This window comes from Chaetodon auriga, chromosome 8 (assembly GCF_051107435.1).
Source record: "Chaetodon auriga isolate fChaAug3 chromosome 8, fChaAug3.hap1, whole genome shotgun sequence".
Taxonomy (NCBI): domain Eukaryota; kingdom Metazoa; phylum Chordata; class Actinopteri; order Chaetodontiformes; family Chaetodontidae; genus Chaetodon; species Chaetodon auriga.
The window spans coordinates 229,447-285,681 of record NC_135081.1 but is presented as its reverse complement, the minus strand read 5'-3'; the positions used below and the strand labels follow the sequence as shown (position 1 = coordinate 285,681).

Genomic DNA, 56,235 nt, shown 5'->3' with positions numbered 1-56,235 from the left:
AAAATTTTCAATGGTGGCTACTTTGAGTAATCTAAAATTTAAAACATATTCTGGTTTCTTTAACACTTTTTTTGTTTACTACATAATTCCATATGTGTTCCTTCATAGTTTGGATGTCGTCAATATTAAACTACAATGTAGAAAATAAAATAATAAAGAAAAACCATTGAATGAGAAGGTGTGTCCAAACTTTTGACTGATACTGTATATTTTTAAAAATATTTTTGATCCTGTGTTGAGCCTATTACAATGAGATTTCGTTCGGCGTATACGCATTGTTTACTGAATAACAATAAAGTTAAAGTCACCTCAGGTGAGTAGCATGAGGTTCCTGTCCAGCAACCCATTCTTCAGTGGCCACATTCCTCTAAGTGTAACTACACCAGTTCAGCCTTTTTGGTCTGCATTCTTCGTTCAATACGTTGTTCATCTGTAATTCTTTATGACACATTATGGTGGATAGAAGAGTTGGTAGAGAAAATCTGAAAAAAAAAACAAAAAACAAAAAACTGCTGCTCTGGAACTGCTGGATGTAGATGTCATGTCCAGGAAATGATGTCAAGTTATGTTTAGTTTTTGTCTTGTGTCCATGTTGTCTCGTGGCTTTTATTTTGACATCCCTCTCTCCTCTCGTTTCAGGTACCTTGCCCTTCCCTCGTGTGTCTCTGATTGTCTGCCCCACCCTGATTATCTCCACCTGTTTCCCATTACCTTGTTTGTGCGTGTGTATATATGGTCTTTGTCTCCCTTTGTCCTGTGCCAGTTCGTCTTGTCTGTAATGTCAGTGAACCACACCAGCCCCATGCCAAGCTTCTTGTTAATCCAGGTCTTGTATTACGTTGATACTTTGTTTAGCCTTTGTCTTCGCCTTGCCATTTGTTATTTTGATACTTTGTCTTACCTTTGCTTATTTTGATACTTTGCCTTTGCCATAGCCTGAGTCGCTTTCCTCATTAGAGTGTTTTTTGTTCTCGTTACGTCCTCATAGTGAGTGATTCCTTATTTAGTGCATTTTGTGATTTTCCTCGAAAGAGTGATTTTCTGTTGATACTTTGTCCTTAATAAATTGTTTGTGTTAACCTTGTCTCCTGAGTCGTGCATTTGGGTTCACGTCCAAGCTCAGTCGTGACAGTAGAAATAACATATCATCTTAAAAAGTGATGTCAAGGTCACACTTTATTTCTGCACCTCCCTTCCAAAAAAGCAAATAATCTGTAGTTAGTTTGCTGGTAACTAAAATGAACTACTACCAATGCTTACCATTCATGCTAGTTCCTGAGGCTACATTTTGATGTGATAGTCAAAAGGAGGTCTGTTCTTGATGTTGAAAGTCATGTATCTGGTCACCAGAGAAACTAGGAACTGGTACACTTCTCAGTGAGCATTTGATAACTTCTTAAACTGTTGTACTGTTTACACTTCATACTTGCTGCTGTACAATGTTGTGTTTTCTGAATTTGATGTTGAATCTATGCTGTTTGCAACAATTCAAAGGCAAAGTTAATGATTCATTGACAGAGTCAAATTACTGCACATGAGGAAATCCAGAATTTCTGTAAAGATACACACACACACACACACACACACACACACACACATATATACATATATATACACTGTTGCCCATAAAGTTGGAATTTTGTTTCTGACCAAGTGTCCACGCCTAACTGAGGTACAGAGTTGGTCGACTTTGCTGGGTTGGGGAGCACAAAAGATTACAGCTTGGGCACTGGCGACATGTTATCTTTACGGAGAAAGGCGGTATATCCTTAAACATACAGATAGAAGACAACGGGTTCGGCGATTAAAAACAAAAACCTTCGCGATGATGCATCCAAGAAACCACTCAAGCTGGTGGTGGCTCAGTGATGGTATGGGCCAGTATTCATTATGGAGGAAAGGCACCATAAGTGGTGCTGGATGGAAACATCAACACCGTAGTGTACAGTTCACTTATAATTTTCAGTTTCTTTTCTTTGTTTTCTGTTGAAGTTTGGTTAGGTTTGGGAGAAAAAAAATACTTTGTTAGGTTGAGGAAAAGATCATAGATTGGGTTAAAATAAACCCTTTCACAATGTTTACTACATGTTAGAAAGGCTAACTCCTCCTATATCCATATTTTTCAGGCTTTTCACAAAACTTTTCAGCACGGACATCTTTACCCTGCTGCAGCTATGACCTTCTGAGCTTGCGATTCTTCTTCTTCTTCTTTGTCTCTGAGGTTTTACAGCAGCTGGCATCCACGATGTTGCATTACTGCCATCTTCTGGATTCAATTTCCATCTTAATCCTTTAAGGGAGATACTATAGCCTCTCCCTAGATCCGTCTGTCCAGTCCAGTCATTCTTAGAAAATGGAAAATCCATTTCTTCCCTTTCTCATTGTCCCCACACTCTATGTTTAATGTTGCCCTCCACCTGCCCTTCTGTAGCTGTGTCATCATAACTCGTCTCTCGTGCGTAAATTTCCTGCATGACATGAAGACATGCTCAACAGTCTCAGCTTCATGACACTGATTGCAATTGCTTGTTGGATGTTTTCCCATGATGAAGAGTGTGCTGTTAAGGTTGCTATGGCCAATTCTCAGTCTGCTTAGTACAACTTGTTCCTCCCTCTCGTGTCCCCTATTTTTTATAACACTCTGTTTTGTATTGCAAAATGTAGATGTCTCCTTTTGCTGCATTGTCCCAAAGCTGTTGCTACTGTTGTGTTGTTTTCCTCCACACTATACCTTTCCCTTGTAGTTTTGACAATTTAATACTGACTTCAACCATTTCTTTTTTGACTGCTTCTTTCACTACTTTGTCTGCTCTCTTGTTTCCTGGGACACCTGAGTGTGCTGGAACCCACATGAATGTTACATTTATGCCTTTTCTTACTATTTGTGAGTTGGTGCTCAAAAAGTCGTAGAGCAGACTCTTGTGACTTCTGGCTGTTCCTGATGAAATGCTTGCAAGGCTGACACTGAATCACTGCATATTAATAAATGACTGCAGTTAATCTGCTCACTCCACTCTAATGTCATTAGTATAGTATATAGCTCAACTGTATATATACAGTGCTTAACAAATTTATTAGACCGCCTGTCATAAAAACGTGAAAACATAAATATTTTAGAAATCTTTCCAAAACTTGTTTAAAACTAAAAACGTTATTGGTATTTATTTGGCAAATAACAAACTGAAACGACTAAATAGTCCTTTTTCACACATAATAACCAAAAAATGAAATATTTTGTATGGCCTCCTTTGGCCTTGATAACAGCTTGCATTCTTGCTGGCTTTTCGACAGTCTCTTTTGTTACCGAGTTCCAAAAAATTTCTAGCTGTTCCCACAGACTTGTTTGAAACTTCGATCAGTCTTTGAATCTACTAAATCCCAAATTTATTCAATAGGATTCAAATCCGGACTTTGACTTGGCCAGTCCATCAGTTCCAGTACTCCAGATTGTTTTTTCTTGGTCAAATAGTCTCTGCATAGCTTTGAAGTATGCTTGGGTTCATTGTCTTGTTGGTATATTAACCCACGCTCATTCAGATTCAGTCCAGAAGTGATTCCATGATGCACTAAGATGTTGCGGTAAACAGTCTTGTTCATGATACTGTCGATTTTCACTAATTTGCCCATGCTGTTTCCACAAATGGAAACCATACCATAATAGAATCTCCACCGTGTTTCACTGTGGCATGCATCTGGCATCAAAACGTTCTCCAGCTTTTCTGCGGACATAAACACAACGATGCTGACCAAAGAGTTCAAACCTGGACTTGTCCGTCCAGAGTACCTTCTTCCATTCATCAACAGTCCAGTGTTCGTGCTCCCTGGCAAATCTGAGGCATTTCTGGATGTTTGCAGGGCTCAATAATGGCTTCTTAGCAGATATATGGCAGACCATCCAGCACTGTTAAGTGCTTAAATCCAGACTCTTTCATTTTCAGTGAGCTCTCGACGTTTTACCATTTTGAACAGGAATGAGGAATTTCAAACTGAATTCACCTTTTTATACCAAATTAGAGCCGGCTCACTGGGCTTCTCTGAGAAGTCAGAAATTAATCAAGCATAACATTTATGTTACGGTACGTGAGTCAACCACAATAATTTAACCAGTAAAACTAATTTTTCTGTTCAGGAATGCAAGTAAATAACTATAATTTGACATATTAATCAAGAAATAATAATTTGCTTTGTTATTTTTTTCATTTTTTTGTAAATCAGTACATTTGAAAATTCATGGATAACAATATAATTATATTTTAACATTAAAAATATCATTTCAGTTAAAGAGCTTCTACATATTGGTGTAATAACCATTACAGAAACATAAAAAATGATTTTGGTAATTACCAATGCTGTTAATTTAGGGCAGCTGTGGCATAAACCTTACTTTGGGTGGTGGTCTTATAAATTTGTTAAGCACTGTATATTCAAAAAATCTGATGTTCTCTTGTTGAATTGTACTTTGTAACTGGGTACAACATCTGCAGACCCTGCTGCATTTGTTTGAGGATCATTCTTTATATTTCCAGTCTTTACAACTATAATATTCATTAATTAAATCTGTATTCTTATTACGGAGCTTAATTCTGAGTAGTTCAAGGTCAACACAAGGGTTTTCTAATATCCAGTAGTTGGCCATCAGTTGCTTCAGATGTATCCCTAATGGCATCTCACCTGCTTCAACTTGAATTGCACATACTGGTGAAGTTCTAACTGCTCCTAAGCATAATCTTAAGGCCTGAGCTTGTATGGTATTCAGGTCTGCTAGTATGGATTTTGCTGCTGAACCACATGCAATGCTTCCGTAATCCAATCGCGATGTGTTTCAGCGATGTAAAGTCAGCTCCCCATTCCAATCCTGCCAGACATCTCATGACATTTATTACTTTTTACATTTATTAGCTACATATCTAATGTGCTCTCTCCATGTTAATCTCTGATCAAAAAACACTCCCAGAAAACAAAAACTCTCAACTCTCTAGGTTTTCTCCGTATAATTTCACGCTACCTTCCCTGAGTTTCTTCCTTGTAAAGAACATAACTTTTTTTCCACTGAAAATTTAAATCCCCATTTTGTTCCCCATTACTTAGTTAAGAAAATTCAGTATGGAATCAACCAAGTGGTCAACATTTCTTCCTCTTGTCCACAGAGCCCCATTGTCTGCAAACAGTGACCGCTCCGTGTCCATTGGAATATTTATAAATATATCATTTATCATAATGGAAAATAGGGTTGGACTAACTACACTCCCCTGCGGTATGCCGTTTTCTACTATGTATTGAGCTGATTGCTCTGACCCTACCGTCACCTGAATAGTTCTTCCATCTAGGAAATCCATAATCTGGTTGAACATTTTTCCTATGATTCCAATTGAATGCAGTTTAATCAGAAGTCCCTCTTTCAGCACATGTCATATGCTTTCTCAGCATAAAAAAACACTACAACCACTTATTTACTTGTGCTTTTCTTATTTCATCTTCTAAACACACTATTGGATCCATTGTGCTCCTTCCTCTCCTGAATCCACTCTGATATGTAGCCACCATACCTCTACTTCTAAAACTTACTTAAATCTTTCATTTATCATACGCTCCATTAATTTACAAATATGTGATGTTAAAGCAATTGGCCAATAGCTTCCAGGCTTGCTGTTATCTTTACCAGGTTTCCTTATTGGAATAACTATTGCTTCTTTCCAGCTTCCAGGCATTCTTCCCTCATCCCACACTTTGTTGTAAAGTATTAACAATTTCTCCAGATTTTCTACACTAAGATGTTTTATCATCCTGTAACAGAATTCATCTTTAGCTGGTGCTGTCTTTCATGTTTTGTCTAGTGCCTTTTTAAATTCCCCCATGTTGAAATGGATATTTCCCCAACCATCTGCATTATTTTTCCAATTTAAAACCTCCATATTTTCAGATTTTGTTCTCTCTCTGCCTCTTTTTCCTTCCTCTGCTAAATTACTGAAGCTATGTACCCTAACAAAATGCTTTGAAAACATCTCTGCCTTTTCCTTATTTGTCAGTGCAGCTTTGCTTCCCTCAGTCAGTACTGGGTAATTCCACTCCCTTCTATCCCCTCTACAGTATTTCCTCCAGTGTACCCTTTTTGCCTGTCTTTTTGTTCTCCTCACTACTGCCTGAGCTTGTTTGTACTGAATCAGATGTTGTAAATTGTGAGTTCTTTTGCCTAGTTTAAATGCCTTTTTCTACTTCTTACTGCCTCCTTACACTTATCATCCTACCATGGTACCACTATCTTCTTTACCCCGCCTTTAGTTTTGGGAATGGATTCTAAAGCAGCTGATATTATGCCTATTGCTTCCTATTATTCTATATGGAAAGCCTTGTTTCACAAATGTGGCACATCCACCTCCTCCTCCCTCTCTCCTAACGTGCCTCACTGCCTCATATCCACACAATATAAAATCTAGATCAGGCTTTAACCAAGTCTCTTGGATACATCCTGGCTTTGTTCTCCTACTTACTATGAACTGCTTGAAATCTTGTCCATTAGCCATTAGGCTTCTCGCGTTCCACTGAAGGATTAAAATTATCCACCCACACATGCTGTCTCTTGACTTGACTGTACCCTGAGTGCATCATTAACTTCTTCCCATTTTAACACTTTCATTTCTAGATGATGTTCTGCAGCTTTAACAACAACCTGAATCCTCTCAGTTTTAGATTTAATCCCATATGTAGCATTTACTACTTCTGCTCCTGGTCACCAGTTTCTTCTTCTCTATCCATGTGTTCTCTTGTTGTTCTTTTGCAGCAACTTGATCTTAGTTACTTCCTCCCTCCTTATTCTGTTTTTCTGTCCTGCCAACTTTACTGCCTCAGCTACACTATGATCACCTCCACAATTACAGCACTTTGGCCCCACTCCCTCACCACACTATCTGTATTCGTATTCTCATACTCTATATCTTACCCAAACCCAACATATATTTCCTTTGGCACAACCTTTTCCTCAAACTCTACCAGGATGGTTTCAGTCTCCTTTTTTCCGCTCCCCTTGTCATTCTTTTCACACTCCTCACTGTGTCATTCCTTGCCTTCAGGTTTTCTATCAGTTCCTTCATACTAACACTACAATTCCAGAAATGACCCCCTTGCAGCCATTGAAACTCTGCTCCCCCACCCTGACATCTCTGGACACTTTGATTTTCCCCACACTAGTCATTTTCTTTGTTCTCTCCACCTCTACAACTGTATTACAGCCTATTACTAAGTTTCCGTCACCTAAAACTTTCGCATATTTAACTTGTCCAATTTGCATTCCGAATGATTCAGTCTTTTTTACACCTCCTTATCCCCCTCCCTATTTTTACTTTGCATGCACTTGTTATATTACTTGCTTTATTGATGCTGCTGTAATTTGGAATTTCCCCTCGCGGGACCTCACTACAACGTTGAGGAGTCCTGCTTTCTGATGCCTGTCTTCACCTTCTCTTCCCTCGCTTTCCGACCCTCCCGCGCTTCCTCGTTTTTCCTTTTCTCTTGACTCTTTCCTCTTCTTCCTTTCACCACCTCTCCCCATTCACTCTCCCTCCTATCATCCTCCTCACTTAACTCCATGCTGTTGTCCCCATCGGTCTCTCTCCCTGCCATCCTGTCAAAGTTTGCAAGGAACAAGGCAAGAATATTGTTCCGGACCTATACAGGCTGTTGGTCAATATTCATACATACCTTACCTACAAGACTAACTCCTATTGTTGCCAAGTCCCAAAGTCCTCAAATCCAAAATCAGTGTTGTATTATCAGGTTTAAAGATCATCTTCTTTAACCAGAGATCAAAAAATCAATGCTTCCTCGTCTTTGCCAAACTGCACGCTCCTCCTCTGACTGACCTGTGAAATTATAACAGCCTGAAACTGGCTGAAATTAAGGCTGGGTTACATGTTGTTCCTGTTCTGTTTATGATTACTTATTCCTCATTACAATTCAATAAATAAAAGGATTTTTGTTAAAAGGTTTATCAAAAAAAAAAAAAAAGAGTTATTAAAAATACTGGACAAGTAAGAACAATCACCAAAACATTTTGGTGCTCATCCGGACACCTTCCTCAGTTGTAAAAGCCACATTAAGTAACTCTGGCAAAAAATACACAAAAAGAAGGCACATGAACTGACGTGTAAAAGTCACATGAGCACTGAAATTAGTTTATATTCTAGGTGATTAGGTACATATCTGAGACAGAGAAGACAGGTGGTTTGAAAGAAGGGTCAAGGAGGCCATCTCTGTCAAAGTGAAGCAGTCCTCATTAAACAGAGGAAGGGATTTGTCCTCAGTTTACAATGTGTTCAAAAATATATCTTGATGCTCCATAATCCAGCTTGCCCGACATCACAATGACGAGGAGGGGCGCTACCATAAACTGCTGGGAATACCATCTCCTGTGGCAAGCCCACTTAAGTGACATTTCAGTTGTTGTGACTTTTATATCTCAGGTTATTTGCTGATCATGTGACCTTGCATGTATTGCTAGTTACTTTCTGTGACTTTTACAACTGAGAAAGGTGTTCAGATAAGAGATAAGATAAGATAAGATAGAACTTTATTGATCCCACACCGGGGAAATTTAGTTGTTACAGCCAGCATGTTACAAAAAGCAAGCACAGTGGCATAAAGAGGTCAAAATAAAAATAAAAATATAGAAGTATACAAGTTACACAATTAAAAAAAACAACTATGTATATGTACATTTGTACAGATTATAAAAAAATAGAAAATGCCAAAGAATCCTACTGCCATAGAAAAAAGTCCGTTTGCTAGTGGTCGTATGAGAAGAACTAACTACTGACATGATGAGTTGTATTGCACTTGAGAAAATACTATTTCTGTGTAGATGCACAATATATACAGTTTATAAAAATACACTTGCCAATATGGATAATAAATAGTGCTATTGCACAGTTGAGAGAAAATATACAGTTTAGAAATTTACAAATTTCACAGGTGAAATGGATAAATGTGAGCAGATATTAGCATCAGAGCATATTAGCCTTGGACAGTAGTGCAAATCAAAAACAGGTCTATGATGAACACCAAAACGTTTTAGTAATAAACTTTTTGAAATGTTTAGGAGTAGGATGTCTTAAGAAATCAGTCAACATAGACATAAAAATGATTTTGCCATGTGTAAAGTGGGTCCTTGGTCTATATTCAGTCAATTAAATGTCATTTAACAAAGGCAGAACTAACAGTAATCATTATCATTGTTTAAGTGTGGCTCGTGTTTTGGGAACACCTCAGTAAACAGTAAAATTGTAGGCATACTGTAATATTACAGTGTTGTGCTCTGCTGGTCGATGATATTGGATATCTCATCCAATTTCCAGGCGAACGACCCAACGTGTTTGAAATCACGAATTTTTTGAATTGAATTGCCTGGTTTGCATATTGCGCAGGTCTGCTCTGTCTGCCTGATCTCCAACAAGCCTAATGAATAGTGTCCGAAAGTGCTCGTTTTCTTTCTTTTTTTTTTTTCTTTTCTTTTTTTTTACATCTTTTCAATGAGCCCGTTACATATCTCTACACATAGAACTCACTGGATAGTACGGATTAGTGAGCGAGTGAATGAATTAGGACACAGCGAGAGTCTACTGTCTTCACAGCTGATGACGGAAGTAACCGGTGTGCCGTTGCCACGTCACTGAGGTCAAACGGGAGGAAAGATGGCGAGCACCTATGAGAATTTCAAATTGTAAGTGCTATGGATCAATATCGCAAAATCACATAGTTTTATTATATTTTCATACTGAATGTAATGTGATGAAACTGTGTTAGGACTTCATGTTGACTCGACAATAACGATAAGCCAGCTAATCACGTAAATTCTACCAGTCTGCGCAGGCATCGTGGAACTGGTCCTACAGCCAATGCCACATCTGATCTCAGATAAAGTTTCTTTACAAATGATCAGTTTTTATCTGGTTGAATTGAAAACACAAAACCGTTAACATAATCATTTACCAAGATTCCCGTGCTCCTGAGTAGAGATAGCTAGATTTGGTATTGACGCCGAGTTCAGGAAAGTTGTTTGTAGTGCTCAAAACTAACCAGCTGCTTCAAGTTAGCTCAGACAGAAAGGTATTTTCTGTCAGTTCTCAAACACGGTTGGTGCTCAGTGTTGTCTACCTCCAGATGTGTCATGATCTCCCTTCTCGTTGTAGTGCCATTATTACATTATAATTGCTTGGTTTCTATGAGTGTTGTTGATTGTGTGATGTTAGAAAAAATGCTGGTCGCTACAACTTAAGTAAGGAGGTTTTATTATTTATTATTGATTTTATTAACTGATTGACAATGTTGTGGCATGAACGTTACAGGAAGTAATGTTAATCAACCTTGCTCACTCACAGCTTATCACAATTTAGCTACTTATTCAAGCTCTCTGGTTACATGATATGTATGTCTACCATATTGCCCCATCAAATTATCCTCCCTCTAGATCACAGCCGCTCTAATAATCACACAAAGAAATATTTTCTGGGGGTAATTATGACAATGTTCCCTTAAGGTTCCCTGCTGGTAGCCTTTTAGGCAACCCTCACACAACATTTTAGGAATGTTGTGCAAATGTTTATGGTTAACGTGGCATTCCCTGAATGTTCTAATTTTTTTTTAAATGTTCCTCTGAGGTTCCCTACTGGTAGTTTTAGCTAACCCTCCCACAATTTTCAAAGAAAAATGTTTGTCAGAAAAACTTGCTGTTTTAACATCTAGAGAACTTTGGGGAGAGATGTTCAAGTAACCTTCCTGGAACATTCCGTTAACTTTGCCAGAATGTTCTGAGAACATAACAACAACATTTTGCAAGAACATGCCACTGGGGCAACTGTGGTTCAGGAGGTAGAGTGGTCAGGAGTGAGAGTGGTCGTCCACTCATAAGAAAGTTGCTGGTTCAATTCCCTGGCCTTGGCAGTCTACATATCAGAAATATCCTTGGGCAAGATACTGAAGTCCCAGATCAGTTCATCAGTGTGTGGGTGTCACCATTGTGTGAACTGGTGTTGTGTTGTCTGCTTTGTGCTATGGAAATATAGTCCATTTACGTTAGAAAAACTTACTGCTTTAATATCTAAAGAATCTTAAGGAGAAATGTCCAAGTAACCTCCCTTGAACATTCAGCTAACCTGGGAACGTAATAATTATGTTGATTTTATGTCAGAAAAGCTTGCCCTTTTAACATCTAGGGAATGTGGGGTAGGAATGTTCAATTAACGTTCCCTCAACCAAAAAATAATGTTCCCAGAACATTTTGAGAATCAGCTTTTGTGAGATGGGCCATTCCTTTCCGAGAGTAGGAGCAACAGCATGAAATTACTATATCTTCATTGAAAGAAGAGCAAATAACAGCGATGTTTTGCTCTTCTCCAGACTGGCTTTGGCAGGAGTTTAATTTTCAGCAATAAAAAGACCACCTCCCATGTCCAACTCAGTTCAATTCATTAATACCAAAGAACTGTTTAAAAGAATCAGATTGTTCTTGATTGTGACATCACTATTTACAAACAAAACTCTTTTACTGTATGCTCGTGACATGCTGAACATTAATTTGTTACTTTAGCACACACACCTTGAGGCATCATACACATCACGAACATAACATTTGCCAACTTAACAGATAGTACAGTAATCAACAGCTTAATTATCCTTTTTTTCAGGATAACAATAACATTCCAAATTCCTTCTGTTTAGGACCATGTACATTAGAGTTTCCTCTTGACCTCTTCAGCAGGATTTTACAAAGTTCCTCTTGCTTCCATAGTCATCATTTGCACTGTGGTTTCCACGGTGAGGCCGGACATGAGTTGTAGTCACCTAGAGAGGTCTTTGTTGTGGATTCCAATACCAGTCTGTCTTTGACATGTTCACTGTCCCCATATAATTCTAGTTGCTAAGTTCACAGAGTGCTCTGCCAAATAAGCTGCATCACTTTTCACAAGAGAATAGCTGGCTCTCTCATGTACAGTGTCCATGAAATTTAGCTAGCATTGTTTTGTAATTGTCCTCTTTCTCCTCCTCTCCAAATGTGAATGGGTTAAAAAAAAATTGGCGTAGAAGCCCATGGCATAAATAAGTGTGCTAACCTGGACCTTGGTGTCGTAGTTACCCAACTTAGCAGCCAGCCTGAACCGTGTGAATCCCGTATGAATCTCCAGGCAGGCAAGTTTCTGGGCAGCTCTAAGTTGTAGTTTTCGACTGAGCTAAAGCGCGGCATAGTGTTGGGCATCTCAGAATACTTCTGACACCATGTCAAATAAATGGCTGGCTGCAACCTCTTATTTGTACTCAGAATTAGTGGTTTTATTAACTTCATGAGAATGTTGTGGCATGAATATTACACAAAATGCTGCCAACCAGTTGTGCCCACTCACTTATTCTAACTCTCTGATTGCTTATGTGCTATGTCGCTCTCCCTATATTACCCAATGTCATGATAATTGGTGTTAGTCTTGAAATGTCTTGTCCCTGTTACACCAGGCGCACCACACCAGAGAAGTTTTACATAGAGGCTTCTGATGATGGCTCCATGGATGTCCTGGCTATTGACCGGCTGTCAGCAGAGATGACTCTCACAGGTAAGCACTGGTCAAGTGATTGGGGTCCTGTGCATATATAGCTGAATGAGAACACACTGATCAAATACAAAGACACTGCTCCATGCTCAATAGTGACTGTAGTAGTAGTCACCTCAACTGCATGTAAACAAACCATGGAAGTGCTTATGTTCCTCCTGTTGATGAAGAGCAGCACTACATACAGCAGCTAGACTGGATTAAGTTATTGGGAGGCCCAGGGGAAAATTAACTCCTGGGCCTCCATTAAGCACAAATTCTTCACATGTGCAACATGAACGGTATTTCTCTGGAATTTTACATCACCCCATGTTGTGTGTTACTTCGACCTGTGGCTCAATAAGGAATATGCAGCTTGTCATGAAAGAACAATTTCAGTTGAAACAATAAAGAAATGTCGTAAAAAGCTAATATGTGGCCTGCATTGCCCAGTTGGTAATCTACCATTGCATTTGCCTGATATCAGACAGAATTGTCAACTGTTTCTATCTGAAGAGTCAGTCAACTAAACTTGGACTAGGCGGGTTCAAATGTCTGTACCCAGCCATTGCACAGTAGTCCAATCACACATACACCCACATTCAGTCTCTCTCTCTAACTCCTGATCAGGGAGAGACAGCAGCTATGAGTTCCAGTTGTTGCAAAAGCCATCCATTGTGCATGTTTGCACAAAGTGTGATTGTCATAGTTATGATCAATTAGTAGCGTAAGTTCTTACTAAGGAAATATGTACTTTGCTATCTTTTCTCTGTTTCATATTATTTTTTTAGCTCATCTTAAAAAGACAGTTATAAGGCATCGCTTTATTCTCATGTACTTGGGATCAGTATATGTTTATGAAAAAAATAATTCAGAGTCATCAACAACAAAAGTCATGATTCATTGCAGCCCTAGTTCAGATGAGTCTACTGCTGTTTGTCTTCTAAATACACTCTCTATAACCATTGTTGTGTCCGTGCTATGGTCATCAGTGAGGAGAGACATCCCTGCGTCTGCTGAGACCAGGCCGATATGTGGACTCATGGGAACTATACGGTTGGTGGCAGGTAAGTTCAGTATGTAATACAGGTAGATTATGTTCTGCTGTGCATTCTCATCTTCAACCACCTGTTTGTGGTAGGCATGTACCTGGTTGTCATCACAAAGAAGAGGAAGGTGGGAGATTTGCTTAGCCATGCTGTGTGGAAGGCTCTGGACTTTGACATCATCTCATATAAGAAGACAATACTACACCTGACAGACAACCAGGTAGGATGTATTTTTATGGCATTACTCTTGATTGATTGAAGGGAGGCCTGAATGATAAAGTACCTGAACTACCATTCAAAAGTCCCTTGTGTGCATGGCCAGGAGTGCCTGTTGCGCTTGTAAGTGGACCTTTTGAATTAATTGAACATTATTTTACACACACACGTTTTGGTTTATAGGCTAATTAGTTTCTGTAATGATATGATAAAAACTGAATTCTGTAAATACATACATGCATTGTATCTCTTTGTGTGCTGAGATGCATGTTAATGGAGAAATGAGAGAAAATAAAGACATCATCTTATGAAGAAACACTTTTTTTTCATGGTTCTTTTGTCATTCAGACCAGCACTCATCTTATGTTTAATCAAGCTTTATCCTTTTTTGGATCTCCATTAGCTTCGACAAAGTGGTCGCTAGTTTCCCTTGGGTCCTCATCGACACAAAAAACAAAAGTTATGAGACCAAAAAGTACAGCGTAAACCAAGCATAACATAAAACAATCAGTAGTATATTAGAAACAAAACAAAATTGTCAAAAATGCACAGCACCAAAAAATAAACAATTGACTAAAAGGTGCCAAAACAGCTATAACACAAATAAGAACCATATCAAATTACTCAGTTTATGTTCAAGTGACTTCTTGAAGGAAAATCTGTTTTTGACAAGGTTGATATTAGGAAGCATGTTCCAGTCTGATAAGACTTAATTGATCCCACGCTGGAGAAATTCACTTGTTACAACAGAATAAAAAGGAGAAGTAGAAAAAAGAACAAATAGGCAATAAAAAAAGATACAAAATAAAATCAACTGCAGAGACTATGTATATTATATATAAAAAATATTGCCTTGTGAAATATGGCTCAGTTTCAGTTGATTTTGAATTGCACATGAATAATAAAAATACAGTGTCTCTAGACTGTAAAATTGTTCAAATTTGTCCTCTGTGTGTGTACATTTGTAAACCTGAATATCTCCCACTGACTGCATACTGCTGAATTAACTTGCTATCTACAGTGGACATTTAGGGCTTTTCAGTGATACCAAATGTGAAGGGGTGGGGGTATCCTGGCTTACTTTGGGCTTACTTACCAGGATAGTCATTTATGCAACTCACGCACATCAGTGCGTAAAGAACAATGAAGAAGTAATCTGGCAGCTCTGCTCTGTACAATGTAAGGTTTTTTTTTTTAGATATTTTTCAGCAGCTCCTGACCAGATGTTGTAGTCCAGGTGTGACAGAACAAGTGACCTGACAACATCAATCATAACAGAAGATGAAACATATGCTGATTTTTTCCTTGAAATTGCAATGCCCTCTCTCTTCTCGGAGACAATGTAATGAAAATGGTCAGACCAAGACAGTAAGTTATCTAACTTAACACCAAGTAATTTGATTTTAGTGACCTGCTGAACTTCTATCCCATCTATAGACAAGTTGAGTGCAGTGACATTAACCAGAACATTTTTACTACCCAATGCAATATATGTAGCTTGCCAGTGTTCAGTATGAATTTGTTAATTTTCTCCCATTTAGTAATGGTTTTGATCTCGACAGATTCTCTCAGCTCTGCTAAATTTGCTGACACACAAAACAGTCATTCTTATACAGATCTACATCTGCATCGTTAACAACATATGGTAAGTCATTCATAAAGACTGAAAATTAAAGTGGCCCCAAGTAGCTCCATTGTGGGACACCACAAGATATTTTTTTATTGTCAGAAAAGCTACAATTTGAAAATCACAATGTGGTCTGCAAGAGGTGAGTCTTCCTGGCTGTCCAGGCAAAAGCTAAAGGTGAAAACCCACAATATAACCAAGCTGGGTGTGTTCAGAGAATTGAGAAGACTAAGTCATCATTAGTCCCTCATGATGGTGGACTTCTTGGTCATTTGAGCACCAAGGAGCAAATACACATAAAATGAGATGCACCTATGTTTCTGCCAGAGTCACCTGAGGGTCCTGTCTACTGGCAGTAGCTTCTCTACTGGATGAATTCCACACTTTTGTCCTTCTCCAGTCAGTGTTTTCATTTCTCATCTCTGGTGCTTGATTTGTCTCGTTTCAGATGCAAGACAACAAGACTTTTCTGTCAATGATCAACAGCGTGCTTCAGACAGATGGCTTTTACTTTGCAACAGACTATGACCTGACCCACACTCTGCAACGCCTTGCCAACACCAGCCCTGAGTTTCAGGAGATGAGCCTATTGGAGAGGGTAAGATATACCTTACTGTGTATCCCACATATTATCCAGTCTCTCTATGGATTGATAGGTTCTCAGTAGCAACAACTGAATAACCAGTCAGAAATGTTGTTATCCAGAAAATAACAATTGAAACATTATTTTGATTGTTATGTACTAATGCATAAAAATGTCTTCTATCTCAATTAATGATTCCAAATGTACGGTTACTCATGTTTAGAAACATTTCTTTTTTTAGGTATGTTCCTTAGAGTCAGCCTTATCTCCACAACTGTGTCTGCCTGTTTTTTGGCTTTGTATTCACATGACGTACCTGTCCTTGTTGCAGGCAGATCAGCGTTTTGTCTGGAATGGTCACCTGTTGAGGGAATTTATTGCACAGCCAGAGGTAAGACGAAATTACTGTTGTCATGTTCAGCTGCCTTTACTACAGGAAGAAGGCTTGACTGCAATAGCTTGTGTTCAAACATCAGACTGCAGTAATAGTGCTAGAATTCACAACACCTATTGGTTTAGCTAGAAATTGATGGGGTAGAAGCCCCAAGAGCTTGCAGCAGGTATAACCCTGATTCCCAAAAAGTTTAGACACTGTGTAAACCATAAATGTAACAGACTGTGATACTTACTTATTATGAATTTGATCCCAGCAACAGGGCAGCAAACAACTAAGAAAGTTGTGGAATGCTCAAACAGGTGTTTTGGAACATTCCACAGGTAAGCAGGTTAACTGGGTAATAAGTACCAGGTGATATTATCATGATTAGGTATGAATGTGGCATCCCTCAAAGTCTCTGTTGTTCACAAGCAAGGATGGGTCAAGGTTCACCACTCAACATGATTGCATAAAGGATAGTCCTGCATGAGCTTGGGAACTACATGGGCTGCTCAACACAGTTCGTTTGCAAATGATTGCATTCTGTATGCACACCATCCCAGTTTTTTTGGAATCAGGGTTGTACAAGCAGGTCCTAATGGGTCAGTCTGCTTCAAATTAGTTCCTGAAACACCCTCCCCCCAGAGTTTGAACTTTAAAAAAATCTGACAATCAGACTTGCTGTCTGCAGTGACTGGCTAGGTATGGGTAGATGTGAAAGTAGGTGGAGTTTGAACTGCTCTGTCAAGCTGTCTTTTTTGATTCATCAAGAATACTGTGAAAGAGATCTTAAGATTGCTTGTCTAACCCTGGTTTGTGATTTGGTATCATGAGTAGAGTATGTGCTTCTCAGAAACTGGGTGGGGCTTATTTGATTTTGTGACATCTGATTCTATTCAGAGAACCAAGTTTACATAGGCAACCTTAAGTTTTATTTCAGAAGTATTATACACAGAACGATAGTAACAAGCATGACAGTAAAGCATTTTACTGTAAGTATCGTCTAACGCTGCTCTCATCTTACAGTTACACAAGTTTGTGTATCCTGTTGTTCATGGCTGTATCCTTTTTTGTTGTTGACTGCCACAGTTTACTCCTCTTCTCATAAATGTAAAATGGGCAATACTGTTTATTGAATGAGTGTGAGACCTTTCAGGTTGGCTGTGACTCAGGAGGTAGAGTGGTTGTCCACTAATTACAAGGTTGGTGGTTTCACTTCTTTCATACAGTCTACATCTCAAAGTGTTCCTGGGCAAGATAATGAATCCCAAATTGGGGTGCCACAGCTGTGTGAGCGGGCATGAATGGGTGTCGCTCCTGATGAGCAGGTGGCACCTTGCATGGTAGCCTCTGCCACAAGTGTCACGGGTGTGAATGCTGACTTATGTTGTAAAGTGCTTTAAGTGCTCTGTAAGTGCTATATAAATGCGGTCCATTTGCCCTCTCATCATCATTGGAGTGATTTCAAGCTTTTATGGCTTAATTTTAGATTTATGACTAAACTGTTCCATGTGCTGTATACTGTTGAATGTGTTTATTGAAGAGATCTAGTTCTAGAAATCAAAACTGGAACTAAAAGACAATACAGTTCCTAAAAAGGTGCTATAGTATTAAAAAAGAGCTTCTGAAACTGATCCAACAAAAATGTTGAATCAGTAAGCATCAGGTTTTCTTCTTTACATGTGTTTATCTTTTAATGTGTATGGTGCTGACTCCTTACTATTCTGTGTCACTACTGTTGGTTTCTTAACACATCTGTTGACTAGTCATGACCATGAAGTCAAGTTGCATCAATGGAAAGGTGTTTGAGTGGAGTATTATCTCCAGGAGGAGCTGCTTTAGAGCCGGAGTCCGCTACTATGTCCGAGGTAACACCACTGTCCACTCCACTGACACCTCATTTCCACTGGATGTGGCTGTGTCACATTCCAGATTCTCTACGTTTCTGTCACAGTTCTGATGTATTTCTGAAGTGAACTGTCTTCTGTGTGTTCTTCAGCACATATTTCCAAAATTGTTTAGTAATAATTTGCCAACATTTTTTTTTTCACTTAAATTTTATTGCATGTTCAATAAGGAGGAACAACACACACAATAGCACAGTCCCACAACATCGTTGCCTAGCAGTCCCACAACATCGTTGCCTAGCACCATGAAATCCGGAATATTCAAATGCTAAACAATCTGTATTGCAGGTTATAGACAGAGGTTCTTCATACAGTACTAAGTAGCTTCCCAGAGGGCTTCCATGACCACACATACCACATTGGGAAGTAAATGGCACTTTAAAAATAAATAAAGACTGAGGAGAGGGAAATCACCAACACACTCTGAATTCCAACCAGTGTCTGGTCCATTTTGTCCATCTTACGATGTATAAATCATATTTTAATCTCATGAGGAAAGTCAGTCTTTCCATCTCCTGTAATTCTTTCATGATTTCAAGCCAATCATCTATTGTTGGTGGATCAATCTGTAACAATTTACAAGTGATTGCTTTTTTGGCTGCCTTCCTAAAATATGTTGCATGATTCTCCAACTACTTTCCCAAAATAATTATCTTTGGGCAGCTCCAAAAAATGTGATGGTGATCTTCCTCATAATCCCCGTAATTTCTCCAACAAATATAGCATGATGATGACAAATATGACTTCATTTCAGGAGTGATTAAAAAAAACGAATAAGGTTCTTCGACCAAAATTCCCACCAATACATAGAGCGAAATGCAGAAAAAATAGTTTCACACATGTTCTCCCATTGTGAACCTTTTTTCGTTTATTTCTGCCTCCCATCTGTCCTTAATATAGTTTCTGGTAATTCCCCTATCTTGTGTAATTCCCCGGTAAAGCTGAAATGAAAATTTTAATGATGAAAGCCAAAATGCTCCAAGACTAAAAACAGATAATCCCAACTGACACGGTCAAAAGTTTCTCAATGTCTAAACTAACACTGCATTTGTTTTTGTTTTCCTGATGTTGTGTATTAAATGGAGAATGTCTAATATTATCTTGGGTTTAGCGTCCTCAGACAAATCTGGTTTGATCAGTATCAGTTAATTCTGGAATAAAAGAATCTAGTCTTCTGGACATTATAGACACATACAATTTATAAGCCTGATATAAAATTGAACTTTATATGAACTAATTAACATTTTATTCTTGCCCTCTTTTGGAATGACAGTAATAACGGCTTAATTCCACAAAGTTGGAGCTGACATATTCTCAAGAGTCCAGTTAAAGGAATTAAGTACTGTAAATACTTCTTATGCCACTCAGCTGGTAATCCATCACTTCCTGGTGTTTTATTATTTTTTTATTTATTCAATGCACTCGTCAATTCTTTTTTGTGATCAACGTTTTTTGTGTTTGGGGGTGCTGTTGAGCATCGAGCATGTACGACGTGTCTCCCCACTGCTCTGTGGATTTGCGATATTTAATACTTTCCAACACAGTTTTTTCTTCGCTTTTTCGCTGGTATCTTGTAGGATAGTGTGTTCAGACCACTGTATGCTACTTTTTTTTTTTTGCACATTTTAAGCACGAATGGCGACTTCAAGCGTGAAAACAGACTAGGGACGTTCAGACCGCTCTAAAGCCTCACACCCTGCTGAGCCGGCCAGGCCACCGAAGGAAGCGGATGAGTCTGGAGCCGCCTCCAATTTGGAACAACTACAAGCTATGCTGGACCTACTGAAAGGGGAAATCTGTACTAAGATTGACTGGTTATCTTCTGACTTGCGGTCCGATATTTCTTCGGTAAGGGAGGAATTGAGACACATTGAACCTCTGCAACAGAAACTCAGCTTACATGACCAGACCATCACTGAGCTGGAGCACACATCCCTGGATCATAGTGACCCGCTAACTACACTGGAAACTACGGTCTCTATACTCCAAAAGCAGGTGAAACTGCTGACTGACAAATGTGAGGGCTTGGAAGGGAGAGCAAGGAGAAATAATATACGGCTAGTTGGAGTACCAGAGGGAGCCGAGGGAGCACAACCGACTGAATTTGTGTCTCAACTACTGAAAGACATTCTTGATTTGGAGGAGAAACCCCTACTCCACCGTGCACATCTCACTCTTCGGCGCAAACCCAAGGAAGGTGAGCAGCCCCAGCCCCTTGTCATTAGAGTACACTTTTTTCATGTGAGGAATGACATTCTTCGCTGGAGAGACCTCTGGAGTCCCCCCCCCCCCATGCATTGGTCACTAAAAAATGTGCTGTCTTCCTGGAAGTTAAGCGCCAGTTATGCTCATGCCCCGGTGTCAGGTTTGGCCTGAGATTTCCTGCAATCCTCATGATCATGCTACCCGGTGGAGCCACACACACATTTGAAGACCCAGCAGCCACGATGGACTTTGTGAAAGCAAATGTAAAATCCGTGGTGTCTTCTGAAGCCTCAATCTAAAGACGATTTAAAAAGGTATTTGAACTGATTAACTGGCCATTTAAGTAGCTGTTTGTTTAGCTGCGCTCCATAAGAAGCACATTTGTACGGTTTTGTTCATGCTATTGCTGTGTTGTTTATCCGCTTGCTAGTTTAGTATTGCAAATCTGGGAGATGTTGGAGGTGTGACGGAGTATGTTAGGATGTTTTTGTGACATTGTGGGTTTAGCATGCATCCAGTTCCGAGTGACGCTTCAGCTTGGGGGTGGGGGGCGGGAGAAGGTTGTTTATGTTTAATGTTTTGTTAAGCTTGGTCACCCGTTTTCTTAATTATACTTTGGTTATCGTTACACATTCACTTACTATATTGCAGAAACTTTTTTTCATTTTCCTGAAATATGTCCCACCATAGTTCTTCACAGCAACCTGGGAGTGTACTCAAATTTGTTAGTTGGAACTGTAAAGGTATAAATCATCCTATTAAACTCAGTAAGGTCCTTCATCACCTCCAACAGCTAGGTGCCGGCATCCTTCAAGAGACTCATTTAAAATCCTCAAGTCAGCCTCTCCTACAAAGGAGATGGGTTAGCCAGGTATATCAGTCCACTTATCAACAGAGGTGTGGCAATATTGATTCATAAATCTGTTAACCTGAACCTATCTTAATGTCCGATCATGCTCCAGTTTCTTTGAGTTGCACATAAAGGATTGGGATAACTCACGCCCCCCCGGCGTCTTAACGTGCGCTTATTGTCAAATGAGCATTTTGTCAAATTTTTTTCCAACCAAATTGAATTTTTCCTTGCTGTTAACAGGACCCCAGGGGTTTTGGCCTCTCTTCTTTGGGAAACTTTGAAGGCTTATATACGTGATGAGATTATTTCATATAGTAGCTTTGAGGATAAAAAGAGGAAAAAAGATTACAGGAAATTAGACAATGCATTCTTCAGCTTGATTACATTTATGCCTCCTCCCCATCTCCAAACATATACAAAGAGCGCCTCTCCCTACAAGCTGAATTTGATGTTCTTTCTACTAATCAACTATTACTTAAAGCTAAACATTTTCACTACAAGTATAGGGACAAAGCAAGTAAATTGTTAGCCCATCACCTGAGGCAGACTTCCATGTCTCATCAGATTCAACAAATTCGAACTCCTTCTGGTATAACATCTGACCTTAGGAAAATCAATGATCAGTTCAAACAGTTTTACACCTTGTTATATTCCTCTGAAATTAATTCAGATTATCCTGCTTTTGATAGCTTCTTTGAGTTATTGAACATAACTAAAGCTGATCCAGACTCTGTTAAAAGACTTGAGGAACCAGTTACTGGAGATGAGCTTAAGGGGGGCGATATTCTCCATGCAATCTGGAAAGTGCCCAGGGCCTGATTTCCAGTTGCATTTTATAAGAAATTCTTTGATAAATTAACACCTCTTTTGATTGACATGTTTAAGGAATCTTTCAGCTCCTCTGAATTACCTCCAACACTTAATCATGCCTCTATATCGTTGATTTGAAGAAAAATAAAGATCCACTTCTCTGCTCTAGTTACCGCCCCATAAGTCTCTTATCAGTTGATGTAAAAATCTTGTCCAAATTATTAGCCATGCGGTTGGAGACAGTACTGCCTACTATTATTTCCCCTGTTCAAACTGGGTTCATCTGAAATAGACACTCTTTTTCTAATCGGGTTTTCTACTCTTCTCCAATGTCTTCAGTTCGGACCAATAATGTTTACTCAGTATACTTCCCTTTGCATCCCTCCACCCGTCAGGGCTGCCACTTGAGCCTGCTGTTATTCGCTATATGCGAAGGTCAGCTCCTTCCATAACCGGTATAATCAGAAATGGAATTGAACATAGAGTCTCCCTTTATGCGGTGACCTGTTGTTATATGTCTCCAACCTCTCGGCTTCGGTCCCAGCAGCTCTGTTGTATTTCAGGGTATAAACTTAATTTGGACAAGAGTGAGATATTCCCTTTAAATGATACGGCCCGTAACTCAGTACAGGACTTCCCATTTACACATGTCCTGTTGAGTTTTTCATATCTTGGTATTCATGCTGGAGGAAAGTTTGAGGACCTGTTCAAGTTAAATTTTGCCGCCGGTACTGGCTCAAATACAGGAAGATCTTCGACGGTGGTCACTACTGCCTTTGTCTCTTATAGCTTGAGTAAATTCTGTAAAGATGAATGTCCTCCCCAAGCTATCATATCTCTTCCAATGTATACCTATTTTCCTTCGTCAGTCCTTCTTTTAGTAAATTAGATAGTCTAGTTTCTGAATTTATTTGGAATAAGAAAGTTCCCCGATTACTTAGGGAACTGTTGCAGAGGTCGAGGTCACTTGGCTTTGCCTAATTTCAGATTTTATTGCTGGGCTGTGAACCTGAGGATAATCCAGTTTTGGATTCAATATGAGAAATTACCCGGGTCGTCAGCATGGTTAAAAATGGAAGCACTTTCCTCTAAACCGGCTTCGCTGACAGCTCTTCTTCACTGTTCATTTAGCCTTTCTTTGTCTCCCTACACTGATGATATTTTGGTTAAATCCACTTTAAGAATTTGGAAACAGTTTAGACGCCACTTGGCCTCTAGACCTTTTTTCTTAGCTCCTGTATCTGCCAACCCTATGTTTCATCCATCTTTGATTGATGGAGCATTTTCTCTCTGGTCAAATTCAGGTATATAAGACGCTTAGTGACCTATATATTGAAAATGTATTCGGATCCTTCCAGCAGCTGTGTGACAAGTTCTCATTACCAAATTCACAGTTTTTTAGGTATCTGCAGATCCGCAGTTTTGTTCGCAATCTTAATTCCTACTTTCCAGGTCTTCCTGAGGCCTCACCATTTGAGTCTTTTCTATCTCCTCCCTCTTCTGCTAAGGGTGTGGTGTCACATTTATATAACCTTATTATCTCATTGTGCCCAGTTTCTCTATGCCGGCTAAGAACTCAGGGGGAAGACGACGTGGGGGAGATTTCTGAGGAGCAGTGGGGTCTGATTTTGCGTCGGGTTCACACCTCATCTATCTGCACGAGACATGGTCTGACCCAATGTAAAATTCTGCATTGCATACACTTCACCAAAGTCAGGCTGTCTAAGATTTATGATGATGTTGATCCCATGTGTGACAGATGTCGTCAGGCACCTGTATATCCATATGTTGTGGTCGTGCCCCTCATTACACACTTATTGGTTGGAACTTTTTAATTCCATTTCAATATGTATCATAACTCCATTTGAACCAACAGTACTATCTGCACTGTTTGGGGTTTTGCCCCCTAATCTATCTATTCCAAAATACAAAACGGAATTTGTGGCATTTGTTACTCTATTGGCCCAGCGTCTAATACACACACACACACACACACACACACTCTCTCTCTTCTTGGATCAAAGATATACTCAATTTTGTCAAAGTGGAGAAAATACGGTGTGCAATAAATGGTTCGCTTGCTAAATTTTCTAAAGCTTGGGGACCTTTCTTTGCACATGTGGACAGTTTGGTGTTTCCTACTATCCCAGAGTGACTGCTGCATCTGTATACCTTTTGTTTATTTATCCACCGCTGGCAGTGTGAAAATGTTATTTATTTATATAAGGTCTTTTTTTACTGGGTGGGTGTATGTCTGTCCTTGAGTAACTTTGGATGACCAACGTGTATGTTCTGCTATTTTGTTTTTGCATTTTGTGTATTATGACATTGTTCAAGTATTTTCTCTTGGATCTACTTGTACAGGTCCAGATTTTATGCTAACTTGTTTTATACGGTGGCTGGTTTCCTTTGTCACCATTGGTCAGTTGGTGATCTTCTTGCATGGTTTTTTTTTTTTTTTTTTAGTAGGGATTTTTTTTTAAGGAGGATACCCCAGGTGAACACGGGGAGAACATGCAAACTCCACACACTCTCAAACAGCAGGCACCGAAGGCATGGTGGAGGACATGCCCCCGGGAATCGAACCTGGCACCTTCTAGCTGTGAGGTGACAGTGTTGCCACCGTGCCACCGTTACCACCGCTCCTGGTCTGCCGCGGAGCAAGGATGATCAGGATGGGTTAAACGTGGAGGACAAATTTCACCAATTGCATGGCGTGTGCATGTATGTTGTGTGACAAATAAAGGGGATTGTCCCTCTGATTCTTCTTCTTCTTCTTCTTCTTCTTCTTCTTTATCTTGTAACTACCTGTCTACTTGTTATCGTGTCTTAAAATTCAATAAACAAATCTGTGAAAGAAAAAAACATTTTTTGTGTTTTATAAACATTTGAAAGCTCATTTACAATCTGGATTTCAAAAACATTGGGACACGGTGTAAAACTTGAATACAAACAGAATGCAGTCATTTGCAAGTGAACTGTGTTTACATACAGCATTTTTCCAAACTCTTCCTGAGACCATATAAACAATCATGTGTTTCACAAAGTGGTGAACCTTGCCCCATCATTACTTGTGAACGACTGGACCTTTGGAGGATGCCCCTTTCATACCCAGTCATAATACTATCACGTGTTAAACTTTTTAACTGCGAAATGTTACTAACTGTTGTTGAATGTGCCGCAACTTTCCCAGTCTCTCGTTGCCCCTGTCCCAATGTGTTTGAAACATGTTGCTGGCATCAAATTCAGAATAAGCCTATATTTACAAAAATCAATGAATGAACATTAAATATATTGGTTTTGTGTTGTTTTCATCAGTGTACATCAAAAACGATTAACCAAATTCTGTTTAATTACGTTTCACATAGTGTCCTGACTTTTTTGGAATCAGGGTTCTATGACAGGAAAAAGTAATTATGCTGTATGTGTGGACAGACAAAACCAGTAACGAATTAAATGGGTCATTACATATTAGTTTCATGTCAATTGTTTGGAAATATAGGCATTTATATGCATATGTTCAAGTGAATTTCATTTTACTTGCTCCAGCGCAAATTTGCTAATCAAACATAATTACTGGACATCAATTTGAAAGTGCTTCCAAATTCAACTGGACTTGCTTGTGGTCCAGTGTTGTAGAATGACAAGCAAGTCCAGTTGCCTTCTGAAGCACTTAGAAGTATCGTGACCTGGATAAATGAGAATCTTCACAGACCTAGTGGACATTAAGTAAATGAAAAGCCAATTGTCTCTGCATTACTGGGGTTTTGATGCCATTAGACGTCTAACTTCTTTGGCTCTTTGTGTTTTTGTCTGTAGGTATTGATTCAGAAGGACATGCTGCTAACTATGTGGAAACAGAACAGATAGTGCAACACAACTGTGCCAAGGCTTCATTTGTTCAGGTGACCCAAAACAAAAATGCAACAGGGCAGATTTAGTCATTTGGACTGGTCATAAGGAAGAATTGAATGATCATTCAAACAATAATTCAGTGGACGAACAGCAGGTCCAGAATTCTCAACTAATTTCTGCTATGCTGGTGCCATGTCAACTTTGACACCATCACATCATGATACCATACACTGTCAGTACTATAAGCATGTCTTCAGTGTGCAAGTGTGTATGTTCATATTCCTCAAAAATTAGTTTTCGAAGAATATAAATAGTTCTGTCTTCCTTCCAGCACAGATTCCACACAGTCCACATTTCTGTTGTGGCCTAGTGGTACATGAGTCTGAGAGGTGGCTCAAAGGGGTGCTGTAAACCCACTGCATATTGGGGCCTTGATAGTTTTGTATAAGTTGTAATGGAGGAATGAGTTTATGAAAGCAATATGATGATATATTGATGCATTATGCCCTTTTTCTTTGTAGACAAGAGGCTCCATCCCCGTGTACTGGTCCCAAAGGCCCAATCTCAAGTACAAGCCAAAACCACAGATCAGTAAAACAGTCAACCATGTAAGATGCCTTTACACTTACTTTAGGCAAAACAATGCACTCTGTGCATTTTTAACCTTATTTATCTTAATTTCTCATGCAGTTTTCCCTCTTCTCTCTGTTTATCTCTTTAGTTGGATGGATTCCAGAGACACTTTGACTCACAAATTATTCTCTATGGGAGACAAGGCATTTTGAACTTGGTAAAATGAAAAAATGTGCAATCACATTTGTATTAATTTATTTTTATGAAATCAATGTGCCAGCTGGATATTGATCTCACGTCTTCAACCTATGATATGACCCTGACTAGAAAGAAGCAGTCAAAGGAAATGATACTATGAAAATGATCAGCAGATTATTAACCATGGTGCCTCACGTTAAAAGAAGTTCCTCAAAATACAAAATGGGACATAAATGTCTGTGTAAAAAAACTGCCATAAAAATACTCTTTTGATATCGTTTTCCACTTTCACTGAGTTTAATGTTAGTACCAAATATTAATTTATTTTCATATTTTTTTACCCTTTAAATGCCAGTTTGTTTACATTATTCTGTTTATTTTTAATGAAAACAAAAAATGAATTACTTTCCATAAATAAAATGTTTGTTTGCATTATTTTTAGATAAGAACAGAGTTCTTGTTATCTTTTTTTCACAGATCAACCAAAAGGGTTCAGAAAAGCCACTGGAGCTGGCATTTGACAAGATGGTGACCAGCTTGGGTAATGGCATGATCAAGTAAGATTACCACCAGTTCTGCCTTTTTCCCCTCATATGTGGCTGGGTTCTTTTAGTACCTCATATTAACTCCACCTCAAATTTGATTGAGGTCATTGTACTTCCGATAAATGCTTGCTTTTTTGCAGGTACATAGCCTTTGACTTCCATAAAGAGTGCAGTCGGATGAGGTGGCATCGACTGCAGATCTTATTGGACATAGTTGCTGAAATGCAAGATGAATATGGGTTAGTGTACCTTTTGCATTGTATGTGAGCTGATATACCACCAGCTAGATGTCTATGTACTCTACATCAGAAGATAATGATGTGAATGTGGGTTCAGATATTTCCTGGTGGACGCAGATGGGAAGGTGCTGTTGAACCAGGAGGGGACGTTTCGGAGCAACTGCATGGACTGTCTGGACCGTACTAATGTTATCCAGAGCCTGCTGGCCCGACGCTCGCTGCAGTCCCAGCTACAGGTAGGATCCCGCAATCAAACAGGAGTTGGACATAATAATAAAAACAATTGCACATCGAAAACAGTGGCTATGCTCACCTTGAATTCATGTTGGTCATAATGGATTCCATTGTATCCACCATGTCCACACATAGCTTGAGGCATTGACAGCATGAATACAGAGGTGGAGTTTTCCCTGTATTAGGCTCAGTGATAAATTCAACATAAGCTCTGATTCAGTTAGTACAACAGCAAGTCATGTCATACTCACCTCTCTGCTGCTTTCTGTGTATTTTGGACTTTTTTTCAACCAGTGTTGAACTCCTGTCAATAAATGTGCACGTTCCAGATGTTTCATATTAAAAGCCTACCAGGAAAGGGAGAAATTGTGCACCTCAGGCCACTTGAAAGCTTTTAATGCTATCTTTTCAGAAGTGTTGAGTGAAGGACAACAGTATTTCTGTTAAAACATAAAGGCAGAGCAGAAGACAGGTGAGTGTCACATGACTCTTTTATTGCACTGACTGACACAATTCATGCTGTGGACATGGACATTATAGTGAATTTATCAAGATAACAGGTAAACCTAGAGGAAGTGTTGAGTAAAAGCAGATCAGAAAACACAGAGACTTCTTACAACAATCTAATAAAATATGATGCCTATGACAAATGAGTCAAAGGGTTAATTCTGAATTTTCCTCTCAACTCAAATGTGTTTGTGTCTGCCTGCAGAGGATGGGAGTCCTTTCCATGGGCCAGCAGATTGAAGAGCAAGCAGACTTTGAGAAGATATATAAGAATGGTGGGCTCTCCCAGACACAACAGTGGCTTCACTAGTTTCCTTTGAAGTAATCACCTGGCGTGCCTCCATTTAAGGTCATATTTGATAATATGATCTGTTTTCTCTATTTCTCTTTCTGTTTTTTGTCTCCTGCCCTACTTGTTTACATGTAGCTTGGGCAGACAATGCTGATGCCTGTGCCAAGCAGTATGCTGGTACTGGTGCACTGAAGACTGACTTCACCAGGTTAGTTTTCACACAGCAAACAGCCAATATTCAACTAAACACATGCTAACAACCCGCAAATGACAAAGGAACAGTCTTAGAAGGAAGATGTTGGCTTGTCTACTAATCTGTCCATTTGTTCCTCTCCCTTTGATCCAGAATCATACATTTTAACAAATAATGTCCAAATTTCTTTAAAATCTGCTCAGCATGGTTCCAAGAAGATGAATCTTGAACTGTCCTCTAGTTTTACATCAGGAAAAACAAAAGATATACCAAAATCTGTTGGGGATTTGTTCCCAGTATGATAGTCACACTAAATGGCGATTTCATGATCAAGTCAAGTATCAGTTACTTGGTTCCACTTGGTTCCATTCCCTTGAAAGAGAAGCAAGCTGCAGTGTGAAATTAGAATAGAATTACAGCAAGTCTACAGAGAAGGGTCATTAGTCTGAATAAATGCCATTGCTGACTATGAGCATAGAGTTCACATGCAAAAAGAAAGTTCATGAAATGTCCAAAATAGAGAGGCTTTATTCTCTGGGAAGCATGGATATCCTCAGTAAATGTAGTGAGTTAGATTTAGATATTTTTGTATATTAAAGTGAGCAAGGGTAAATTTAAGACTTAGACTTTACTGTATTGATCCCAATTGGGAAATTCTTTTGTTGCAGCAGCAGGTTAAACATACACATAAACATAAAACATATACAATAAAGAAGAGTAAGGATGAGAATAAAACTGAGAAAAGAATGTTCTAAAAATATAACTAAGTATATAAATATAGAATAGCAGCGATTCTTAAAATATAACTAAGTGTAAAAAAAAAACTCTAAAAAATACAACTAAATATATAGCTAAGTATATAAACAGTGAATAATAGCAAATATTAAAAATACTAAGTATAACTAAGTATATAGTCATATGATATGCATTATAATACATATATAACAACACATTATAATACATATTATATAATATGATAAAATACAATGATAAATGGTGATGCTAGAGGAAAGGTCAGGGGTCACCAAAATAGATTCAGATTCATCCTCTGAAGACATGTGACTTTCTATATGTTGTTGAACTACTTATTGATCTTTCAGAACAGGGAAGAGGACTCAGTGGGGGCTGCTGATGGACGGCTGGAACTCCATGATCCGATATTACAAAAACAATTTCTCTGATGGTTTTCGACAGGTGGGTACAAAAATTTGTAGATTCGAGTGCTACAGTATCAGTGTGGATCAGTGATCAGTGTTTTACAGTACAGTAATGAGTTTTACAGTATCTATCACATACAATACAGTGAATATAGAAAGTATTGGAGGCGTCTGCTGGATTAAATTTAGTGCACAGTGAAATAATCCAGCAGCCACAGCCACAGCAGGAGTGTGGCTGTGGATACTTTACAAAATATAACTAAACAATAGAAGTATCAACAATGCATGATGACATTTGTAGAGGGGCTAGACGGCACTAAAAATGGAGAGTGCATATTTGAGGTCGGTGCTCAGATCCTTTCTGCAGCAACCTTGCAGAGCTGCTTCCTGATTCAACTTTGACCAACCATACTTTTTGTGTGTGCATGCAGTTTTTCAGTGAACTGCACAATTTTGCTGAACGTTTCAGGTGTATCCACTTTTCTTTTTGTTCCCAAATAATATTCTGTATATCTAGCAGTGCTGGCCATAAATTCTTTAGGTTGCAGTAACATTTTAATAATGTTATTGTTGAGATCTGGGATGCAGCAGAACTACAAAATCAGACTTGTAAAGGCTAAAGCCATTCTGTATGAAAGGACAGTGCCCATGTGGGTGGCCATTTAAAGTACATGAACACCTGGTAAATGTTGAGTATTAATTTCAGTTTCAATTTCATTAATTTGGTGTGATGCACTAAGTTCACATGTAAACCTGTCAGTTATATTCAGTCATAGTCTGCTATAGAATCAAAGGAGAATTGTCCATGAATTATAATGACCACGATTCTTGAGATCTGTCTTGTGCTGACAAAATGTAGAGACAAAATTGCAATTACAATTACAACACCAATGACACAGCATCGGGGGCAGTTTTGGGGCTCAGTATCTTGTCCAAGGTTATTTCGGCATGTGGACTGCTGAGGCCAGGGATCGAACCACCGACCTCCTGACTGGTGGTTGACCACTCTACCCCTTGAGCCACAGCCGCCCCAAATGAATGGATGTGGATGAATTGCAAAAAATGAAATGTAAAAAATATTGATGAAAGAACTACTTAAAAAAAAATAACTTACCCTGCCTTAAACAGCCTTAACCCAATTGACACTTTGTCAGAACCCATCATGTAGCAAGACTCAATCATCAGAAATATTTACAATCACAGGGCAGCTAAGTAGTTAATTCTTGGTATTTAGAGATGCACTAAAATGCAAAAACACCAGACAACAATTCAGAAAATCATAACTGTTGAGATAGTAGGAGACAGTTGGTCTGTTTCAATACAGGACTCCATTGATCTGTTCCTGGGGAATTATGCTGTGGATGAAGCTGATTGGACCACCCCATTGCGTGATCCCAAAGACTGGAAGTTTCTGACGGTAAGAAGGGCTCAGGGAGATAATTTGAGTTTTTCTTCTTTGAGAGTCTATAATGTGACAGGTCTTTTTTCCTTTTCTAGTTGCCTATTATCATGGTGGTAGCTTTCTCCATGTGTATCATCTGCCTGCTAATGGCTGGTAAGACAAACTGCAAAAACTTTGATTCACAGGAATTTTCATACCCACAAACATAACAGTATATTTATATTGAGATTAATTCATATCATGCTCAAAAAAAATCATGCACCTATTGCTATTTTTTGGAAGTTCCCCCAATATTTTGGCAGATGATGCAAAATTTGTTTTATATATCCTCCACTGACTTAGTATGACCTGTTGTTCCCTTAGGTGACACGTGGACTGAAACTCTGGCCTATGTTCTGTTCTGGGGAACAGCCAGTGTGGTCACAGGTGGTGTCATCCTCTTCAATGGGCTGGACTTTGTAGATGCTCCCAAGCTGGTACAGAAGGAGAAGCTGGACTGAATATGTGTGTGTGGAAAGCAGCTTTTCCCTGGCGAGCTCACTGCCTCATCATCTAGCTCTTCATCACTTTACTCCCAGCATCCGCATCAGCAGGCCTGGAGCCTTTACTAATATGGGGTGAAGTGGAGGAGGGTGGTGGGCACCAGTGTCGGCCTCATGTACTACAACAGTGGAAAGACAGAGACTGGGAGTGCATGGGCCTGCTGCTATCCACACTGTAGTGACAGTCATGTGGACAGGACTGTCTGTCCGCAGAATTTACTGGACAGTGAAACTTTGGAGTTTGTTCATACTGAATGTCATTCTTTCTGATTTCAAAGGAATGCTTTGGGACCTAAATAAAATTACAGTTTGTCCCACTGTACACAGCTGTAAATGAATTATTGTATGTATTGTGAATTTGTGCATTACCTTTTTCTTTTTGCTGTGACCAATATTTACCTATGTACAAATGCTCTGTCCCAGGTTAAATGCTGCTGTTTCGAAGTCTGCCCTCTCAAGACCAGTAATGAATCCATAAGGCTGTCCTGTTCAAAAGGCCTTAAGAAGTCCAGCCTTCTGTTGCTACAATTTAAATTACACAGCCAATGTATCAGTGAAAATCCTCAGACTCCTAATTGTTTGCAGTATTTAGAACTTGTTGAATGGTAAATTAGTGCAGTCTTTCTACATTCACATAGTGGAGAAATATGTCAGTGTTTGTGATAAGGTGCTCAGCACTTTAGACATTAATACAATCCCGTTTCTAAAAAAGTTGGGACACTTTGTAAAATGAAAATAGAAATAGAATGTGATGATTTGCAAAACACTGAAACCCCATATTAAAAATACCACAAAGACAACATATCAAATGTTGAGAATGAGAAATGTCATTCAACTGTGTGCTGATAACAAGCCAGATGGTCCCTCTCTACTTTAGCCCGGAGGATGCATCCATCCTCCAGAGAAGGGACCAGAGAAGGCGTTTGTAGGTCTGGTTTATATACGGTTTCCTCTTGGCATGCTAGAGTTTGAACTTGCACTTGTGTGGATGCAGCGACAAACTGTGTTGTGGTTTTTGGAGGTGTTCCTGAGCCCATGCAGTGAAGTCGACTACAGAATTGTGTCTGTTTTTAATGCAGTGCCATCTGAGGGCCCAAAGATCACGGGCATCCAATATTGGTTTTTGACCTTGTCTGTTGCATACACAGGTTTCTGTAGATAGAATCTTTTAATGACATTATATATTGTAGACAATGAAATCCCCAAATTCTTTGCAATTTTACAGTGAGAAACATTGTTCTTAAATTGTTGCACTGTTTGTCAGTGCTGTCTGTCAGAGTGGTGAACACCTCCCCATCTTTAATTGAGAAAGACTCAGCCTTCCTGGGATTCTCATTTGATACCCAATCGTGTTCTTGACCTGTTGTCAGTTAACCTAATTCAATGTGAGATGTTCCACCAGGTGTTTTAGCATTTCACAACTTTTCTAGTCATTTGTTGCCACTGTCCCAACTTTTTTGAAATGCGATGCTGCGATGCGATGCTTTTCAAAAACCAATGAAATTTCTCATTTTCAACAATTGATATGTTTTCTTTGTGCTGTTTTCAGTTAAATATGGCTTTTCAGTGTTCAGTTTTCAGTGTGCAAATCACCCCATTCTGTTTCTATTTACGTTTTACACAGTATCCCAACTTGGACACAGGGTTGTACACAGTAAAAATCATCATATGAAGTTGATCAATGAAAAAGACGCTGCAGAATGTAAATACTGCTGTAGAACTAAGCATAAACTCCATAATTTGTTCCTGCTAGTACCCTGTTGAGTACTCCATAAGAAATTGAAGCGTTTGGATATATTGACATGTAACATTTTTTGCCAGTCAATGATGAGTTCAAGTGTATCATTACAACTGACTGTAAATGTAGGTTTTATGGAACTGACATGTAGTTTAAACCTTTTAATTTACCACAAGAAATAATTTGCGTGCTGAAATCTCATACTCTGTTTGCTTAATTATTGCTATCAAATCAGTAATTTGTGAACAGGAATAAACAGAACATAATATTAAACAGTATGGTTTAACATGATCAACAGAAAGGAGTGTCAAAGACATCATTGTTTAAGATGCAAAATCTGAAGCACTATAACTGCAGCATTAGGAACTGAGATCATGGTTTGTTTCAACGTAAGAGGAACACCCAGAGCATTAGTGGTAAGACTTCCTCTTTAATGTGGCTCAAAGATTTGTGCTCTTTAGTGATCCTGGCAACTGTGGTCCTTGGGGAAGTTGTTCCTGGTATTCCAGTATCCTTGTTATTTTTAGAACCTTTTGTTGAGTGGGTCAAAGCTACCTTCACTGAATCAGGGAGAGCCAGACCCCTTCTTGAAGCCAGGCACTGAGGGGAGCTTGGCCATTTGTTGGCCTACCGTACATCCATGGCACAAAGTCAGAGTGACAGGAAAGAGTGACATATGGCATAATACTTGAAGGACTTAACCTAACTTCTTTCTTGGCGAAAAAAGAGCTTGTAGTCCCAGTGGAAGCTCTGTGTCCTTTTTTGGCAGAAATCATTGAGCCAGCCAAAAAGCACAAGTGACAAGGTGTCAGGGTTGGATAAGAGTCGCCTTGAGATACTGGAAGGTTCTAGATATTGTTTAGCTGTCTTGTTTGACACACCTCTGTAATGGCATGGTGGCAGGCAACAGTGCCAAAGAACTGGCCCACATTTGAGTATGTTCCCACCCAAGAACTGGCGAATAGGTATAATTTTTAACAGGCCTTTACCAGATACTAACTACTGTGGGGTCTACTTCTTAAAGGATATTGTTCTCACTGTGTGATATTAATTATCACCAATTTAGCAAAAACACATATGGGCATGAATATTCTTCCTCATGATTGTGGCAGTTCAGTTTGTGCTGGAGCAAGTGGGGCTCAGGACAAGTGAACCATGCCCACACATTTTATTATTGTTTCTACTGATGTTTCATTTGTCTTTCTGTGTCTTGTAAAAAATCCTGAAGGTTTCTGTAGGAGTGATATCTACCTCCTGAAGTTCTTTATGGGTGTAAGTAAAAAACTTTTACCAAATGATGGCTTCAGAGAACCCCTTCCACTGTAGACCTTTTTATAGCACTGTCAACTGTCTACACTTAATGGAAAAGATCACTTACGTCCTCCATCTACAGAAAGATGAGGGTGAAAATTACTGTATATAATTGGATTGTTACTCACAGGAAATGAACACTATTTTTTAAACTTTCTTTTTTATTTCACATTTTTATTTCTAACACAAGACTGTGCATTTCCCTAAGAAAATGCAGCGCAATTGCTGAAAGCTCTTGCAACTTGCTTGCAACTGTTGAAGCTGGCAGCCTCTGCAACTTATTTGTAAAAAATGTAAGACACTTGGCCATCTTAATCATGGTCTCAGTCTGTATACCGTAGTCAAATTTGGTTGCAATCAGACAAAGCATTCAAGAGTTATAGCAGTTTTAGGTAAATTGACCACACTTCCAAAATTTTACAAGCCAATCATGGAAAAATAATACATGATATCTCAAATTGAAACATATGGCTTGTGTTGGGGGTTGTCCAACGTGGCATGCATCCTTTGTGTAGACACCAGATTTTTTGTTTCATGCCTCATGGATATTAACCAAAACATTTTGCTATCGCTACTGCTTATGTGAAGCCCTGAAGATATTGGAAAGCCATTCACCAAGTTTCAATCTTGCAGCCTAATCTTCATAGCACCTCATCTTCTGAGCATGCTTAACATTTTAGCTTTAGAACCATGTTTCTACCGACAAGCATGTAGCACTATTAGCACATCAGAAAATAATAAACTCTTTAATTTCAACACATCAACAAACTGTTTCTAAACTGATGCAGTCTAGTCTGCATATAATTTCTAACTTAGAACATGGTTTAAGTGCTATTTTAAAGGTTGCACCACCTGAAATAGTTCCAATATAGACAGAAGTTACAACTTAAATTTTACACCTAGCCATCAGTAGGTGTAAAGTCCTCAGTAAACTAACAGCTGGCATAGAGCTTTGTTTTGAAAGGTAGGATAACTTGGATGTTTGAGGAGGGATTATTGAATTATACTGGCTATTTTGTGTCGGCAATGCATTGACTGTGACAGTACACAAATTAATGTCAACATAGCGTAACCAACTAGTGCTGGTGGGAGCCTCTCCAAAAACCCAGGGACTCTGCGATGTGTTAGGTTGTGTGATGGGGTGTTGTGCGGGGAGGAAAAGAGCACTGGACACAGGGGTTTGGGATCATGGCAGAGAACTGATGTGCTTTATTGGCTCACCTTCAGTCATCATAGGCTGCTGGCTTCATCACCTTGGGGTAGCAAAAGCACACATTTCTCATAAAACACTGTATTTCAGTGTAAAAAATAAGTAGTATACATAAGTATACATAGTAAGCCAGCAGATATTAGGGCTAATATTCACATATAAAACAGCAGCAGTCACTTCTCAAACCCATGCTAAAATATACCTCAACTTCTTAATTAACACAGATACTATAAAAAATGTGGAAAACCGCCATAAAATGTGGTAACCTTGCAGTAACAAAGTAAGATGGCCCCCATAGAGCAAGCATGAGCAAACTACGGTGTCCTGTAAAGAACCAAACAACCAATACCGCTACATTAACAGTGCAACAGAGAATCCTCGTGGTTACATTCAATCTACTGCCTTACAATAGCATTAAGATAAGATTTTTTAACTTTATTAATCCCACACTGGGGAAAACAACTATGTATATGTACATTTGTACAGATTATAAAAAATAGTAAATGCCAAAGAATCCTACTGCCATAAAAAGTACTGTTACTGTTAGTTTTATGAGGAAAAACTACTGACATGACATGTATTGTATTGCACTTGAGAAACACTATTGCACCTGAGAAGCTACTATTGCGCTTGAGAAATAGGTCTATGTACATGCACTGCATATACAGTTTATAAAAATACAGTTGCCAATATGGATAATGTGGTGTATTTCAATAACGAGGCGGTCGCACACGTTTAACAACTTTACTAACAGGTTGGAGCATAGCAAGTAATACAGTCAACATGGTGAGGGGGGGCTGGCTTCTACTGAGCATGCGCAGCACAGCTACTCAAAAGTAAGGCAGGTCTATTAGGTCAAACAGCAACAAAACGAATACTGCATTACTGCAATACATCACATTTCCTCCCCCTTTAGCTCAAAACTCACTCAAATAATGTAATACCCCAAAACAGTGTTAACCATCATAGTGCATTAACAATCACTATCATTACCTTAAACTGTCAACAACAAAAATCAGACATATTCTCTTTACGGTACTGAATGCTCGTAATGTGTGTCCCAATTATGAACTTTTAACCTTTAATAAACTAAAACAAAGCAATCAGTTGCCATATCACTGTGCTTAGTCACGGTAACGCTGTGGCAATCGCGTGGCACGCTGCGAGCGCCTCAAAGTCACTGCCACTGGATCAGGTGGTTCAGGAACCCTCGGCCGCTCAGACACCGGGATCTCAGGCGCCCAAAGCTCTGGTCCTGAGCAAGCCTCTGCCTGCTCAGCCGGCTCAGCTGACTCCTCCTCAGGTGATTCAGTGATGCTTGGTTTCAGGAAGTCCAATCTGGTTTGCACATGCCTCTTTAAAAACAAGTCAGCTGGTGACTCGCCCGTCGTGCTGTTGGGAGTTGTGCGATATCGTAGCAGGAAGTGTGAGATTTTATCATCAATGCTCAGGTCGTCCCCCGCTAGCTTTTTCATGCCTGCTTTGAAGGTTGCAACATACCTCTCGGCCAGGCCGTTGGTGGCTGGGTGTCTCGGAGCACCAGTTGTGTGGAGGATTCTGTTCCTCCTCATGAACTGCTGGAACTCGTCCGACATGAAGGTTGTTGCGTTGTCAGTGACTATTTGCTCCGGCACTCCGTATGATGCAAATAGCCTCTTTAGCCTGGTGATAGTTGCTGCAGAAGTTATTTGTGTCATCTTGTAAACTTCCAGCCATTTTGAATATGCGTCGACCACGATCATGAACATGTTACTCATGAATGGGCCCGCAAAGTCAATGTGAAGTCTTTTCCAAACACTCCCAGGGAACTCCCAAGGGTGTAGTGGGACCTGGCATGGCATACGTTGGTCTAGCTGACAAGTCTCACACTCTTTGCACACTTTTTCCACGTCGGTGTCGACTTTAGGCCACCAAACATACTGACGTGCGATTGCTTTCATCTTCACGATGCCGGGGTGTCCAGCATGGATCTCTTTTAGCACTGCTGACCTCAGTTTTGCAGGAACAATCACTCTTGTCCCCCATAGGACGCATCCCTGCTCCACAGACAGTTCATCTTTTCTTTTGTGAAACACCTTCAGTTCCTCTGGTATTTCCTCCGGCCATCCTTCCATGACATATCTGTGCAGTTTTGAAAACTCTGGGTCATTTCTTGTCGACTTGGCGATCTGTCTAGCACTCAGTGGTGCCCCCTCCAGGTGCTCACATACCAGTGCATCAATGTATGCTGACATAGCCTCTGTTCCCGCATCCTTGGTCTCAGGCAGTGGGTGTTCTTCTCCGTCTGGTGTTGTGTGCTGAATTACCGCTCCGATTCCATAAGCGGAAGCATCGCATGCGAGGGTTAACGGCAGGTGTGGATTGTAGTGCATCAACACTTTGTCACTTGTCAAAAGTTGTTTACACCTGTTGAATGAATCCTGTTCAGTTTTGCTCCATCTCCACCTGGTTTCATCCTTTAGCAGGCTGTAGAGCGGTGCGAGCACTGTGCTCTGCTGGGGTACAAAGCGTCCGTAGTAGTTTACCAGTCCCAGAAAAGCTCTTAACTCTTTGACGTTTGTGGGTGCTGGTGCTTCGTGTATGGCCCTCACCTTGTCTTGGGAAGGATACATGCCTTTTTCATCAAGCACGTGACCCACATACTCAATCTGTGTCTTGCCAAACTCGCACTTGGACTCTTTTACTCTTAACCCGTTCTCCTGGAGACGTTGTAGGACTCTGTCTAAGTTCACGAGGTGCTCTGCTTCGTCTCAGCCCATCACCAGGAGGTCATCCAGATAAACCACCACATTGAGGTCCTTCATCAGGTTCTCCATGATTCTCTGGAAGATACTGACAGCAGAGTTTACACCGAAACAGAGGCGATTGTAAACAAAGAGTCCCTTGTGTGTGTTTACAGTTGTAAACTTCTTGGAGTCTTCATCAAGGAGCACTTGTTGATATGCTGAAGCCAGGTCTATTTTCGAGAATAGCTTCCCACCACTAAGTGTTGCCAGCACCTCCTCAATGCGTGGTAAGGGATATGTTTCAGTATTTGTAGCCTGGTTTACAGTAACTTTGTAGTCACCGCATAGACGGAGTGTGCCGTCCCGCTTGTTTACAGGAACTACTGGAGCAGCCCACTCACTGTGCTTTACAGGGGAGATTATCCCATCCTCGTCGCCAATTATGTGGTGTATTTCAATAACGAGGCGGTCGCACACGTTTAACAACTTTACTAACAGGTTGGAGCATGGCAAGTAATACAGTCAACATGGTGAGGGGGGGCTGGCTTCTACTGAGCATGCGCAGCACAGCTACTCAAAAGTAAGGCAGGTCTATTAGGTCAAACAGCAACAAAACGAATACTGCATTACTGCAATACATCACAGATAATAAATAGTGTTAATGCACAGTTAAAAGAAATATACAACTTAGAAACTGCACCATGGTGAAATGGATAAATGAGAGCAGATATTAGCATTAGAGCATATATTAGCCTTGATAACAGTAGTGCAAATCAAAAGCGGGTTTATGATGTAGAATTGAAAAAGATAGCATCAACACAGTTGTCCTGTCCTCTACATCCAACGCCTTGTTGGAGTCGACAGTCAGATAACTCTTCCCCAAATGACTATGCTGACAAGAGGTTTTAAGTTCATGCTCTTTACTGAAGTCAACTGGAGTTGGTTAAAACTGAGAAACAAACATATTACCATTAAAATAATGAACATTCTCATCACTAAAAGAGAAGTTTAACATGGCATAAAGAATGTTAATAAACTCTTCACTTACCCTTATGCAAAACCTTTATGCAAAATAAACATGTATCAACATTTCAAAGATATTCTAAACATGGTCTTAATTAGTGATGGGTCGTACCGTTCCGACGCTTTGGAGCGTGTGTCGAGAAATCCCGGAAGTGTTTAGTGAAGTGCGTATCAACGCTTGTGTCGTTTAGGGCAGGGGTTCCCAAACTTTTCCATGCCATGGCCCCCCAAACAGCATTAGCTTCTGGCCGGGGACCCCCTTTGCAAACCCACCGACAATGCTACAAAATATGTAAAGAAACATCAATTATCACTTTTGTTTAGCATAAGAATATTATTATTATTATTATTATTGTTGTTGTTGTTATTATTATTATTATTATTATTATCTTCATGACGTCATGGACGATGTTTTGACTGGCAGGCAATCAGAAAGATGAGCATGGCAAATAACATTTCAATATATGTTTACAAATTATATTTTGTAATGATGATTTAAAAAAATAATTAGATTATATTTTATAATAATGATTTAAGAAATAATTAGTAATTAATATTTTTTTATTTTTGCTTTTTTCCCCTTATCTTCCCTCCAATTTTCTGAGGCCCCCCTAGCGACCCCTGGTGGCCCCCCAGGGGGTCGCGGCCCCCACTTTGAAAACCACTGGTTTGGGACGAGTGACGTCACTGATGACGCTCAAAACCTCGCTGGTTCAGGAATTGGTTCGACTGTCTGCGCGATTTATGAACATACATATACCGCAATGGATCCGCTCACACTTGGAGGGTTAGTGTTGGTAATTTGTTGGTTTGTGTGTGACATAGAGGAGCATTTTGATGGAGCCTTTGAGGAAGAGAAAGTTTTCCCCCGTGTGGGAACATTTTTGATCTGATCTCTCCCAATAAAATTTGTATTTTATACATTATTACAAGTATTTTATATTTGTTATGCAATGCACTATATTTTTCACTGTCTTTTAATCCAATGTGAAGTGTTTGTTGTGTGCTAAAGAATTGGGGTACAAAAGCACCTCATCCATGCTGAGGCATTTTTGTGCTTTGCATGAAAATAATGAGAGGAATGTCACTGGACCCGGCCCATACTTTGTTTCTGAATAAAAATGAATGAAGTCCTTAAGTAGCACAATTAAATTCACTGCCCTCTTCATGTTCACAAGCATGTCCACTGCCCCTTACCTTGTTAACACACTGCAACAGTTTGAAAACAATTGTTCCCCTGTCATTATGAGTTATTCAGATGTTGACAAAATTATTTATTGATATACATTTGACAAGTAATATTAGATTCCATTGTATTGTCATGTTACATACCCATAATACACTAAACAAACAAAAAAAATAAATACATTTTTGCACATGAAGCCTTGAGAAATGAACCTTTTCGAGAACCTTTTGGCTGGAAGGCTTCAAGACTTTAAGAAGCTTCATCTCGCCATCATTACTCTTAATTAACAAAATATGTACAAAATAATCAACATACCAACAATGTCTTCAAAGGCAAGCTGAAGGGTGAAGAGAAGACCATATGAACCATGCTTCTTATTCAGATAGCAGCAGAGTCTTACTGATGACATCATCATACCATACCATACCATACCATACATCACCATACAAGGACAAAATAAAATCTGTTGCTGCTACCTGTCACTGCCACAGGGTGGTACCAGATAACCCTCTGTCAAATTGAAAGAAAAAGAGAGGAACAAGATTCAGCTGCTAATAAATAAACAGCAACAGAACAACAGGGGCTCGTTTCACAAAACAGGTTTAGTGAAAACTCTGAGTTTGTTAAGCCTGAAATGAAGGAAACTCTGGGTTTTCCGTTTCACAAAGGGAGGTAACTCAAACCAGAGAAAGAGGGTTACCTCTAGCCTGTTTCACAGAGAGAGGTAACTTAAGCTCTTGGTCAGTTACCATAGTAACAGACTCTATGAACCTAACCTGGTCGGGACCAGGTTTTTCCTCAATGAACCTCGAGTTTCTCTCTGTCTCTGCCCTCTGTCAGCCACACACAGTATTTGATTTCCTCATTCAGTCAGTCAGGAGGCGAGTTTGGGGATAAGCGACGTGAGTGTGTGAGCAGGAATAAAACAGTCCAACAACTTCTGGGTTTTACTCGTAACTTTAGTGAAGTCTGTATTCAGCTCAATCCACACGTTTTTCCTGCTTCCATCCCCGTCTCTCCTCTCTCTCACTCCTCCTGCTGTCTACTTCTTCCCCTCAACCAAACAACAGCCGAAAAACACTACAACAGCACTACAACAGCACTACAACAGCGCCAACGGTGTAACCTTATACCAGAACATCAACTTAAGATGACTGTACACAGCAGGGGCCCGTTTCACAAAGGAGGTTCAACAAACTCCGAGTCTAATCCTGAACCCTGAGTTGATCTAGCCTGAGATAGGAAACTCCGAGTTTCCGGTTTCAGAACAGGTGATTTGAGTTAGTTCAGTCAACTCAGAGTAGGTTAACTCAGAGTTAAGCGCGTGCACCACGACTATAAAAAGCCAACATCAATGGAGCCCCGATTCGAGGAGTCACCATGGCGACGGGGAAGAGGAGGGCTGCGTTTTTTACCACACTGGAACTCGAAATCTTAATGCGCTCATACGGCGAATTTGAGCATGTTTTTAGAAAAAAGTGTAACACCGCTGCAGCTGCAAAAGAGAGGGAGGCGGCGTGGGGGAACATTGCTGCTCGGGTCAATGCGTAAGTTTAAATGTAGTCCTTTGCAATCACAATAATATTACAGGGGAAAACTGCTTGAATGGTAGCTCATTAATTTATTTCATGTAGGTGCAATCCCGCGGGGGAGAAGTGCACTTGGTAGCAGCTCAAGATGAAACATAAAAACATTGTTCAAACAGGTAAGACACGGCATAATTTAATGGGGGTACCTCATTTTGATCATGTGTTATATTGTAAAGTAAATATTAAGTGGTTGTTTGACTGTGCAGTTGTTTTATCACCAACATAATGCTGCGCAAAGAAACGCAGCGCAACACACAATATCTGCTGGGATGTGAGAGCATGACTCCGGCTGGTAATGTTGCAAATGTAAGGACGGATTAGGTTGTGTATGTAGATGATGGACTGTGACGTGAAACGGTACCGTTCAAAAAGATAATTGTCTGGAAATGCCAGAACATCTATGCGCGGTCTGATAACCATCTCCCGACGAATATTTAATTCCCTGTGCAGTAATGCTGCACCTTCATCCACGGGATCGTTGTCAAAAGGACATGCCATGTTAGTGAAAAAAAGTGCCGACTGACTGATTTTTTTAAATAACAGACGGCAGAACTATGTTATCCCAAAACTCGCCTGCTGACGAATGAATGAGGAAATCAAATACCGTGTGTGGCTGACAGAGGGCGGAGACAGAGAGAAACTCGAGGTTCATTGAGAAAAACCTGGTCCCGACCAGGTTAGGTTCATAGAGTCTGTTACTATGGTAACTGACCGAGAGCTTAAATTACCTCTCTGTGTGAAACAGGCTAGAGTTACCCCTCTTTCTCTGGTTTGAGTTACCTCCCTTTGCGAAACGGAAAACTCAGAGTTTCCTTCATTTCAGGCTTAACAAACTCGGAGTTTTCACGAAACCTGCTTTGTGAAACGGGCCCCAGGTGTAAAGCAGAATATAAACATTACTGTAAACACTGAGTAGGTGTAAACAATATAATAATAATTCACAGTGAGAATATACTGAACTTATGTCTAAACAGTTAGGATAGTTAAACCTGTTTACACAGTTTTTCACCTATCACAATTTCACTCTTACAATAACATAGTTCTGCCGTCTGTTATTTAAAAAAATCAGTCAGTCGGCACATTTTTTTTTCACTAACATGGCATGTCCTTTTGACAACGATCCTGTGATGAAGGTTCAGCATTACTGCGCAGGGAATTAAATATTCGTCAGGAGATGGTTATCAGACCGCGCATAGATGTTCTGGCATTTCCAGACAATTATCTTTTTGAACGGTACTGTTTCACGTCACAGTCCATCATCTACATACACAACCTAATCCGTCCTTACATTTGCAACATTACCAGCCCTAGTCATGCTCTCACATCCCAGCAGATATTGTGTGTTGCGCTGTGTTTCTTTGCAAAAGGGAGTTTTTTGTATAATGTCGGAGATGCAGAGCACTTGAGTAAGGCAACTGTATGCAGAAAAGTATCAGAAAAGTGTGCCTCGCCCTGAAACGGCTATTACCCATCTCTGTGGTTTTCCCTGGACATAAACCTGTCAGTCATCAAGGAGGAGTTCCACAGGATTGCAGGTGAATGGTATAGAGATCCAAATCAATTTTAAATTATGTTCCGTTAATGACATTGTGCTGCAACCTCAGACTGGGATTAGTAATTTTTATTTTTTTTAGGATTTCCCAGTGTGACTGGCTGCATAGATGGCACACACATCCCCATCACGGCTCCCTCACATAATGAAGCAGATTATGTGAATAGGAAGTCCATTCACAGCATAAATGTGCAGGTACATGTAGATTGACTACTGTTTCAAAATGTTAAATACTGCATCATAGTTCAACATCTGTCATTCTCTGCACTGTCAAGATCATATGTGCTGCTGCAAATCTAATTTCCAATGTGGAGGCCAAGTGGCCTGGGTCTGTTCATGACTCAAGGATTCATCGTGAGTCTAACCTGAGCAACAGACTGCAACGTGGTAAGCAGCCTAAACATTTGCACAATATAATTCACTTGTCTCTGTCCTTTAATATACTCTGATGTGTCTGGGTGACAGAGGTTACCCATGCCAACCTAGGCTGTTGACCCCTTACCCTGACCCTGAACCAGGCCCCCAACAGAACTTCACCTGGGCTCACTGCAGGACGAGAGCCCGGGTGGGGATGACCATAGGCCTGCTAAAAGCCCGTTTCCAGTGCCTACGTCACCTCAGGGTGACCCCTGAGAGGGCCTGTGATATTATTGTGGCATGTGTTCTTCTTCATAATATTGCCACTATTAGAGGAGAGCAACACCCTGCCCTACAAATTGAAGACCCTGATGATGAACCCATCCACCTGCCAGCTATGCAGGACAGCAGAGCAGTCAGAGACACCATATGCCATAATCACAGAGATTGAGTCACCATCATCACCACCACCACCACAGCAGTCAAATAAAGACACAATACACACTGCATTTGGTCTTCTTTATTTCCTACAAATACAAGAGCTAGTTTAGTTAATGTTCCAATAGTTAACAAAATTAACATCATTCACCTGTGACCATGCACCCACCTCTAATTTGTGCTCCCAGTATTTCAATTTCTAGATCTGCCCTCCTAATCTGGCGGTCCAAATATTGTATTTCTTTGTTGGTTTTTTGGATTTTTTTCAGCAGGTGAATTTTATAAATCTCTTTTACCGGTAACTGGGAATACATAAGGACGGCATTAAATTATACAGTTGCACATGAATTCCACAGAATGAACCTCTGGTGTTTACTGAACATCCATCGTCTGATTTTTTTAAATAACAGACAGCAGAACTATGTTATGCCAAAACTCGCCTGCTGACTGAATGAATGAGGAAATCAAATACTGTGTGTGGCTGACAGAGGGCGGAGAGAGAAACTCGAGGTCCATTCGAGGAGTGTGTGTGCGGAGCAGGCGGAGCGGACCTCGGCATGGGATTGGCTCGTTCTGCAAGAGTGATCTCCCTTCGCCTCCAACCTCCCACCCTCGGCTGTCCGCTCGCGGGATTGGTGCAGAGTCGGACCCGTTCACCAATCACCAGGCGCCAATCGGGACGGGATGCTGAAAGGCTCGAGCGGACCGGTACTCGGGGCGGCTGAAGAGCAGCGCGCCAGACATTTGTTGTGTGTGGTCGTAATTTGTGAAGAGGCATTCTTGTAGTTGGTGAAGGACTGGGCCAGGGCCAGCTTCAAAATTCTGATCGCACTAGTGATACCGCGGTAGCGAAGTTCTGTTAGCGTACACTAGGAAGAAGGAGTGCTGATCTGCTGTTTTTGTTCCGTTTTAGTTAAGCAGAGAGGGTTTTATTTTTGGATGGTTTCTTTTGTTTGACAAAGTAAGATAGTCCCAGAGAGTCCTCTTTTGGTTTTGATTGTTTTTTGATTTATCAGCACTCGTAGGCCCTTTTCCTTTAGAGTTGCCTCTGGTGTTTTTTGTTTGTACATATCATTTACCTTACCTTTGAAATAAATAACTTTGTTTAACCAATTACAACTGGTTTATGTTGCTTCCCTTTTCCCACTACGAGCTAGGGGTTGTAACATAAATGGGGGCTCGTCCGGGATATTCTATTAAAGGAATCCTGTGAGCAAAGTTATTACGAAAAGGTTTGGATTGATTTTTTTTTTTTTTTAAAGGAAAAAAAAATTGTGGCAGCTGAGCTAATTGTGATTGGGTATAAATATGTTTGACCTACATTCATTTTTGACCGCGCCCTCTATTAGTCAAATTGATAGCTGCCGCAAGGATGATTTAGCTACAATAGCAGGCCACTTCGGCATTTTATATCCCAAACATTTACTTAAAAGGGAACTTAAGGCCTTAATCATTGATAGATTGGTGGAAATGGAGGTCCTTGTGTTGCCAGAGATATCGGAATCAGCTGTGCTTGAGGATGGCACCCTGAGTGAGGGAGCGGGTGTTCAGAAACTGGGTGGTGAGCCTCACGGAGCTCCCGCGCCTGTGAGAGAGGGTGGTGAAGCGAGCAGGCAGGCAAAAACGCCAGTGACGCTGCCTCGCTATGATCCTCTCTCTCCAACCAGTACTGGGTCCAGAGATGAGGCTCGGTTAAAAGTCCGCATTGCGCGTCTCCAAATGGAATCCCAGGAGAAGATACAAAATAAACAAGCACAGTTGCAATACCAGCTGGAGATCCGAAAGCTGGAAATCGAAGCTGACAAAGCTGTTAAATTGCGTTAACTGGAGCTGCAGTCTCAGAGAGAGACACAGGCACCACATGCAGGCACTGGCAGCACAGGTATGTCTCCTCTTTCCCCCACCTCATCATGCGCCGCGTTCGATATCAGTAAGCACATTGCTTTAGTTCCTACATTCCGTGAAGCCGAAGTGGACTCCTATTTTTCTGCATTCGAGCGCATTGCCTCTGCTCTGCAGTGGCCACCTGATGTATGGCCTCTTTTGATGCAGTGCAAAATTCATGGGAAAGCCCAAGAAGCTGTTGCTGCGCTTCCTCTGGAAGACAGTCTCGATTATGACGCGGTGAAAGCAGCTATCTTGCGTGCGTACGAGTTGGTCCCTGAGGCGTACCGACAAAAATTCAGAAAACACAAAAAAGCCCCAAATCAGACCTATGCTGAGTTCGCGAGGGAAAAGGGAACCTTGTTTGATAAATGGCGCAATAGTTGCCAAGCCAGTGATTTTGACTCGCTCCGGGAACTAATACTGTTGGAGGAATTTAAGAAATGTTTGCCGGACCGCATTGTGGTATATTTGAATGAACAAAAAGTAAAATCACTCTCTGCTGCCGCTGTGTTAGCCGATGAGTATGTGCTGACTCACAAGTCTGTTTTCTCATCAGTCTCTGCTGAGAAACTTCGTTATACTCCGGCTACACAGCCTAGCTCACATCAAGCACCTGCTACAACAAAGCATGACAAAGAGTGTTACTATTGCCACAGACCTGGACATGTCATTGCTGAATGCCGCAAACTTAAGAACAAGATGCCAGCATCACCTCCCCCGAGATTGTCACAGCCACAAGGCATCGGGTTAATTCAAGCAGAGCCGCGAGAACCTATTAAATCTAGTTCCAACGAAACTCTTGATGCTTGCTTTAAGCCCTTTGTCTTTGATGGTTTAGTGTCGCTGACGGGCGAGTCTGCTGACCAGCGATCGGTACGTATTTTGCGAGACACCGGTGGCTCCCAGTCGGTAATTCTGGCCTCTGCATTGCCGTTTTCTAAACAGTCTGCCTGCGGCTATGGTTCGGTATCACGCGGCATTGAAATGGAGTACATTCCCAGGCCCGTACACCGCATCCATATACAATCAAAGCTAATCACTGGTTTCTTCCCCGTCGCTGTTTGCCCTGCGTTACCAATCAGAGGTGTTGCTCTTCTAATGGGTAATGACATAGCTGGGGGTAAAGTGACTCCTGCGCTGGAAGTTCGGGACTCTCCTCAGCGCACGGATGATGGTAACATTCAGATTTGTTTCCCTCCTGTGTCATCACTCGCGCACAAGCACGCAAATATCAAGATGGTGAGGATGTGTCCTTATCTGACAGTGTGTTTATGTCAACCCTTTCAGAAGAAGCTAAGACTGAGACTGACACGGAGATCGCTGCTGCGTCTCCCCGCAAAACCACCACCGAGCTGGCGCGCTCCGCCAGCCCTGATAAGCCATCCGCTGACGGCATGTCTCTCCCGGTCACCCGCGAACGTCTGTGCGCCGCACAGCGGGCTGACCCGTCACTGAAGAAGTGTTTCACCAGTGTGGTGAGTGCCGACAAAGCAAGAGTTAAAAAGGTCGCTTATCTCATTGATAATGAAGTTTTGGTGCGTAGGTAGTCTCCTGCTAACACTGATTCTGAATTGAACGCTGTCTACCAGATAGTCATTCCCACAGGGTACCGGCAGCATGTTTTATCCGTAGCACAGGAAAGTCAGTGGTCAGGACACCTAGGTGTAACAAAAACATACCAACTCATACTCAGACATTTCTTTTGGCCAGGCCTGAAAAGAGACGTTTCAAAATATTGTCGTTGTTGCCATGTTTGCCAGGTCGCCGGCAGGCCGAACCAGATCATTCCTCCAGCTCCACTGCATCCATACCTGCAATAGGAGAGCCGTTTGAACGCGTGATAGTGGATAGTGATGGTCCCTTGCCCCATACAAAGAGTGGGAATCAGTATCTACTCACCGTTATGTGCGCCGCTACACGTTTTCCTGAAGCTGTCCCACTGCATAAAATAACAACAAGCTCCGTGGTGAAAGCCTTAATAAAGTTTTTCTCCACGTTCGGTCTCCCTCGAGTGATTCAAACGGATCAAGGCACAAACTTCCAGTCGAGACTTTTCAAACAAGTCCTTGAGACGTTGAATGTGAAACACGTACGCCGTCTCCAGCGCGTATCATCCTGAATCCCAGGGCGCACTAGAGCGGTGGCACCAGATGCTGAAGTCCATGCTCCGTAAGTATTGCCTGGAAACAGGAAAAAGCTGGGATGAAGGGGTCCCATTCGTGTTGTTCGCTGCTTGTGAAGCCGTCCAGGAAACCTTAGGATTCAGTCCCGCCGAGCTCGTTTTTGGCCACACGCCACGCGGGCCACTGAAATCCTTAAAAGACAAATTCCTGTCGTCCGGAAACCCCCTGTAGTATCTGCTCTTCTCTTTAGGACACTCTTCCCCCCAGGGCTTTGAGGATTCTTGTCGCTCGTAAATACCTTTAACCTAAACGTTGAGAGGCCATGACCATATTAGGCCCTCTCTTGTTTGCAGTATATGCTCTGCCATGACCATATTAGGTCTTTTTTAACCCTTCTGTGTTAGTTGTGTCAACACAACTCCCCTATATAATGCATGTCTGAGATGCTGTATGTGTGTGTTGATTCTATTGGCTGAAACCACCCAGACATAGCATGCTGTCTGAGATGCTGTACTGGTTTTAATAAACCTTTTTTATATATAAACAAGACAGTATCGGCGGAGAACTTCTTCATCATCTTCACTTCATTGCTGCATCATTGATACACAACACCCCCCAAAACTAATGTGTTAGATTATGTCAGTAAATTCCGTGAGCGTTTACACCATGCCAACACTGTTGCGAAGGAGTCTCTCTCTTCCTCGCAGGCGGTGATGAAGCCTCATTTCGACCGCTCCGCAGTTCCCCGACACTTTGCGCGGGGTGATAAAGTTTTGGCATTATTACCTATTCCCGGTTCAGCTCTTTCTGCCAAATTTTCCGGCCCTTACGAAATCCGTGATCGTCTGAGTGATACTGACTACGTCATTGGCACCCCCGAAAGGAGGCGAAAAACTCGGGTGTGCCACGTTAATATGTTGAAGCTGTATCACGCCAGCACTGCACCTGCAGTTAGTCCGAAACGGCCCGATAATCCTCCGCCGTCTGTTGTTTCTGGCAGTTCTGCACTGATCGTGTCTGACAACCTAAAGGTGTCTGACGGAGATGATGATTTACTGGTGCGTCATTCGTCACATCAAAGCGCTCGTTACCGAACTCGGAAATGTTGAAAGTGATACGGTCCCAATTAAGTCACCTGTCAGACGAGCAGCAGCGTGATATAATGAACTTGTTCAGCCGTTTTTCGTGTCTTTTCGGTGATGTCCCGAGCCAAACAACCGTTCTCCAGCACGATATTGACGTTAAAGGTGCCAAGCCGATTAAGCAACACCCGTATCGTGTTAATCCAGTGAAGCGGGCGCTGATGAAGAAGGAGGCCGAGTATCTCCTGCAACATGGGTTAGCCACACCCAGCTCCAGTCCCTGGAGTTCACCGTGCCTTCTAGAGGCTAAATCTGATGGCTCTCCTCGGTTCATCACCGATTTTCGACGAGTAAATGCCGTCACAAGCACTGATTCATATCCTCTACCGCGCATGGAGGATTGCGTTGATAATTTAGGTACAGCCAAATTTGTGAGCAAGTTGGATCTTCTCAAAGGGTATTGGCAGGTCCCACTGACAAGCCGCGCCTCCGAAATTTCAGCATTTGTGACCCCTGATTATTTCCTGCAATATACCGTCATGGCCTTCGGTATGTGCAATGCTCCGGCCACTTTCCAGCGTCTACTAAACACCGTCCTGGCCGGCTTGACAAACTGTAATGCGTACCTGGATGACCTAGTTGTGTACACCACCACATGGGAGGAACACATTCAGACCCTTGAGCAGGTGTTCGCCCACCTCGCTGCAGCGTTGCTCACCTTAAATCTGACGAAATGTGAATTCGGCAAGGCTACCGTCACCTACTTAGGGAGTCCGGTGGGCCAAGGTCAGCTCGCTGCACCTCGCTGCAGCGTTGCTCACCTTAAATCTGACGAAATGTGAATTCGGCAAGGCTACCGTCACCTACTTAGGGAGTCCCGTGGGCCAAGGTCAGGTGTGCCCGGTTAATGCAAGAATTGACGCCATCGCTGAATACCCTGTTCCGCCTACTAGAAGAGCCCTGCGCAGATTCTTAGGCATGGCTGGTTATTACCGAAGTTTCTGCCGGAACTTCTCCACCGTAGTCCAGCCGTTGACTAGTTTGACCAGTCCCAAGGTAGACTTCGTGTGTTCCCCCGACTGTCAGCATGCCTTTGATAGTGTGAAGTCCCTTCTTAGCCACGCACCTGTGCTTGCCGCTCCTGATCCCTCGCGGCCATTCAAACTGGAGGTTGACGCCAGCGCAGTGGGCGCGGGTGCGGTACTGCTGCAGGAGGATGCTGAGGGAATTGATCATCCCGTGGGTTATTTCTCAAGGAAGTTTCACAAGCAGCAGCTCCATTATTCCACTATTGAGAAAGAGACTCTTGCTTTGTTGCTAGCACTCCAACACTTTGAAGTTTACATCGGTTCGTGTTCTTCTCCGGTTGTTGTTCTGACCAATCATAACCCACTTGTATTTCTATCCCGCATGTACAACCACAACCAACGTCTCATGCGGTGGGCGCTGATCGTGCAAGACTACAACCTGGAGATTTGGCATAAAAAGGGGTCAGATAACGTGTTGGCAGATGCTCTGTCCAGGCTGTGGTAGGTATTTTTAATTAGGGGGTTTACAAAACGGTTTGTATTTTAAGGGGAGGGGTGTTACGGCCACCCACGTTCCTCCCCCCCTTTTTTTTTTTGGTCTAACCCGCCGTGCATCTGAGGAGTGTGTGTGCGGAGCAGGCGGAGCGGACCTCGGCATGGGATTGGCTCGTTCTGCAAGAGTGATCTCCCTCCGCCTCCAACCTCCCACCCTCGGCTGTCCGCTCGCGGGATTGGTGCAGAGTCGGACCCGTTCACCAATCACCAGGTGCCAATCGGGGACGGGATGCTGAAAGGCTCGAGCGGACCGGCACTCGGGGCGGCTGAGGAGCAGCGCGCCAGACATTTGTTGTGTGTGGTCGTAATTTGTGAAGAGGCATTCTTGTAGTTGGTGAAGGACTGGGCCAGGGCCAGCTTCAAAATTCTGATCGCACTAGTGATACCGCGGTAGCGAAGTTCTGTTAGCGTACACTAGGAAGAAGGAGTGCTGATCTGCTGTTTTTGTTCCGTTTTAGTTAAGCAGAGAGGGTTTTATTCTTGGATGGTTTCTTTTGTTTGACAAAGTAAGATAGTCCCAGAGAGTCCTCTTTTGGTTTTGATTGTTTTTTGATTTATCAGCACTCGTAGGCCCTTTTCCTTTAGAGTTGCCTCTGGTGTTTTTTGTTTGTACATATCATTTACCTTACCTTTGAAATAAATAACTTTGTTTAACCAATTACAACTGGTTTATGTTGCTTCCCTTTTCCCACTACGAGCTAGGGGTTGTAACAGTGTCCTTTGTGTCTCGCCGCAGACTGATCTCCTGGTCCCTGCCACGCTTCTCCAGCCGACGTGTTATCTCACTGTATCTTTTTGGTTCACTCCTGTGAGTTCATTTTTGCCTGCCTGTGCGCTTTTTTCCCTAACGGTGATGTTTCGTTCCCATACTAGTGGTGGCTGAGCTCTCCTCCAGCAGTGGTCTTTATGTTTTACCTGCCTGTGTGCATTTTCTCCCTAATGGTGATTTTTTGTTCCCTTACTAGTTGGCTGCTGAGTTTTTCCTTCCAGCAGTGATTTTGTTTTTTTCGCCTGCCTGAGCTGCATTATTGCCATCCGTAGATTTGTGTGGTTACTTTGATTAATAAACTCTGTTCGAACTACCTCTATGCATTCTGGGTCCTCGCCTTCCTTGCAGTCCATAACAGAATCATCTGGCCAGAATGGACCCAGCAGAGATGGACAGTATGAAACGAGCCCTCACCAGCCAGGGGGTCCTGATTGGCCACCACAAATTGACCCTGCGCCAAGTCATGGAGCATCTTCAGCAGCTAACCACCAGCATGACGCAGCTGGGAGGACAACTGGCTGACATCAGGGAGTGGCTCGCGTCTCCTGCATCTCCCGTGGTCCCCTCTCCTCCACCTCCAGCTGCCGATCCGTCTGCCCACCCTGCACCTCAGCCTAGGGAACCCTATATCCCCATCCCAGCCCGGTACTCAGGTGACTTAGGTACATGTCAGTTCCTCCACAAGTGTTCTTTAGTTGTCAACCAACAGTCCACCACTTACATCACTCACCGATCGAAAACAGCGTTTGTGATGAGCCTATTGTCCGGCCAGGTGGCAGCTTGGTCCCTTGGAAGAGATGAAGAGAGTTTTTGATCACCCAGTCAAGGGTAGGAGGGCGTTAAGTCGGCTACTCGATTTACAGCAGGGAAGCCGGCCGGGCTCCCAGTATGCGTTAAATTTTCGCATTTTGGCAGCGGAAAGTGGTTGGGTTAAGCCAGCTCTTCAGGCGATCTTTTACGAGGGGCTAGCTGGGGAAATAAAGGATGAGCTATTGGTTCGAGACAAATGTAGCTCCCTGAACAGCCTCGTCCATTTAGCTATCAACCTAGACAATAGGATGAGGGAAAGACGTAGGGAAGGGTCGGATAGACAGAGAGTATGTCCCCTCACCTTCCCCCTGACCGGTCCAGTAGAACCAGCACCACTGACACCCATAATCTCTCCCTGAACCAGCTCACCACTGTAGGAATTAGATGACTTACTTATCCCAGGAATCAGTCTATGAATTGTAAAAGTCTTTGTGGCCCTTTCTCCCTAAGGTGAGAAAGAGGACAAAGGGACATTCAATGAGGGAAACAGGATGAAGAGGGAAATTTAAAGTGCGATTATGGTATAGTATGAACCCTGGGAAACAGCATGAGTGCACTCCCCCAAATGGTCATTGTTTTAAAGGACTGATTTACCAATACCAAGTGCATGTGACAACCAGTTGTCCTTTTTGTCACCAAACAGTTTAAAAGCCAAGACATTGTGGAGATCTGCAGAGAACACTCCGCATGAGTCTTCCCTCCATGCTGCATGTATTAAAGAGACCTGATTCATCACACCGAGTCTGTAATTCTTCTGAGAATTAGCAACTCTCATTGAGCAACAAGGAGAATTTCCTTTATACTACCCTGAAGGAAGTATTAGCCTTCGCCGGTAAACTTCTGGAGGTGGTCACGCATAGAACAGAACCACCATGAATTAATTGAACTGTATGTGATTTCATCACCTCTCTCGTCTGTTATTTTGGGTATCCACTCCCTCTCATTGATTCTGCCTTCAGCCCCCTACGTGAAGCTCGGATTTTTTCTAAACTAGATTTAAGAAACGCGTACCATCTGGTACGGATCCAGGAAGGGGCTGAGTGGAAGTCGGCATTCAACACTCACCTGGGACACTACGAGTACATGATAATGCTATTTGGACTGACTAATGTTCCTGCTTTTTTCCAGACCATGGTAAATGATGTATTAAGAGACTTGTTGGGTGGTATTTGTTTACCTAGATGATATTTTAATATTTTCTCGCACATATGAAGAACATGTAAGCCAGGTCAGAGATGTTTTAAAAAGACTGTTAGAGAATCGGCTATATGTAAAGGCAGAGAAGTGCGACTTCCATGTAACTTCTGTTAACTTTTTGGGTTATGTGGTGGAGAAGGGGCAGCTCAGAACAGATCCAGCCAAGGTCGAGGCAGTGAAGGGGTGGCCTGTTCCAGCAACCCGCAAGCAACTGCAGAGGTTCTTCAGCTTTGCGAACTTTTACCACCATTTCATTAGGATTTACAGCCACATAGCTGCCCCCCTCACCCAGCTTACATCCAGTAAGGTCTCCTTTAAATGGTCACCCGAAGCTCAAGCTGCCTTTGACAGTTTGAAACAAATGTTCGTAAATGCTCCTGTGTTTATTCACCCAGATCCAGAACAACAGTTCTCGTCGTTGGTCCGACGAGTGTGGCAGGAAGCCAGGGCCAACCTAGGACGGACGGCTGCTCGTAATCGTCAGTTGGCGGATCACTATCGCACATCGGCTCCTGAGTATCAGGTGGGTCAGCAGGTATGGCTCTTATCTTGGGACCTCCCCCTCCAGACAGACTCCCACAAGATGGCTCCCAAATACATTGGTCCTTATCCCATAGACAAAGTAATTAACCCCAGTGCTGTTCGACTCAAGCCAAGCCCTCTGCACCCCCCAGCTGATCCACCTCCTCCCCCCCGCCACATCGATGGTCACCTGGCGTTCGTTTTGGATGTCTGCAGGTGTGGCCAGGGTTATCAGTATCTCATCGACTGGGAGGGGTACGGCCCAGAGGAACGCTCATGGGTATCGCATTCCCTGATTTTAGGCTGTTGCAAGATTTTTCTGCCAGGTTTCCAGAGAAGCCTGGTAGGCCACTGGGGTGGGGGGGGGGGGGGGCACCTTGTGACCTTCTCTGTGGCTTCACTCGCGGATTGAACGGCCCTCTTCTTGGCCGCTCCTATAACGCCCAAACGACTGAGGACTTTACAAAGAGAACGTCCTTCAAAACCCCTACAGCCGACTTCTATAGGCTCATAGAACGTTCTCCAGCCTCTCTCCCTGCACTCCTCCATCAGTTCCTGGTACTTAGCGCGTTTCCTCTTGCTGGCTTCCTCAATACGCTCTTCCCAGGGCACCATAAGTTCCAGGATGATCAGATGTCTTGAAGCCTCAGAGGTAATGATCATGTCTGGGTGGAGACTTGTTGTTGTAATGTGCTGGGGGAACTTTAGCTGCTTTCCCAGGTCGACCTGCAACTGCCAGTCAGAGGCCGTGTGGACGAAGCCAGTTCTTAGTTGGCGCACCTGGGGTTTTTCTCCAGTTTTAACGAAAGGGACTGCCTTCTTTGGAGCATGATGGTGTTTTCTGGTGCTGATGGCTAAGGCTAAGCTCTCGGCAATTGCCATGAGAACCTGGTCATGGCGCCAACAATAGCAACCATCAGCCAGAGCCTTTGGGCAGCAGCTGAGGAGATGTTCTAAAGAGCCTCTTCCAGAGCAAAGAAAGCAGGAGGGTGTCTTGCTCTTCCCCCAGACATGGAGGTTCGCTGGGCTTGGCAGGACATCGTAGACAGCTTGTACTAGGAAACGGACTCGATGGAAGTCTGCCTGCAAGATGTTTGTCCAGGTGATCCTGCGCTGGATTACACTCTCCCATCTTGTCCATGCTCCCTGCTGCCGGAGTCCCACCGCCCTGCTCCCTTGCTCTTCCTCCATGCCTGCTTG

At 41.6% G+C, this 56,235-nt stretch overlaps 1 protein-coding gene across 1 annotated transcript; it reads left to right on the top strand.

The window, feature by feature from the left end:
* The first annotated feature begins 9,575 nt into the window (after positions 1 to 9,575).
* On the top strand, positions 9,576 to 34,059 carry sacm1lb (SAC1 like phosphatidylinositide phosphatase b). The gene is made up of 20 exons (XM_076737249.1): positions 9,576 to 9,712; positions 12,496 to 12,593; positions 13,562 to 13,636; positions 13,711 to 13,838; positions 15,910 to 16,059; positions 16,376 to 16,435; positions 17,447 to 17,480; positions 18,187 to 18,288; positions 26,015 to 26,100; positions 26,572 to 26,658; positions 26,772 to 26,840; positions 27,299 to 27,378; positions 27,507 to 27,605; positions 27,703 to 27,841; positions 28,552 to 28,621; positions 28,774 to 28,846; positions 29,932 to 30,025; positions 31,313 to 31,405; positions 31,486 to 31,543; positions 31,754 to 34,059. The coding sequence occupies exons 1-20, from the start codon at positions 9,684 to 9,686 to the stop codon at positions 31,888 to 31,890; spliced, it is 1,761 nt and encodes a 586-aa protein (XP_076593364.1). The 5' UTR covers positions 9,576 to 9,683; the 3' UTR covers positions 31,891 to 34,059.
* Positions 34,060 to 56,235: the final 22,176 nt, after the last annotated feature.

Coding starts and splice junctions, on each gene's coding strand:
- sacm1lb (XM_076737249.1), top strand. CDS start 9,684: ATGGCGAGCACCTATGAGAATTTCAAATT. Junction 26,659..26,771: donor TCAGTAAAACAGTCAACCAT/GTAAGATGCCTT, acceptor TTATCTCTTTAG/TTGGATGGATTCCAGAGACA. Junction 27,379..27,506: donor TTGGGTAATGGCATGATCAA/GTAAGATTACCA, acceptor GCTTTTTTGCAG/GTACATAGCCTTTGACTTCC.